Here is a 72,089-nt window from a genome sequence, read left to right as displayed (position 1 = left end):
TCTTCCATAAACTTATTTTCATTTCACATATCCTCATATGTTATCCTGGCTCACCTCTTTCAAACATTAGGCATAAAGCGCAACCTGTAAGGTATTCTGCATTGCTGAGGCTCTGCATGCTGCCCCATACAACCTTCCCCAAATAAACTGGCAGAAAAAAAGGTGTCCCAGGAGCTGTGCAGTAAATGTTTCAAAATGTGACCCACTATGTACCAGGGGAAGTTATAAAGCAAGGAATTTGGCCTTTGCCACCCTTGCAAATGAGAACTGTGGGGCAAAGTGCCCTACTTGCCAGCTCTGTGGACAGGGGAAAATCATATTAGTATAAAGATCACTTTTACAGACAGCTACAACAACAGAAATTTCAGTACCATCTGTCACAAACCTTGGAAAAAAGACCTATAAATCAACACATGGACATGTACATATTTAATCATTCAAATGCACTTACAGAAGTAATTTATAAAGTTCCATCTGATTCATAGTGCAGGGGAACATCAATTATTTTTTTCTGCCGTATCACCAGGTACCAATTCCACAAAACAGATTTTCAGATATGTAAACTGGCTGTACAAAACAAATGAATTTGTACTTTTTCCCTGTTAGACACCAGCCAAATTGTCACTCTTTACAAATAGGTTAAATGGGTTATGGGGGATAAATACAGGAGGAAAAAAAAGAGAATATATATAGTGAAAGTTAGGTTGTCATTAGCAGCAGCTCTTTCTGATAAGGAGCAGCTCTTAAACTATAAAAATGGGGAAAACAGATTAAAGCTGTTGCTTTGATGCCTGAATACAGTATCTATTTAATTTAAGATTATATAGTTCATAAGGAATAAATCCCCAAATATATTTGTAAAATCCTTCAATAGCCTTCAAAAATACCATAGTGTAATTTGCAGAATTCACTCTTCGAAGTGTGATTTTAGAAATACACTAATGCATAGATGATTTAAGAGACAAAAAGCTGATTTTGGGTTTTTATCTCAAGGTGCAACATTTTCTCTAAGCAATAAGTTTCAAGGAAGCACAGCTGGAACTGAGGACAAGTATTAATGGTGGAAGTTCAAAGGCGTGGGTGGGAGCAGCAAGGATGGATAGGCACAGGATTCACTAATGTGCAGTGAGACTGATGGGGGATGCACGCTCCTGTCCATCTGTACTTTGAGAACATCTATCCTAATGTATCATCTGACTAATTAAACAGTGTTTCACTCAGAGGAGTCCACATTGGATTGGACTTCAGTACAGAGGCCAGATCCAGTGTCCATTAAAATCTCATGAGAAAGCAAAGCAGAAGAATTTTGGCTTTTACACTATGGCCATCACTGTTACAGTACACATATCACACTCAGTCCCAGCAGGCCAGGAGATGCAGACCTGTGGCTAAAGAATGCTGTTTTCCTGATCCACCTTCCTGAATTTCTTTTTTTTTTTTCCAAGAAAAGTGATACAGAGTATTTCACAGCATTCAACTTTTCAAAAAAAAAAAAAATGAAAGCCTTGTGAAAATGAGCTTTTTCACTATGCTTTTTGGCCAGCATTTTTGATGTACAGTCTGACCTCTGATGCTTGGAAATGCTGCAGTTCTGAAAACATTTACTTGTATGGGACGGAACTAGGAAGAATTCTCTCGTATTGTCTAGAAGATTGTATAACTGCTTCCCAAAAGCAGTAGAATTAAATGTAATATCATCAGAATTCACATGTAAGTAAGAAAACATCAGGTACGAAAAGTTAGTCAACAACTGACTAAAACTTATGGTCAAATACTTCTTTCTCCTAAAGTCAACTTTTGTCATCATCTATTGCACAGAATGTTCTCCATGAAAAAAAAACATTAAGAAAAGCAGTTGTTTACTTTGTTGGTTGTTTTTAACTTTTCAGAACCTCTTGCCTGAGTAAAATTTGTTTGTCATCAACTGTTGACAGCTTTGAAAATTGTCTTTTGATTAACACTAAACAAAGCAATATTCTTTGTCCAATCATCTAGCATGAGTTCAAATTTAGGAAGTCAAAGTCTGTGATTTACATAGAGTATATTTAAACAAAGGTCTAGGGGATCCACACATACCGTACAGTCTTCGATGCTTTCTTGTGTGAAATGAGTTTACGCAAGTCCGGTTCATTGCACAAGGCTATTCAGTTTTGTTAGTCCCTTGAATTAGTTTCTAGGTCAGCAAAGCACTAAGAACATTAGAAAAACAAAACAAAACAACAGTGATAAAAAAGAATCTAAACAAAAACTCCCCAAAAACCCCCAGACCCTAAAAGACTATATCCTTGTTATGCAAGTCTTCCTGCTCACACACTTCAAGTTAAAACACCTCCTTTGAAGAACAGAAATGGGATTGCTCAAAGTTAAGTACATGAAAGAGAGGAATCAAGGCTAATGACCGTTTTGCCCAGTGGAAAACTCTCCAAGTTGTATTATTTCAGCTCCTATAAATATCCTAATAGGATTTTCATGCTGCATTGGAAAATTCCACAGCAGCAACTCAGTCTGTTTTATATGTAATTCATTCCCCCCTTTCTTTTATGCTTGGTCATTTTTTATGTACAAACATGATACAGAGTTTACCAAAACATTTGGTAATTGTCTGAGTGAACCAAACAGTTGTAAAACCTGCATCATGCAAAAGCTCAAGGCAATACTGAATTTTGCCCTGCTCATGATCATTTTTAATGCTTCCTGTGTATGTGTAAGTCACAGGCAGCCAGCACAATATAGCAGACAAATGTAAAGCCGTTTTTTCTTTTCACTGTATAATTGAAATCCGTGAAGCATAAGGAAAAGCAAAAACAGAGAGGAAAGACAAGTCCTTCCATAGCAGCATCAGGCTACAGCTGTATGTTTCTTTTTGAAAAATGAAATAAGTCTGTCCAGCTACTTTGTTTATAAGTGCATTTCTTTTTTTTCCTAAGCTTAATACAATTTAGGAAAATCCAGAGAGATTATTTAGATGCCTTCCACTTGAAGTACCTTGGCCCTAAAAAGGTCTCATAAAAAAACAAAACCTGGGAGATGGTCTCCCTGTGGACTGCCTTGGCAGAGTCACCTGCATCTTCATCCATACCCCCTCATTCAACCAGACACTTGCCATCAGTGAACAGACAACAGCAGACACAGGGGTACGTGTGAAAGTCCAGCCTCCCATTCAAAGTTAAATCATTTTCACCCTGTTGGGACACAGACCTTTCAATTCTCGGAGGCCACACATCAAAGTAGGCAGAGCAGATCTTTTTAAAAAATAATTTCCTGGGGCATAATGATACCTGTCTTTTAGAGCTTTGGACAGGGCTAAGGTATTTTCTAAGGAAGAGGAATTTCAAAATGTTCAGCTCCCACTGCAGGATAAATCCATCCTAGTCAATACTTGAGTATTGAATATCTCAGTTACCTTGCAGTTAAAAGTTTGCAAGTTGTTTCTAGTTTGTTTCAGTTGATCATGAACTGAAAGCTGTTACTGCTTCAAAAGGGTTGCCAAGCACCAGCCTGCATTCAGTTGCTTTCAGCTATAATGTCTTTGTCTCCTAAGGTAGGGTCCTACATAAAGGATTTATGAGATGCTGAGGATTAAAACTATGGAGGATTCAAACAGATCAGTGCAAAAATTGAACCCATTTTAGAAGGAGTCCTCACCTGTCCTACTTCCAGCATGAAGGGAATTATAAAACGGGGATGTGTCCTTTAGCGTCTCTGTGCCTTCGTTTCCGTACAGAGGATGGCAGCCAAAATCTTCAGCCACTGTGGTACAGCACAGATTGTGCAGCCTCTCCTTGCCAGACTTCAGGGATGCTTCTCAAGGTGAATGCCCTCATTCATACATCTGGGGTTTTAACAATCAGGATCCTGGAATGAAAGCCAACATCTTACTGTCAGTGCAATATATTAAAATACTGATGCTGCAGAAAGAAATAAGGCTAGAAGGTTCTGGAGGCACGGACTCATTCAAAAGCAATATAAAATAAGTAGGGAAAATAACTATGTGGTACTGAAGCACAGTGGTGCCCATACTGAGAGAAGAGAGCAACCAGTTTCTTTCTGCAAATTTAGAGGGAGGCTGCCAAGGAACATCCAGTAAATAACTATTGTTCAGAGTCATCTGAACAAGGTTCTCTAAAAGGTGAGTTTGATATACAGGAGAAACACTCAACTGATTGTTATATAATAATAATTGACTGAAGAAGAATGGACTTTATATGAAAGCTAGGACTGTATTTTAAGTCAGGGAAAGCTTTTTATTCTGTGTATTGAAGCCTTGGGCTTTATTCTATTGGAATTTACTTTTCCAGATGGCTCAGAATGCTGCTGGTCCTTGCAGCCTGTTCAGGGGCCAGGCAATGGGCAGTGGTGCTGCAGAAACACAAAACAACTCCAAAGGTTCCTGAGAAACATGACTGGGAGGAGGACGAGAAGCAGAGTCTACTCAAGAGCCAAGTCTGCGAGTAGCTAAAAATGAATCTGAAGAGGGATACTGTGCCTGTGAAAGTAAGGAGGGAGCATGTGCAAAGCAGTTGAAACAGTTATGGTTTTGTGCTTTGTAGTTAACTTGGTGTTAAAATCAAACACACAGCATTATTTTTAGCTCTTAGAAAACCCGAGCAAAATGCTCCAGGCAGCTGCTATTTCTTCTGTCTTGAGCAAACATTTGTTTTTTGTCAGTTTGATGCTCAATCATCACAATGTGGAACTTCCTACTTTCCCTTCCCCTTTCCCTTTTCTCTTTCCTTGTCCTTGTCCTCATTTATGTCCTTTCACGACTTTCTGGAGCCTGCAGTTTTTAAGAGGAGGAACTGCCCCAGAACCATTTCCAAAATCATAGCTGTCTGAGATGGTCAAATGTCTGATGCACCTGATTATCGGTCTGAAAGCTGAGTTGGATTTCCCTTCTCCAGACAAATATTTCTCACTGAAAGAAAAAAAGAAACAGGGAGAAAATAGAGGAGGTCTTGCATGGAGTTTAATTTTGTTTGCCTCCTTGTCCCCACACAGAGCATCTCAGTCCTGATAGCTGCAACCATTAGGTTGCAGTACTTTATTTGCCCCTTGATGCCAAGGTGAAGAAGGAGGAAGTATGGCTGATTTGTATGTTGTTCACATTCATTCCCTGCTCCTTACTGGCCTATTCTAAATAACGTAAAATGAGTCAGTCAATTTGGAGTAGAGCTCAGATCACAAGAGGTTGTTGAGGACAGTGTCACACATACAGATTTCTGGGAAATAGTGTCATCCAAGGTCCATTCTGGATTGTTAACACAATCAAACACTGCCATGGGTTGATACTGAAGAAATTAAAGAAGGAATTTCCTTCATTGGGACTGATGAGGACTGCTTAGAAAAACTTCTGCAAGTAATGGTGAGCAGAATGCAGGTGCTACATCCTCCACCTTCCTGGGTGTCAGAAATGTGAACTGTGTAACCTGATGGACTTTAGGATAATTGATATTCTAGCATGTCACCAGCTAGATAATTGATGTACAGCTAGATTTTTCAGCCATTTATTTGCACTAAGGTTGAGTCCAGGACATACCACATTTCTAATACTTCTCACACCTGAGAGCTGGAAGCCTTGCTGCATCTCAGAGTGTCATATCCTGAGGGCATTCAGCACATGGCTCCAAATAAAAGGGGCTTTTGCAACTACTACTTTTCCTCCTGGGGTCCGGAATGGGAGGGGAGGAAGTGGAAAGCATTCAAATGGTTGTAGTCTGGGTAAAATTTGCAGTCTTTACTCCATTTTTTAGTCTGTTAGAGCCAGCCAGCAGCGTGTGTCTGGAATAACATGTCCAGAAAGAATTGCTGACCTCAGCAGCAAGCAGCAAGTTCATTAAGGTACACAAACCTTTTTCTGGGATGGTACAATGTGCTGCTGATTCACATGGGCTGCACAGTCTAATCCTAAATTATTAAGAATGACCCAGATTCTGGCACTCTGGCTTCTGCTGATTAACATCTTACTCTGCAAGCAGTTCAGTCTAGCTTAAGTGGGGCTGCATCCGCAAATTAATTTTCAGTATAAGGGTGAAAGAATCATGCCTTATAACTCTAACCATGGTTCCAATAGATCCAGATAGGAATTATAACAGGCAGCAGAAGGAATGAAAATAAACTTGCTCTGGGTTCAGACCAGCCTGGTAAAAAAAAAAAAAAAAAAAAAAAAAGAGAATGAATTCACAATCCTTGCTTATATAAATAGCACCTGTTTTGACAAATTTTGTATGCTTATGTTTTCTGAATTTGCATGCTTCCAAAGTACCACTTTTTTTCAGAACATAAATGACAGCACTGGCAAAAAAAAAAAAAAACCACAGGCTGTTACTATATATATGTCTATAATCTTTAAGCTTTGCAAGCAAGAAATTGTTGAATTCATCCAGTAATTCTTAACCTAAGCACACTTACTTGGTCTTTAGCCATAGTACAACACAAAAGTATCTGCTTATTGGGACTCAAAAGGCTGTGATCCACAGCACTAGTTGTGTTCTCCAGAGGTGGATAATGGGTCCTGTTCTGCAGGATCTTCATTAATGACCTAGTCACTGACACAGTGAACTTTCAGCAAGTTTTCAGACAACACAAAACTAGGAGGAGTGGCTGATACACCAGATGTCATGCTGCCATCCAGAGAGACCTCAACAGCTGGAGAAGTGTGATGATGAGAATCTCACACTGTTCAGTGAGGGGAAGTGCAAAGCCCTGCCCCTGGGGAGGAACAGCCCCAGCACCAGCAGAGGCTGGGGGCCATCCCTCTGGCAGGCAGCTTGGCAGAGGAGGCCCTGGGGTCCTGACGGACACCAGGCAGGAGTGAATCAGCACTGTGCCCTTGCCACTAAGGAGGTGAGGGGTATCTGGGCTGCATTAGGCAAAGGAATGACAGCTGGTGGAGGCATGTGGTTCTTCTCTTTATTCACTGCTGTCTGCTGTGCAAAAGTGACTCTGGAAATACTGGAGAAGTGTCCAGTGAAATGCACAAAACATATCTGCTGTATCTTTCATACAATGAGAGAATGAGAGAAGTGTGACTGGCCAGCCTGGAGAAGAGACAGTGCAGGGAGTCATATCAGCATACATAAATATCTGATGGGAGGGAATGGAGAACAGACAGAAAGATTCTTCTTGTGAGTACTCAGTGACAAGACAAGAGGCAATGAAAATAAACTGAAATAGAGGAAATCGCCCTAAAACTTATGAAAAAACTATTTTACTGTGGGGATGGTCAAACACTGGCATAGTTTGCCCAGAGAGGATGTGGAGCCTTCATACTTGGAGATATCCAAAACCTAAGTGGACATAGACCTAAGCAATTCACTACAGATGATCTCGCTTCTGAAGAGGGGTTACACTAAAGAATTTTCAGAGGTGCCTACCAACCTCAATTCTGCTGTGATTGTGTGATACTTTTCACTCTACACCAGAAATATTGCAGCAATAGTCTTTCAGCTGATTTGTATTTGTGTTTCTGACATGTCTGCAAATAACACACATTTTTTGTTCTTAGTGTTCAAGCTGATAATTAACTAGTGCTTTTTAGAATTTGGGTAGCTTTAACAATATTTAGGCTTTAATGACCAAGAATCAAGATGCCACCTTCTGTGCAGGACAGCACTGAAAGACTCACACCTGGAAATGCCCCAGCAGTCTGGATTTAAACAAGCTCTTTCCCTAGTAAGACCATCACAGCAACTCACAAAATGAAGTGATTTAACTGATGGGTGTCTGTGCAGGATTTGCAAAGAGGCTTACAAAACAGACATCACACTTAGTCTGCAATTTTTTATAAGATCCTAAGCAAACCCTGTGAAGCCCATAGCAAGCATTCTAGGTTGATTTATTGCATGGTTCTAGGTTCATTTGATTGCATGCTCCTGTACATTAACAGGGCTGAGGACCACACCTCGCTAATGTTGAAGCGTGAGGCACAGGAGATGAGGAACACAAGCCCATTTGTGGCACCCAGCTTATTCCCCAAACATCTAAAAACATTGGAAAATGGTCATGACCTACTTAGAAAAGTGAACAGGCTGGGAAAAACAAGTATAAGCAAAATATTTATAAAATTAGGACAAAGCATACATAAGTAAAACTTGCAAAAATTCTTTGTAAAGCTCCTTACAACTCATTTAAAGTTCTGCTCATCCACTGAAGTCAGGACCAGAACATTACAGATTTCTATTCTATTCAACCAAACCAAATGGGATTCACCCACTGCTACAATTTCAACTACCTAAAGTATATTTGTCTCTTCTCTCTAATCCCTCTTTCTCTGACATTAATGCAAGAATCATTGTAATGGGTAGGCTTGTTATGAAGAATTCAATAGTAATAAAAAAATACAAAATTTGCTGTTCTTGTATTCCTCTTGTTGTTGAAGAATAAAATTATACTGTAAATTAAATCTGATTTTATGACATTTTGCATGCATATAGATCTTCATGTGAACTCAGGGGAGCATACTTTATTTGAGCTCTGTATTTCTTATACTTTTTAATTAATTTTTCTTTGTAATTCAGAATAAGTTTGTAATGGATTCATGGAACAATATGGGGTCACTTGGGGGTGATTTTAATACCTGCAATTCCCATGGTTATTAATCAAAGACTTTTTAGCCTTTTAGATAAATTATCTTCCTTCTGTTTAGAAGATTGAGATTAAGCATGTGAGAGAAATTGTCCCTACTGGCACAAAGAAAAAAGTCATGAAAATACAAAATGCAACATTTTGGATATCTCACAAAACTACAGAATATGCTGCAGATTTTCAATTTTCTTTCATCTAGCTTCATGAAAATAATTTGCCATGAAAATAACAATGATTCTGAAAAGGGGTGATTTTCATCTACTGCCTATAAATCTCAGAAGCTGTCAGAACCAGTAAAACTTTTTTAAGTTGAGGATTTACTGTTTACAAGTGACAGGTTTTTTTAAAAAAACTGTTAGGCTTTCTAAGCACTCAAGAAAGAGAAGAAGGTGTTCACTTAGAACGTTTAGTTGGGAATCTAAATTTGCTTACCCTTGAACAGTGGTTGTTACATTTTCATCTGCTGAATGCTGAATCATACAAACAGACACAGTTTTTGTGCGATTGATTCCTCTTGACTTCATGGTGTCCAGTAATTAGAAAAATCCTGGTTGATTTTCTGTTCACTAAAGAAACAAAACAGTTTGTTTTCCATACTTTTTCACTAGATTTAGAACAGCACAACTGTTCTAGATCTAGAGTAATGCCCTCAAGGAGTACCAATGACAAAAGAATATACACCTGAACTGATGCATTTCCTGTGTGTTTATATGTGCAAAAATATATGTAGCCTAATATCCAGTCTCACAGTTCTGCTCATCATCCAGCAATGGTTAATCTGATATCAAGAACTCTCAAAACCCAAGGAATTTAAATTAGCTGTGAACTTGACTTCAACTTTTCACATACAAGCATCCTCAAGGTGTGTGAAAATTCAGTGCTTGTCTCTAGCTCACTTGTGTCTCTCTGTCAAAATGAAATTAATCACATTTCACGAAACCATTTTAAGTATTTACAACAGCTCTGTTACCATAATGCCTAAGTATTTCACAAATTTTCTTCACCTGAAGAAGGACCTGATTTGTCAGTTTGCTAACCTGAGACACAGCTTCCCCCAGAGGACAGTGGTTTTAGCTGTTCGGGTTACATTGGGGGTGTGAAGCAGTTTAGCTGCATCTGTGCATTGATCCAGCTGGGTGGATTCACCTGGACCTTTAACACATCCAGGTGACTCATCAGGTTCAATCACCTGCTTCCACTGTACTGCTTGCAAACTCCAACTGTCTCCTTCAGTCAATGCTGTGCAGCAAGACATGTTCTTTCAGCTGCCTGAAGTAAAGGTTACGTTGGTTGGTTGAAGCCATGCAGAAGTTGTTGAGAGGACCTGGGCACTGCTTTCCTAAGTCTGAGGCTGTTACTCATTCTTCATCCTGTCTTCTTTCTTAGCCACCAACCATACATAACTTAGAAAGTAGCAAGGCAACAGGAAGACAAAGCAGCAAGCCAGCAAAAATTATCAGCAAGAAATAAAGAAACCTAAGTGGGTAAACAAACCATAATACATCCTCCATATATGGGGCCAAAGCAGACCTGAGAAACATTTTTCACTTTCATCCCTCAGAAGCAATTTTCTGGAAAAATACCTTGATGAAAGCCACATAGAGAAGTCAGAGAATAGACATGAGATGAAGAAAACAGTCCTTGGAGACAACTCTACACAGTGATGTACAATGTTCTCCACAGCAAGTATTTCTTTCCTATGGAGAGCATTGCACATCACTGCACAAGGCTGCATTTCATAAATTGGAAACCATCTTCAGAAAAGTCCATTTATACACATGATAGGGTATACAATGCATACTTTGCTTCATCATTGTGATACTATGAATGCCACATGTCTTTTCTTCCCAGAAGAATACTTCAGAGGTCTCAAATTTTATTCTGTCAACAAAGTGAAAAGATTAGCATGAGTACAAGTTTCCTCCAGGTACCATAGAATATGGGTAGTGTAGAACATGTAGCACACATTTTGCGTGTTCATGGGAAGAAACTGTCAAAATACATATGATATATACATGTATTTATCTCTATGCTAAAAATGGGAGAAGACACACAGCCTTCAAGAACATGCATATATCACTAGGTCTTATATGTGTTACTTGTATTCAAAACCTGGGCTTAGCATTTTGCAGAGCTGTCTCATTCTGAAAGTGAAGTAATTCTTCATTTGTCATGATCATTTAATGAACTTGTGGCATTAACTTTATGACATTAAACATAGCAGGAGCATATTTGTTTAGTAATTAGAATACTAAAATGGTTATTAGGAACATCATCCAAATTTTCTATAATTCAGCTCTCAGCTTTATTCAGGAGCACAAGTGGCCAAATGGCTCAGTCTCAAATGTGAAAGAGAGGGAGGCAGTGTGAGTCAGACCAGATGGCTGTTGACCTTAAGGCAAGACAGAAATGCATGGGGAAAGCTTTTCTCAGCTGTGCTTCTTCTAGGCACTGCTCCAGAAACTCACCTAGTCCTGGTAATGGAAAAAGTTTTACTTTTTAATATCAAAGAAGATCTATTTTAAAAATAATATATTTGTTTCTAATAATGCAGATGCTTTTTTTTTTTAATTGTGTATTTTAAGGTACATATATTGGATGACAATAGGAAAAAAGCAATGAAATTTACCTTCTTGAATCATAGCATTCCAGAGTTTGAGTGCTATGAGAGCGTCATCTCTTCTAAAATCACCCACTGCTAACAATTATTATCACTCTTCAGGGCTGACCATTGGAACAACACTCTAAAGAAAAAGAACTTATGTTTAAGCTAAAATGCATGCTTTTATGCTGAAACAACTTTGCAGTTTGAAGGTTCTCATTCTGTACTATATGATGTCTGTCATGATAGGAAGTTTTCAAAAGCTGAAACAAGACTAGAAACAACCTGAAAATATCATTATTTTCATTTTTCATTGAGAGAATTAGGTATCTACAGATTTTATCCTAGTTAAAAGAAATCAGATTTCTAAATTTTGAAACCCTCTGTAAAATGTCAGTCACTCTCTATCAAAACAAATGCAGTGTCTGATTCAAGGTTTGAGTCAAAGACTTTTGAAAACAGTGGAAGATGTTTAAGTCTGTGTACTCTGGATTTGATCCACAAAAGGCTAAATTTATAGAGTATGAGATAAAGTTACATAAAGGAGACGCCTCTCTGTAGCTGTATATCCTGACCAACTCCATGCTTTGCTCTTATAATGGTTTATCCGTGACCTAACAGATAAACGGAATGGAACATAATCAGAAAATCACAGCTAAGTTACAGAAATACAAAATATATACCTCCTCATCTATTTTCACACACAAAAAAAAAGAAAGAAGAAAAAACAAGGAAAATGAAATTATCTCTGTTTTCTTCTTGGGAATCTACCTGAAGCATTAATAAGCATGTTAACTTGAATGTGGTAAGAAGGTCTGCAAAGTCTTTTTTACCATTTTGAAGTTTTCTGTGGTTTTTCTTACTTTTCAGCAGTTCCTCTGACATTACCAAGATACATTATTATTCCTGAGAGTGTAATTATGTTGTGTTGTATTCTTTTGAGTGGGTCAAATAACCTTTATAGTGCATTTTTAAGGTATCAATGATGCCTAAGGAGTCTACAATATATGCTGCTGACTGAGAAATTATATTTGTATTTAGTTATGCAGTGCTGTGTGGAATTGAGAACATATTGCACAAAATGGCTTTGACTGACTGTTACAGACTTTCTGCAGGTGTTATTATACACCAGGCTAACATAGTTATCTCTGTGTTATATAAAAATGAAGGAGTTCAGCACTGGGGATGTTACATATTTAGAGGCTCACAATTGTGTAGTTTGCTTTACTGGTCATGCAACACCTCTCATTCAGACAGACTATACAAGCTTGCAAAAAATCATATACACCCTGCAGAATTTGATATTTGATAATGAAAGCCAGGTCTGTTAGTAGAGATGAGAATGCTAGTGTTTTGTATTCCCCAAAATACACATTACTTCATGGGAGCTCTGCTAAGGGGCATCAAATGAGAATCTGGCTTTGTGTGCACTGTCCCCCGGGAATGTCATGGGTTTGTTACATGAAACCCATAAGTCACTTTGATGTTATCTGGACCTGTATTATCACAGGAACTCTACAGGCTGGTAAAATATGCTTCTGAATCATGTAGAATCCACTTACTGCTTCTGGGCATTGAGTCTGATATTGAGACTGCACCCCACTGTGCCCTGAAGCATGTATTTTGTGCAGCATGGGTGCATATGCGGCCAGAAGGAGGCCATTAGCTGTACTTTGATTACTCTTTCATTATATCTTTACACAGCTATGCTGGCAACTCTTCCTGTTTCTGTTTAAAAACACAAACAAAAGCTAGCGAGCACTTACAATGTTTTCTGCCTTTGATATTTGAAGATCACATTGATTTGAGAAAATGAACAAATAATGAGAAGTACTGCAGTCCAGTACAGGAAGACTGAGAACTTTCAAGTGCCAGGACTAATAGATGGCAAATACAATTTGTTGATGGTAAGAGCAAAATGGTACATTTTAAACAAACAGAAAAAGGAAAGAGTTATCTTCTAATTGGTAAGAAACTGAGGAATCCTGAACACAAGAAAAATATTTTTTAGCCCTGAATTCAGTGTTCAGGCACAACGATGAGTTCAGCTAAGATGTAGAGATGCATTCCCAGATAAACATGTAACAAATCAAAGCTAAAATTCCAACTGTGTAAGACAGTGGTCCAGATGCTGAGTATGGCATCATATCAGGCACAGTCTTCCAGAAAAGAGGGCAAAGAATCTGAAGTCTGGGCATCCCACAAACACTGGAGTGCAAAATTGGACTGCAAATGACAGAAAATAAAATTACCAGATAAAAGAGTATAAACTAATTGCACTGAGAAAGAACAAAATTAGGAATTCTTAATCACACCGTTAGGTACCAAGAAGGTTGAAAACAAAAGCCTTAGTAAGAAAATTCCCTTCAGGAATTATTTTTCTTTAAAAAAAAATCACTGAAGGATGAAGTGCTGCTGAACTTAAGTGGCTACTTGATTTTAAAAACAAAGGAGACATAGGGAGCTATATAGCAAGAGAAGAAGGCAGGAGCAGAAAACAAAGGCATGGAAAGCAAGAAATAACTATAATAATATTTTAGCACCTAAAGGCAGCAGCAGAAACTGGGCAGAGATGAACCAGACAGTGAGCATATGCAGAGCAAGAGACAGGCTTTTTAGCCAAAGGCATACAATTTGAATCCTGCTGCAAATTTCTAAACAAGTGACTTTATGCACAAAGTGCATTGTGTTCTTATCAGGCTCAGAAGGTTCTGCTCAATGTTCACTGCTTTGGAAACTTAGCAAAGAGAGTCAGATTAAAAGTTACACAGAGCATCAGATCTGCAGATGTGTCCATCCATCCGACTTTGAGTGTCTGGCTAGGAATAACTCATCAATTTTTATGGGTCTGCCTGCTACTGAAAACATAATTTGCAGTGCTGGTGCCTTACGGTGGACCTCAGATCTCTAGTTCTGATTGCTGGTTTTGAAAATTGTTGTTCCTGGCCTTATTTATAGGATGAGTACAATGTTTTTTCACAGAGGTCTTCCCCCTCATGAATACTTAATAAAAATTACTGCCATAAAAAAATCCTATTTGACTTCGTGTAAGAGATTAATACTATGTTTAAACCCAGTTTCAAACAACAGGAGAAAGATCTTAAATCTTAGGAAAGTTCAGAAGAAAACCTTTTGCTTAACATTTTTTTTTTCAGTAAAGAACAACTCAAAACTTGATGTACTTCTCAAAGCCAAATGCTTCAAGTTCTTGATTCCAGACTAAAAAAAATAGAGCTTAGAACGTGTCTTGACCCCGATCTCATTCAAAACTATCAAAGACAATAGAAGACCTTCAAAGGGCTTTGTAAACAGGCAAGGCTGCTACCCTTTGGGTCCAGCAGTTAAACTTTTCTCAAGTAATTCTTGGCTTTCTGGCCAGTTAGCAATTGCACTGAAATCTCTTACATATTTCCATTTTGTTTCTTTTTGAACTCTGTGTTTTCCAACACATTCTGAATTAATGAATGAGAATGCCAACTAATTTGTACTACACAGAATCGGTTTCTTAATACTTTAAAATATTTCTCCTGTTTTGGTTACACCTTTTATCTTCTTCTCTTTTTTAAAAACAAATTTTTAATGTTGTTCTTAGCAGGATTGGGTTTTAGTGGAATCACACAAAATTCTAGTCAGATAACAGAACTGGTTTCCAATTCATGCTTTAAAGCATTTCTAATTCTGGTCTACAATAATGACAATTATTCTTGTGCTCCGACTTTTGCTGTACTCATTACCACTTACCTCCTCCTTCACTCAAGCATTTTTTACTTTGTTAGACTTTCCTCCTTTAGGCACAATCCTCATATATCAAAAATCTGTAAGACTTAAAAGTGCTACACAACTAATGTAAACTAATCAAACACCTTCTATAATAAGACTGATCTTCTTAGCATGAACCCTTTGGTTTTTTGGTTTTTTTGACATAGAAAATCAATCCTGCAAGGACTCATCTTTCAGTGCATATCCCAAACCATTAATTCAAATACTTCTATTCAGATTAAATGAATTTATTAAGTAGGTTTTGTTAAAGTCATCACCAATTTTCTTCTCTGCATTCCGTCTCTCATTGTTTATTCAGTTTCATAAAGAAAAATAATAGTGCTTTAGTTTCCACAGAGTATAGAGATTTGATTTAGAAGTGGGTTCCTGAGAAGTATTTTATTTGCAGTAAGTCTTCCTTGCTACTATTAAAATAGCAGGTGTCAAAAATGTCCTGTTCAATATCAAAAAGACTGCTCCTCTGTCTTTTCATGACATTCTGCTTTTATTTTTGTTCTATACTCACAGAATCACAGAATTGCATCCAAGTCGTTCCTGAATATCTCCAGTGAGGGAGACTCCACAACCTCTCTGGGCAATCTGTTCCAATGCACAGTCACCCACACAGTAAAGAAATTCTTCCTCATGTTTAGGTATAACTTCCCATGCATTGGTTTCTGTCCATTGCCTCTTGTCCTATTGCTTGGCCCCCCCAAGAAGAGCCTGGATCCATCCTCTTGGTGCCCTTCTTTGAGATATTTATACACATTAATGAGGTCCCCTCTCAGTTGTCTCTTCTTGAGGCTGAACAGGCCCAGCCCCCTCAGCCTTTCCTCGTAAGAGAGATGCTCCAGACCCTTGATCAACTTTGCAGCCCCCTGCTAGACCTGCTTCAGGAGCTCCAGGTCTCTACTGTGGAGCCAGAACTGGACACAGATGTGGACTCATCAGGGCTGAGTAGAGGGACAAGATCATCCTCTACCCACTGGCAATGCTCTTCCCAATGCACCTCAGGATACCATTGATCCTCTTGGCCACCAGGGCACTGCTGGCTCATGGACAGATGTTGCCCACCAGGACCCCCAGGGCCTTCTCTGCAGAGCTGCTCTCCAGCAGGTTGGTCCCCAGCCTGTGCTGGTGCATGCAGTTGTTCCTCCCCAGGTACAGGACCCTGCATTTGTTTTTGTTGAATTTCAGAAGGTTCTTCTCTGCCCATCTCTCCAACCTATTATTCTTAAAATACTTAATTAATCACACTTTTACTCATATTATTAATTATTCTTAATTATTTTTATTAATATGCTTAATTAGTTTGTTTTACATGAAAACTACCTGCTCACTTACCTTTAAATTTGTCCAGTGCCTACTCTTGGTTAACTCACAGTTAGAATTGTTCATACAATTCCATATGGTGAAGAGACAGCAGGACAGGCACCCCCACGTGCCTAGTTCCAGTAAGAGTTAATTTGAGCTAAGCAAGAAGTTAGGCAATGGGAATGACAGGAGAGCAGCTCTGCTTCTGCACACATTCAGGCTTGGCCCTCTCCCATGTGAGATGTCTTCTCATTAGTGTCAGTTACAAAGGGAAAGAATTTGTCTGTGTTAAAATGTGTAATGAAAGTACGAGTGTACTTTCAGTGAGTTACTGAGGAGCCTTTGCTGGTGAGAAATTTCAGTTACTACTTACCTGAGCCAAACAAACAAACTAGCATTCAATATTTCATCCTAAGTCCTCAGGGCATGCAAAATGCCTCCACCCCATTCCCCCCAAAACACCCAAAAAACCTACCTTCCATAGTAGTCTTTAAAATCTATAATAGTGTACTGAAAAGAGGATATAATTAGTAAAAAAATCTCTATTTCTCTGAAAATAAAGAGGTCAAAAAAAAAAAAGAGGTTACACACAACATCTACAATAGATTGTGTCATTTTCCCGGTATCTCCTTATCTTCTTATGAAGAGAATTCACAAGTGAAAGCCACTTCTATTGGAATGTCAGTATCAATGTCAGTTCATGCAATCCAACTTCAGCAGAATTTCCTTGTGGTGTTGCTGTAAATAGCTTGTGTTTGATTGGGCTTGTTGTGTTTTGAATTTTTTGAATTTTCTGAGTTAATTATAGGTTGGAAGCATTGGACAAAGTAATGCATGTGAACTACTAAATTAGCTGGAGCTTTATCTTTCTTGAGCCACAAAGGCAGAATCTGGTTTTCTTTTCACATGAAAGGATCCTGCAGGGAATACTTACTGCACAGTAAACTGTGGCTCCAGCTTCGCAGGGAAAAGGAGGAGAGATGCCTTGACACTTTTAAACACAGAGCTCACCTCTGTTGGATTGTGGCAGGGGGCTTAAACTGCAGATTTAAACTGCTATGTGCAAAGTGAGCTAGCAAATTGCAGAACTTCACAACTGGGAGATGGAAACACATCGTGAAAGATAACTATGTTTTTTATTCAAGTTCTACAGCAGCTTCCTTGTATGATGACAACATGTGGTAAATGTACTGATTTGCTCACATATGAAAAGAAGCTCTTGTTACCGTGTAAGCACACCATCTACTTGGATGGTACAGGCTGATGATCTGTATGAGTTGCTTCAGCTTAAAGATGAAACTTCAGGCAATGGTGAAAATAAATTTGTGAGCTTATATCCTTGTTTAAAAGCTGACCCCAAATACAAAAAATAAAAAAAACCCCACTTTATGGTATAAGCCAATGATTCCATGAAGATTTTTTGCCTTTTCTTTTATATCCCTGTTGTACCTTTTTTACAACTTCTGTATTCCTAGTGCTTTTTGCCTACATTCTTGGACTTGTTTGTCAAGCTAAGAGACTAAACATTTTAGAAGCTTCGTAGCTAGGGATCAGTGTGCCCCAGACCCCAAGGTCCTCTCCAGAACACATTCTGTAAACTAAGATAGAACCATCCCAAGAAGGCTCCTTGGGGAGGGGGGCTCACTTGAGCCTCTCATTGGGGAATCTTTGATAGATCTGCTAATTAGTAAAACCTATAATGTTACACCAGATCTTTTGGGGCATACTCAGCAGGGTGCATCTTGATGCATATGACCTGGACGTGTGCACCTAAGGATCCTTAAAATAAATACCAAGGTAAAATCCCTTTTCCCCTTCTAACCATGTATGACTCCTGATTTTAAGACCAGGAAAAGGCATCACCATAAAGCTGACGCTGATACTTAGTGTGAAAAGTTGCTTTACTATTCTTCTGTCTTTACTAAGCAATACTTTTGGTTTTGTCGTCATCACACAAGGTGATGATACATCAGTTTGGAATATGGAACCTCCATATCAACACATGCTGAACTTTGGATTTTTTGTCTGAGTGACCACTTATTTCTGCTAGGAATCAAAAAAGTATTTCTTTGAAACTGTACTAAGCTCCATATTGCTGAAGGCAGAAAGGACACTTTGGCAACATATTTTCACAAATGTGAGCAGTTCTAAAATAAAATGTCGTCTCTTGGACCAAGGTAAGTACTCCAGTAAAGTTAATCTCTTTTATTATATATTTATTTTCTTTTAGCACTCAAAGTTTTATTAACCTCTACAAGCTTTTTCATAGCATGAAAGTATCTCACATCAAAGCTCTACCCACAGAGAATATTCAAAACCCTGTTTCTTGCTAAGACCCACTGCAAACAAAAAAGAAAAGACCTACAAATGTGATACAGTTACATTTTACTGTCAGTTAATCTCCCATCAATAAATGAAATCATATTTATCTCTATTGTAACATCTTTGTGGGTTCTCTCTTATCCTTTTTTTGTTTCTTTGCTGATTTGTTTCAGCTACCCAGAAAAAGCTTATTCCAATGTGCTTCTGAGAAAAGTTTTTTGTTTCTGAAACTCTGCTCATAACACCTACACCTCTGTTGTGATAAAGCATTCACCTCTATAGAAGCCCCTTATCCTCATGTTCTACAATCATCATCTCACAGTTCTGGGAGGCAACTTTTCTAGGACCATGCCTCTGTGTTCCCTCTGGAGCTAGGTCTTGGCTCTGAGCTTTCTCCTACGAATGCATCACTGTGTTTGCTCAAGCCAGTGCAGTGTATGATCCCATCATTCACAGGCCATACCATCTCTCTGTCTGTGTTACTACTTAATATAAAATATTCTAGACTTTATGTGGAGTACACCTTCCTTCTTTAAAAATTACCTTCCTTATTTAAAACCAAAACTAATTAAGACCTCTTTTTTACAAGCTTTCCCTCATAATTTTTCTCTGCTGTATAACTATTTCATACAAATTTATTTTATATCAGATTTTTAGGTTCTGTCTTCTGTGTTACTTACTGCCTTACTGGATGTTTTGGGTGGAGGGCTTGGGGGTTTTTTTGGGGGGGTGGGGTGTGCTTAGTGTGTTAATTAAGAATTACTTAAATTTGTTTGAAAAATAACACATTTCCCTCACATAGATCTCCAGTGAAACTTAATGGTTGCCTCCAAATAATGTAGTAAGGATCTGTAACAGCCCTGGATTTATTTCCTTTTCTCTGAATTCTGCTTCAGATCCTGCTTTAATTTCTTCTGACTATTTTTATTCCTAAGGGCATCCTAATTATTTCTTCCATCCTTACATGTCAGAGTTACGATCTCACAGCTTTCATCTTTGGTTTTATTCTTTCTGATATAATCAGTTAGCTCACATTCAAGAATTTATAACTTCCTCATAGTCGAAGAAGAAACTGTTTATGAATGTAGATATTTCCTTTTTTGAATCTTTTTTTTTTGAACAGTGAACATTTTTCCAGTTCTGTGTCCCTGGATGCAGTAGGAATCAATAAAAAAGATGCTTTTACTCTGACAAATATTTCCAAATTCTTTTCCTGGCACTTTCTCCCTTTAGTTTTCACTCTTATGCCTTTCTCTTTTCCTTATACCACCTCTTTGTTATTAATGTTGGAATGCTAACACAAATTTAGCAAGAAAATTCAATTATCAGGAGGTGCATTTATTAGTGAATAAAAGTTATTCAGCTACAAAGAAAGAAATAACTCTTTTGTTTGATTTCATCAGGAAAGGTGCAGGCATACCTTGAAAAATATATTAAGAATTTAAATTGTATTAAAATCTGATTTATACAGAATATATGTAAGGTGAAAGCATTTTGTTGGTGCTACAAATTCTTCTTGAACCATGTGTTGTTTTGTTTTTTTCTTTCCTGCATGTGGTCATGAATAAAAATGAACCTATGAGCCAAACTTGACTTTGCAATTGCATGCATTATCTTATGTAGAATGGCCACATTTAAACTAACTTCACAATTTGAACTAAATATGTTGGCAAGTAGGATTTCAGCTTGATCATGCACTTGTATGGCTGTAGAAATAGATAATCAAAATGAAATCCAGCTCACATTCCAAAATAGGCTGTCTCTTTAGAAAAGAGAAATTAAATTACTAAAGTCTATTTGTGCAACTGTAGAAGGTTGAGAAAAATTTAAATAACCATTGCTTTCTATTTAGCAAGAACACAATATTTCCATAAACTTAGTGTGAACAAATACCTCTGTGTTAAATCCAGAATAAATAAACTAGCTGAACTTAAAAGGTTCTGAAGTAAGAGTTATTTCAATTTAATAGTTTTATGCTGGTCTCTGAGTACTCAGGGATTTAGTACTTTGAAACAGAATTGGCATAACAATCAGTGAAGTGAATGATGTCATTTCCCAAAAGACCAATTCAGGTTCTCCTTTTCCAGACAGATATTGTATGCTCAAACTTTGTTCTTTATTAAACAGAGATATGTAAACCTCAAGAAGATATTAATTTCAAACTTTCAAATAGAGTTAATACTTGAATTTCATAATTCTAATGTTAAATCTTCTCTATCAGTCTGATCTGGTTGAGCAGAGAAGGTAAAAGGGACAATTAAAAAATCCCTATAATCTCCTGCCTACTCCAGCATTTTTCTTTGCCTTTATTCATCTCTTCCTCTCCCCTTTCATTTAAATTTCTCTTTTGTTCTGTGTATGACCATTCTGGTTTTCAGACGGATTCCTGGACCTTGCAGCTGTTCTTTGGCTGAAGTGATATGGAAAGGCAGCTTTGAAGAATTTTCTTGGTAAATGTCATTATTTTCTCCTTCTCTGAAACACTGTTGACATGATTTGAAACACAAAGACATGATTTAAGGTTTAACATTAGTTGATGTCTCTTAGTTGAGTTACAAGAACAGTGAAGATACTTCAGATTGTGTTGTACTGTATGCTGAATTAAATGTTAAATACAGGAGTATATAGTATATGTGTCCAGGTCAAGAATTCAAAGAAGTATTTAACTGTTTTAATTCTCTTTCAGAAGGTCTCAGAGCACTCCAGCCAAGATCTACAGATAGATGATAGGTTCAACAGTGTCTTTGTATGAACTATACATGCAGATGCAAAATATCTGGGGAAAAGAAATGAATCATTTAAAGCTTCATTATTACCTTAGTATTTGTAATTGGTTTAATTTCTTTAATTTATTTGGTGCTGATTTGATTTCCTTTATCTTACCCTCCTTGGCCTGGATCAATTCCACTTCACATTAGTGCATCCTAAGATTTGCTTCCAAGAGCAGTAAGATGAATCATACTTTGGAGATAGCTGCTTTTTCTTTTAGCTATTGAGGTAGCCAAGACAACTCACTTAACCTAGGTGAAACTCCATTTGTTACATAAAAGGACCGTTGCCCAGCTGTGTAATGCTATCACCCACTGCTCAGGAAAACAAAAATTGTATGCTGGGGTCAGTTCTGTTCCTAAGGTAAGCACTCATTTCTAGGAAAACTCCTTTCTAGGGTGAATGCATTTATACATGAAAGTATCTGTACGATGTGTCCCCTGGACATGGGGTAACCACTACAGAAGCACACCTTCCCTGCCAAAAACATAAAGACTTTATTGAAGTCTGGTGAGGTTCTCAAAAAGACAAGAGCCTTAGCATTTTTCCATATTTTACTTTGTGTTAGAAGAAACCACAGTGAGTGGGTGACACACAAATGCGCACTTGCCCACACACCCACTCACATGGAAGGGGTGTCAGTTTTGGGGGTGTTTGCACTGAATGGACAGGTTGCCAACCACTACACTGAGCAAAATATTCTGCAGCTGAAATTGCTTCCATAGTTTTAGCTGTGTGCATTCTAATACAGAAATACAAGAATGTGGCCATTGTTGATGCTTGTAATTATTGCCTAGTGCTTGGTAACATCCTGTGGTCATAAAATAACCAGTGGTTGCAGGCCTCTCCTCTCTGTCTTTTTGCTAATGATCATGTTAATGAATTGTTGACATGTGATTGGGAGGAAAGTGTCAGTGATTACACAGCAGAAAGGTGAAAATTGCAACAGTGAGCATGATAAGTGATGCCAAGCTCTAGGTAGATGTCCTGATAGCTTTTTGTAACACTCGTTTAAATTTCAATTGTCTCTTTCTTATGCATAGCTAGGATTGGAATATTGAATTCATATAAACTCTTAATATAAAATTCTAGCCCTTTATTATGAGATTATTTATTTCAGTACCAGAGTTTTCCTTTAATAATTTATAAAGGGACAAATAGCTACTTGTGAGGTTGAGAGCTGGGCTGTCTTTAGAGATAAAGCCAGGGAAGTGGAGGAAATTCAGAGGAATAATGCTATGCAGCAACTTAGCACTAGAGCAGGCTAGTTTTCAACTAGCCCATCTTAATTCTATATTGAGCCTAGTGTAAACTCCCTACCTGTGTTGCTGATCCCTGGGTAAATGTGCATTTTGGAACACAGGTCTAGCAAACAGGGACCCACATTTGGAATTCTGACAGTGTGTGTTCAAGGTGCAGAGGGGTTCTTCGTCTAGATCTGATCCTGTGTAACCTCTGATCTAAAGGTAAACATTCAAAGATACGATGGGCCCTTCTCACTGTTACTGGGAAAATGCCTGTCTGTAGCACCAGCTGAGTGGCAGGCTAACGTGAGGACAAAGGAGCAAGCTCTGTAACAATAGCAGTGCTATCCATTTATGTCGCTGTGTTTATGGAATGACACGAGGAAAACTCCATGTGGCATTATTTAGTACCACCCTTGGAAGGGCACTACAAGGCAAAGGCCCAGGGGGAGGGTGAACATACCTTTGGATGGTAAGTTACTTAGAGGGAGCTACAAATATACACAGCATTTTGCAAATGAGTAGGAAGACAACCTACTTTCCTAAGAAGCTTTCATTTGAGCTAGTGATCTCTGTTTATGGAAAAATAAGAAGAATAAATTATGTACTACATATTTTCTTTATAAAATGTTGAGAATTTAGTATCTGTAAGAGGATGTTAAGGTGAACTCAATTAACTTTTAAGCAGGGAAGAGATCTTTATTCATCCATTTTCAAAAGAAAAAGAAAGCAAGAGATTTATTTCATTTTTATTGGAAATAAAATTATTTTCTATTATTTTTCTTGCTCTATATAACTCTACAATAAATAGTAAAAATTATTTTAAACCACATTTTAAGTTTTATTTTTAATGGTTGTTCTCTTTATATTTTCCTCTCAAGAAATATTACTGAGTAATAAAACTCCAGATCTCAGCATAAAATTGCAACTGAACTATAGTTATTATAGTGAAACCATTGTAATTATTCTTAGTTTATTAAAACTATAGTAAATCAGTCCTAAAAATAGTAAGACTACAGTAATCATATTGAATAATAGCTAAAAGTTATTATCTCTATATTTACTATACTATTATAATAATTACAGTTCAACTATATGGTTTTATTTAACACAAAACCTAAATTTGACTTGGCAATTTTATTCACATTTCTTCCTGTACGTATTTCCTAGAATACAGTAAGTATAACTTCTGGAGTAAACTATGAAAGGTTCATGTCTATTTTTAAAAACTATCATTAAAATGACTCGTATTTAAACAATATAATTTAAAATTAATAAATTTGAGGCTTTCATGAATGAAAATGTCTCTTCTTTGTTGTGGTACAAGAAATTTTTGCAATGTGGTGAAAATAATTTGTGAGACTGAAAGAGAAAGTAAATTATATGTTTAAAAACATTTGATGGATTTGTTTTCTTAAAAATTCTCCAAATATTTTTTAAAGTGTCAGACAGGCAAGACAGTCTCTTTTACTATGCTATTTTGTCTTAGTAATACAAAAGTTACAAATAGTGGGACTGGACAGAAGACGGATAGCTTCTGCATGTGTCCATGTATCCAGGAGTTTGTACACTCATACAACAATATTCAATTCCTGTGTTTAATGGGGACATAACAGGGCAATTTCACTTATTTTGAGAGCTGGATGTGTGCCTGTGTTAGGCATTCCAGTTTCACATATTCAGAGTCTCATGACTCTCTGTAAGGCCATTTGCTTTCCTCAATAATCAGTTTGCATATTCTTACAGTTCTTGCCAAAAGCCCACTGACACTATTCTTGTGCATCCCACACTTCCTTCTGTAATATTTCCTGCATGTCACCCATTACAGGTTATTATTCAAAATATTTTGAATCCATAATGACCTGCCCTCTGATCAGACAAAAACCTGTCTCCCAATCTATGGGTATCTCTTGAGATTTTCAAGCAGGCGATTTAGAAAAGGGTTTGTTCATTGCCACCTTGTTTCGTGGGATTCACAAGAATGTCCACCCACAACCTGCCTCCCAAAGCTTCAGGTTTGTACAGGTCTTCCCCACCTGAGCTCGGAGAGTTAAACATAAAAGCAAGAAAGCTTTTTAAATTCCTGGGCTAGAATCAGATTATTTATGAGCTCTCCCTTTTGAAGATGGATGGGATAAACAAGAAAATAAAGAAGGAAGAAGTGCACACAAATGCCTAAGCATGGGCCATTTCATATGCTACGGGATGAAGGCAAGACCCTTTCTTGAAGTAGGACACATCATTCCTAAACCCATTTTTCCTGAATGTTTTAGTTAAATCAGGAAGAATAGGGTATTTTTCTTTTAGGGTATATGTCTTTTATCTCTTCCACATACAAAAATTACACAGCCAGCATGATAGCCTTTCTTAGTGTAAAGAGGGAACTTATGCTATAATAAAAGGGAAAACAGTTTAAGATTGCCCAACACAAGAAAAGGATTTTTAAGGTTAGGCAGTCATTGTATTAATTAAAGATTTATTTTTCAAGCAGTGAGACAATGTGGTCAGTCATATGCAATCACAATCCCAAGCACTTCCAGAAAACCTGAATCTGGTAGAAACTAAAGTTCCTGAACTATCTCCAGTTTAGCAAAATGTAGTAAAAATAAATTTCAGAACATCTCCTACAAATCTTTAATGTGAAATCTATGTGAAAATAACTTACTGTTGAAAAAGTCTTTTTTCTATTATTTTGGGAGAAAGAAAATGCATAATTTGCTAGATAGGAAAATTTTTGCAGCTCAAAGATTTGTGGGTGTCTGAAACTATTTGTCAACATGGACAAATAATAAATAAAATAATATGAACAGATAAATATATTTAACAAAAAAAAATTAAATATAATGTATTCACATCCTGATTTGCCTGAGATTCAAATTCTCTTAGTTTAAATAATGAGTTGAACATTTTTTTACTTAGCAGAGAAAAAACAATTTTTCGTATTTATCAAATTATGAAAATTTTAGTCAGTAGCTATACATATGTGATAAACAGATACTGGTTAGAAATGCATGCACATGCAAAGGTAATCAATGTCAGCATGATGGGAAAGAAGAACAAGAAGTGGAGCTGTGGGGAATTCTGACTCACAAAGAAGCAAGATGAAAATATGGCTATGAACAGTCTGAGTGAGCCTGTGAGAAAGAGTTCACTGTGCCATGACAAAAGAAATCACAGGGGAACATGATGCTTGCCAGCACAAAGAAATCTAGCAACAGGCAGGAGGTGAAAGTCAAGAACCAATGTGTACAAGGAGTCTAAAATAAATTTAATTCAGAAAGCAACAGAAAACTTCCCCCTAGAGGAGACCTTTGTTTTACGTTATCACAGAACAAGCAGAAACACAACTGAAGGGGTTATTGCTGTGTCTGCCAGCTGGAGGCCAGTTACTAGAGCAGACTTAATCATTAAACAGGATCCTCCACCCATTGGCAGGCTCTGATGGACCAAATTCTAAAAAAACTCCTTTTGATTGTGTGTTCAACCACGGCTGCAGCTCTGCAAGATCAGCAAGCTGCACGGGATAATATTATGATGAAGATGACTTATTTATTATTTAGGCTTCAGTAGCAGCTGTAACCCTCCCCACAGACAAAAAGCCCTTTCTGCACAGGTCTCTAGAAGCACACAAGGTCTCTGGGCAGGCCCTGAGAAGCACACAGGCTGTAAGAGGTCAACAGCCATCATTAGCATGGGCTATTTCACGGGACGGATACAAAACTACAGACAAGAAAACAGAGATGCAGCTTTGTAAAAATGGGTTTGTTAAAGGATGGCAATGGGAGCAGCTGCCCTCAGCTGTGCTAAACGTGTAGGACTTTGTTGCTTCCTGCCTGCTTCGTTTCCCTTCCATATCTGCAGTGGCACATGTGATCAGGATTTGACACCTGATACTCTTGGAGCACTGGCAGAGCCTGTTATTCTTCCAGGTGAGTCAAAAGTATCCAGCCCCTACCCAAGCCAGCAGCATTAACTTGCCTGAGCTCCTTATTACAATGGCAATGCATGAGGAATGCTGGAGGCTGCAATGTATATCCTCAAAGGCCCCAGTGGCAGGGAATCAAGGGGCTCTGTCCTGGAGAATAAGAACAGTGCTTGAAGAGTGTTCCTACCCACCTGGGCTGCTGTGCCAAGGCACTGGTGCTCCTTTCTGAATTTGGGAGGTCTTGGACACAGGTAGGTTAGGGAGCATTAAGGCTCTGTCCAGTTTATAAAATATTTGATACTCTACACCACCTCTCTGAAAAACAGGTTGAACTAAATGTGCAAGGCCTTAATTTACCTCTTATTTTACTGAACACATTAAAAGAGTAGCAGCACTCATCATGGCATGAAGAAAGCAAAGGAAATAGACTGAGATAACTGAAATATCCCCCGGTACTTCAACGTTTCAGTTTCCAGAACATTTCTCCCAGCCAGTGGCCATCCACACAGGCAGCAGGAGGAAGGAAAAAGCTGATTTTCCAGCTTCAGAATGACAGAATGTCAGCAATAAATCATGTTACTCTTCCTAAAAAAAAAAATAAAAAAGGAAAAAAAGAAGAAACAAAAATGATTTTACAGTGCATCTTGGGTATCATATTTTCTAGAAAGCTTTTGAAAATGTTTTATTGCATCAGTGTTAGCAGTCAAGTCTTTTTACATGAGAATGTAACAATGGCTGTTCTGGGTTAGATGAAGGGTTTATCTAACCCAGGTATCTTGTGTTTAACAGTGGCCAATAGCAAATGCCTAGGGAGGAATGTGAGAGCAAGACACGCAGCGATGCTCCCTGGGTATGTGCTTTCAGCCACCAGAAATCCACAGCTCAGGGACATCCTGACCCAGAGGTGTTATCTCTATGTTTAGTAGCCTTTGATAGATTTTCTTCCATGAATTTGTCTAATAGCTTTCTGAACCCCTGTCAGCTTCTGGCATTTTAGTACCAGCAAAGCTGTAAAGCAAAGGGGAAACCAGATGTGGAAACCATTTTGAAAAAAGGCTCTTCTCTTTAGCAAAGACAACAACCTGAAGACTAACAGAAGCAGCCTCATTTTCAAAACAAGAGTTTTGAACTTAATAGCTTGTAAGCTGCCCCAGAATCCTTGGTGACCACATGGGATTCCTGGGAACCGAAGTCTTCAGGACTGAATCAACAGATAACATATAACCACTATTGTAACTGAGTCACAAGCAAGATTAACAGTGAAAAAACCACAAACACAGGAGGCCAAACTGATTCATTTTGAAAGCAGAGGGATTTTTTGAGATAAACAGTTTTCCCTGTAATTTCATAGGGAACAAAGTGCATTTAAGGTAAATACACATTTATATGGGCACCAAGAGCAATCCTAAAGTAATGATGTTTGATAATTGAGTATCTGGGTTCTTAATATTCAACAGCTGTATCACAAACCATTTTCTCGCATTCTGAAATAAATGTTTTTAAACAAAGTACTCATTTCTTGTCTTCTACAAAGGGACTACATCAAGCCAAATTCATCCTTCAAGTAAAACTTGAGCCTTCAAAGAGAATTAGGAAACATTTAAATACAGTTAAATGCTTCTGCACAGTTTGTCTGGCATACACAGGAATGCTCAGGTGAGTCTCCTAACCCACAGTGCATGGTCTAACATCACCCTCAGTTCTCTCTCTCAAATATAATATACCTGTAGGTCTCTATAAATAGCTTTTCCTTGGAGTGCTGGCATCTAAGTGTTTTTATAACCAATGCACAGCTACAAGCAGTTCTAAATGGGCCTAAAATGGCTAACCCAGAATTATAATTCCCTTTTTACTCATAAATCAAATAACCAAAAAAAAAAAAAAATCAACAACATTCCGTAGGAAGCTAAGAATACAAATGTTGAGCAGCTGTATATAAAGTCACTAGAAATTTGTTTGCTTTGGAAAAGATAGAGTTAGAATCAGACCAGAAGAACCAGTAAACATATTTTTAAAATGTGAGTCAAGCAAAGAAGGAAATAAGCCAGCCAAGCCAAGGGGAGCACAGGAAACCCAAATATCCCCATATCATATCCAAAAAATAAATAATTCAGTTGAACCCCACCATGTCATTTTCTCAGTGGATTTAGTGATCTCCCATGCAATAACGTGCCACAGTACATTTTGAGCTGCATCAAAATTAACAGTCAGCCACTTTATGAAATATTATCTTTGTTAGCTTTACCACTAACAAAAATACACTTTCAATTCTTCACATCCACATAGCACATCTATTAAAGCAATCTGGGAAATTAGTTTGAGATAAACTGTACAGCAATTTTATTCATAGCCTCCCTGTATCTCACACTGTTAATCTGCATCACAGCTCACTAAATAGTGCCTAATGTTTATTGCATTTAACTGAATGTATACGATTCTGAGGGTACGCCAGGGACCGATTATCATAATTATACATGTTTCTATGGAAACCCACAAGTCTATCAGTTTTGATTCATTATATTGTTATACCTTCTAGCACTTTCTAATTATTAGGTGCCCATAAAAAAGTCTCAGTCTTGCTGTTACTATAGAAATGAGCTATACACAGGCCTCAATTGTTAACCCTTACAGGTCAGGAATGGAAAAAAAGAAGGAACACAGCACTGGATAGAGGGTAGCTGTTTTAATAGGATAAAATATAAACTATTTTAATCTGAAATCTTAACTTTCTTTAATGGTTTCACTGAACTTTCTCATTTGTTTGAAAAAAAAGTCCAGCTAGGAAAACAGAGGAAGCAACTTGGCTGTTTGCCACACAGTCCTGGATATGGGATGTTGTAGTCATGCTCTGCCAATGCCCCTTAGAGGGAATATAAGATTCCCTTGAAAGACACAAGTGTCATTAATAGACTGTAAAAAACACTGTAAAGTTTTGTCATTAGAAATCTATAAAAAGTCTGTTAAACTAAACGGGAATATTTGTACTCTTCTCAGTGGTCTTCAGTCTAAAACTGGCCTAACGTGCCACTGGATAACTAAGTGGAGGCTTGGTTTCAATGCTGGAATTACAACTGAGTTCAGTGGGAAATCACAGGAAGCCAAGATTTCCTCCGGTGACTTCCATAAAGGAAGAATAATCCAGGAGAAAATGAGTTATAGTTAAAGTAATGAAAACATTCTATTTTGATATGGTTATTCTAGTCTAAGTTAATGCTATTGCTTACTTTGACATATAATATACCCATTTTCCTCCTCATTCTGTATCTTCTATCATAGCCCCATGAAACCTGAAAGGGACTGAGTGGTTTCACTGTTTCTCTAACCCTCCTTCTATTACAGTTTTCAACTAGAAGTGGCTTTTAGTTTAGATCAGCAAAGCTCTAAAAAAAGTGACAGCTCACCCTTCACACTGCATATCTATTTATTTCTGAAATCAACACACCATTGAATAACCTGAGAACAGGCCTGATTGCTATGCTAATAGTATTCAAAAATATGTCGACGCCAATTGAAACTAGTAAACTAGGATTAATTCATAAAGTCAATAATAAAAGAGAAGGGGAAACATTCATACTTTTGCTTCTTTAGCTGAAATTTTACCTTGCAAGTTTCTGTCTTCTCAGAGAAATGGCCACAATACAGCTCATATGAGATTTCAGCTAATACTTCAGTTTTGCTATCTGGAGCTGGCTTTATGGGGTATAGTAAAAAAAAAAAAAAAAGAAAAAGAAAGAAAGCAAGCAGAGAAACAGTATCCCTGCATATTCATGTCATTGTGCAATGGTCATGGCACAGCACTTTTTAGCTCAAAGTTATGTACTTTTTATTCTGAGCTAGGGGAAAAAGCTGAGAATTTTAAATATATTCCCATGTTTTAAAAGACTCACATTGTGTAATTAGCTGTAATCTACATATTCAGTTCTAAATCAGACTTCCACAACTTCCAGTCAATTAGAGCTAAATCACATTACATACAACAATGAATGAGATGTACATTTGCATTTATATGTAAGAACTAGCATCAAAGAAAGTGAACAGAGTATCATTCTATATAAAGGTCTCAGATTTATACTATATTTTCAAGGACTCTTCTGTACAACTCTTATTTTACTATTGCCATGGAGAAACTAGATTTGCAGCAAAACAAGCTAAGCAGCTAAAGAGAAAATTTAATCAGATACTTAAAAAAAATCACTAATTGGTGTATTAATATGTAATTTATAAGGTATAATATGTTCAGCTAGATTAAAATAAAAATCAGACAGCAGAGAATATGAATATTTACGCAATTTAGCATTTCCAAATAATATGACGACGCACAGGGCCAGATCCTCAGCTAAGTTCAATGGAGCTTTGCCAATTTACACAAGCTGAAGACCTTGCATAATATCTATCTTTTCAACTCAGTTGCTCATGGCTATGCTGTATAATTGTCACACACTCCAGGTTACAGCAGCCTAACAGTGTGTCCAGCAGTGTGTCCAGAAGTGTGTCCAGAAGTGTGCTGATATGAGCAGTGAACATGGATGATGGTTTGAGCCACTCACACCCCCCAGCTGTCCTGTATTTGTAAGCTGACTTGATCATTCCTTTTCCATCTGCTTTAAGGTGAATAACAGTCCTTCAAAGAAATATTCAGAATTTAAGGATCACTTCCATCTTGCAGGTGAAACTGGACCTCACGTGTCATTCTCAGTGACACTGCCTTTGTGAAAATGGGGCACCACATTATTGCTCTGGACACACAGTCAAGTCCCACCGGCCTTCATTTTCAGACATTTAGTGTGCTGGAAATGAGTCCATTAAAATTAACTCGAATAAATAAATTAATCAATCAGTCAATCAATCAATTAATGAATGATCTAATTAATTATTAGCTATTAAGTAATTAATTATTCAAGAAATTCAGCATTTATCATACACACAGTCTAGTGCTACAAGATTATATTTGCTACCTGATATATAACTTTTTTAAGATATGCCTAAATATTATTTCATAAGGCATTGAAAAAACCCTGTACCTAGTTATTTCTGTTCCATTTAAACATCAGACTCTTCTAAGAAATAAAAAGGTTGTCTCATGTTTACACAAACGAAGAATACTTTAGGACCAGTACATCTCTGGCACCAAAGAGACAACTCATACCATTGCTGCTTTAAATAGCATTTTTGTGCCATCACAAAATAAAAGAAAATGTCTCGAATCTATGTAACAACTTGTGTTTTATGAGACTTTTGTGATTTCAAAATATTTCCTACATAATTAAAGAGAAACACCATAAAATTGGTACATATTTATGTACAAGAATAAAGTAAGGGGAAAAATCAAGGGTAGAAACAAATTGGATAGATTAGTCATAAATGTTAGATTATCACAGCCACTGAGAATTACACAGAACCTCTTGACAGCATATTTACTCTTTTTCAAAGGTGTTGAGTTTACAGACACAAAGTTTGAAGCTGCTTTTAGAAGTTAGGTGAGGCTAGCTAAAGCTACTTATCTGAAATTGCTTTTGCAAAGATTTTTGCTTATGAATATGTATGCTGTTTTGAACAAAGTGCTTTACCAACTGCAGGAATATTAGTATAAGCATACTCCCATCACTTCAAGTCTTTAGCTTCAGTAGCTCGTTGAGTTGGTTTTGTACTACAAACTTCTCAGGGCAGGAACCTTGTCTGCTGTGATGTCATGTCATAAAGACCATGGCATGACTTTCCCTCTCTTCCATTATCAGCTGCATTGAATAGAACTCTGAAGAGCATACAGACCTGTGGGGGGTTTTTTGTTTGGTCGTTTGCAATTTTATTTTATTTTATTTTATTTTATTTTATTTTTATTTTTGTCTGGGTTGTTATTCAAAAATTTATTTAGAGAAACTAATGTTCAAAGTTCAAACAATTATTTTTTCCTTAGCTACATGGATTCAACTCAGCTATTATTTTACACCATTTATTATTTGAAAGGATTTCATAATCAAAGGAGGAAAAAGTTCAGCTAAAGAGTGAAGTCCTCTCCCAAAAAAAGACACTTGGATATGAAATTAATGTTTAAATTTCACCTTCTCTAAATCTTCTGATATGTTGCATTAAACCATTAGTCATTTTTATTTCTCTATGGGCAGCTGTTGTCTTGACCTGGAGTCTTGGAACAAGAAAGTTTTCCTACTATAGACCCTACAGCTTGGCTGAATACCTAACTGCAGCTTCAATGTCTTTGTCAACAAATTCCTTAATTCTGCCAGGTTTTGGGTAACTCTGAGTTCCTCTTCAAATTTATATTATGGCAATACAAAGCAAAAAAAATTCAACTGCTAACTACATGGACTGTAAGTGGGATTTTTAAACCCATGAACACTGAGATTTTACTAAACATCCTCATTATATAAATGCCAGTATTTATATAAGTTTATATTAAGACTTTTCATGGAAAGTGTGTGATTTTTTTTACTTATAATTACCCAGGGCATTTTTCCTGTGAAGTACAGTGCTTGCACCAACACTTGTGTCTGGATAAAAGTGTAAAAATCAATGAACTGCTGAAGTTTAATAATGAAACTCAAGGAAAAGGGAACAAAATTAAATTCCAACTTTTCACTGTTATTAAAGTAACGAAATAAAGACAGGCTATTTATCCATGAGTCTTACATTTCACTGTGATTGGCAATTGACTCAAGTTGCAGTGGTAAGGGCTGTAGTTCATTTTGTGGCATATTTGATTGTGTATGTGGAGACCTCTGTGTGGAGTGGTCTTTGCATGAGGCTAAAATCATCCTATTTTTGTGCAGTACACGACAAAAAGATGTGTACTTCTGAAACAATTCACCTGCTTCTGTTACAAGCAAGGAGCCATGGTCTGAAGACAGCTAAAGGGAAAGGAGGGTTCAGGATGCTCAAATGTCTCACCTGTCTCTGTATGTAGCAGGGTGAGGCAGTCTGCTTAAGTGAGCTTACACTCATGTGTTGAAGGAAATTTTCAGTTTTAGAGCTGTTGGGTGTTATTGACCCACTGACAGTTGCAGGCATGTAATGAGGGAGACATATTTGTATGGGGAATTATGAGAGAGAATTAGGTTGTGAGCTGTAAAAGCTGCCTGCAGAGGCACATGGCAGCACAAAGGAGCGCATGGCAGCACAAAGGAGCACATGGTGGCACAGAGAGGCTTGTCTCCACCAAACCCTGGGGGGAGGAGGTGTCACACGGCAGAGCCCTACAGAGAGGAGCCTGCCAGGAGCTGACAGACAGTGAACTGTTGCAGTGCAAGTGGCTGTAGCCACAATGACCCCAGAGGGAAAAACAGAATCCAAAGTCTGGTGGTCCACCGATGTTTAAAGACAATCTCCTTGGTGAGCGCGAGACCCCACTATCGTTCGTTTCTTTGATTTGCCTGTTGCAAGTTGATTGGTTACCATTCTCCCCTCCTAGTTTTATGCATAAGTTCATAAACATTTATCCCCTTAGTTGACTATGTATTAGTTCTGGAAAGTTCTGTGTTATTCGATGCCCCATTGGTTGTTCTCTCTTACCTTTCCTACAAGTGTTCTCCATTGGTTAATCCCCCTGTTGACTCCTCCCCTCTCGCCCTTCCCTATTGACTAGCTCCCCTTTCTCCACCCCGATTTCCTGGAGTATAAAATCCCCAGCCCCTTTGTTTAAACTCGCTCTTTGTCCCTGATCTTTCACCTGGAATAAACGTGCTCATGGAACCCATACGGAGAGTCCCTCGTTCTTCTTTGCCTCCACCCGCATGCCCATACAGCTTATTTTGGGACTAGCTCCCTCGGGTGAGGAGCTCACTCTTTGTACCCTAAGAGTCGCTGTTGGTGAGGGTGCAGCCAGACCTCTGGGCTTTCCCCTGGCTCAGGGTGCCCTCAGTGAACAGCGAATGATCATCCCATAAAAAGACATTAAGAAAGTGTGTTGCTGATGTGGCAGCACGGGATAGGTCACGCCGTATAAGGAAATAACTGTGCCTTACAAAAGTGTATAAAACCAGCTCATTCCTTTGAATAAACAATTCAGATTCCCTGCCAGTCTGGGTCCGTGATTCAATCGCCGACATATTTGTCATACAACCCTTGCACTCCAGATTGGATTTCACCTCTGAGCCTTTAAAACTAAAGACATATAATGCATTTGTACAGTTGATAAGAATTATGATCATTCTCACCCTAGCTTCATGTCAAACATCCAAATGAGATTCAAAACCCAGCATTGAAGAAGAAACAACTACTGTGAACCTAAGACTAAGGAACAGGCACTGGAGAGGAAGATGAATAGCCAAAAATACTGGCTCTTCTTTTAAGAGGAAGATAGAAATTCTTGTACTCCTTTGCAAGCAGACCAAAGACAGGAACTGCATATCCATAGCACAAGCCTTTGGTAGCTCTAAACTGTGCCCATAGATTCATGCTGCCTCTCCAATACACGTTGCCCTCTTTTGTAGTGATCACCTGCAGCTGCCCTGCTGCCCCTCTTCTTGCTCCCCCATGCCTTTACCACACGCACATTTCCTTGTTTAAGTCTGTTTTTCCTTAAGCTCTTGGCACTCTTTGAGGGCCCAAGGCTAACTGCTCCTTTCTAAGCCCTCTATTGTCTGCCGCATACCAAACTCCTTCTCCTACAAGCCCTACAGATCTCTTTCTGCCTTTGTTTCTAGTTCTAAGTCTACTTATCTCATTCTTCCAAGTCCGTCTCCCTCTCTCTCCCCCCCACTCTCTCCCTCTCCCTCTCTCTCTCTCTCATGGCTTTCTTTCAGGCTGTTCTTTGCTTTAGGCCTCATTCTCGCACAGTGTGGTCTCTCTGCCTAATCAGCCGTGCGGCTCATTACATTCAGGAGCCCTTTGCTATCTGTTTGGGTTTTTCTAAAGTCTCCTGTCACCATGGTATCTTACTGTATTCTCACAACTGTGTCCACTTGCTCTTTTTTGTATATTCATACATACATGCATTTTATAATATTTGGTACAAGCAGGCAAGATGGTTTAGATTGGGATGTTTGCTCTACTAGACCCTTCTCACTTTCTTGTGGTTGTACAGATAAAGCTCTGCCATTCATGCATGCATTTTGAATCTTCATTAATGTCAGTTCTTCATTTCTATTCCCCTTGTCATCAGCATTCATCTGTCCTCAGCCAGGAGCTAAGAGAGCATTTTAGAATGAAGGAATTGTAAAACTATTAATTATAGCAGCAGGCAGAATGGCAGCATAATTAATAAAGAGGCTCAAGCAAAATATTTAAAATAATTTTTGTTGGAAGATTCGGTCTTTGTTGTTTCGGCAAAACACTCTACAGGAGTGCCACTTGGATTAATATTGCTTCTTACGTGGATTAATTTCTTCTGTACCCATCCCCTTGCCCTCCCCCATTTGATTCCTTCCTGTTTGCTCTGCAACCATGGAAACTCTTCACCCCTACTGGAGGTAGGACATTTGACCAGTATCATTAGGTCTGCTCCACTGAGTCAGCAGTTAAAGTCAGTGAAAGCGGGAAGCTCACATCTGGACAACCTTCCCTTCTATGTGCATGTACATCTGCTTTACCAAAATCTGCGACCCCAGGAAGACCAAAAGGGAAAAGGTCTTTCTCTCTTTCCTTCCTTTCTTTCTCTTACTCCCTCCCCAGGACCTAGAGTATCTGGCTTGTGAAAATTCTTTAGGCTGCTTCAAAATTTAGTTGTGTAGCAAGTGCCAGTCAAAAAAGAATTGCTTCTTTGGCTTGTGTCATTTCTATGGGGAGAGAAAAGATAACCGTTAGCTTAAAAAGGGTTATGTTTCTGAAAGTATCAATACAACTTTTCACTGAAGGATCTTTAAATAAGTTCTGTGCAATTAACTAAGTCTCACAACACTGCCCCAGAGCTGATGTTATTGTACAGATGGGGAAACTAAAGGAGATTAAGTGACGTGTATATTGTCATGTAAATCTGTGACAGAGCCAGTCACAGAACCCAACAATATTCTTTAAAGTCATGTGACATTGTATTTACATTTGCTAATTTAGCATTCTTCGCCAGGACTCCATTCATAAAGTTCAGTTTAAGATTTTACTGCTCTTCTCGCAGTAATGGTCTTCCTGTTCAACAGGGCACTTGAGTACTTACTTGTCTTCAAGCATGAAAATTGGCCTGGTTAAGGGATTTTTGTTCTAGTTATTCCACTAAAACATTTAGTTTAATGAAAATTGTCTACCTTTAAAAAAAAAAAATTGTCAAAATTTTGCATGGAACATTGATTTTATTAGATTTACATTCTCAAAGTAAAAAGCAAGCACATATTTCAAAACTTAATAAGCAGGTATACTGATCTTTTTTCTCAGCATAAGATAGTCTATCTACTTAATTTTATTTTTCTTACTTTGGCCTTATGAACCAATAAAGAGCAAAGAGAGAGCTCCATTCTGTGCTGGTAGCCAAAGGCCGAGAGACAGCATTGTATGGCCCTACTGTGTATGAGATAAAAAAAAAATTAGTTTTAAGATGCCAAATGCTAAGTCAGTAACAACTGAGAGGATTGAACAATTTTCAGGAAAATTTTTCAGCACCAAGCAGAATTAGAAATAAACCAGCACGATGCTGTGCTTCTTTGACACATTGTACTATTTGAAGTTTATTACCTAAGGTGCTTTGAATTTCATATTTAGCAAATTATTAGATATACAGAATGCAGCATGATACTTCTATGCATCCTTCTAAATATTTATTAAAAATGAATGCTCTTATTCAGCTGATTAATTATTGACTATGTTTTCCACTTAACTCTCTTTATTTTGCCACTATATACACTCGCACAGTATTTGCTTTTTTCACTGTATCATGACACTGGTGACTCGTACTCAATTTGCGACCCATTATGTCTCCCAGCTTTTTTCTACACATCTGAAACCTAGTCTATTGTTTCCAATTTCCTTTTCAGTTCATCACATCTAAGAGCAGATATATGTATTTCTGCTTACTGAATTGGGTCCATTTTTTTCCAGCTGATTTCTTAGATCAATTTAAGTTCTAATTCCATCCTCTGGCATGCTTGCAGCCACTCCCACAGTAGTGTTCCCTGTAAATTTAATAAGCAAAACGCTATATTATGCATCTTCCAGACTAATAATGAAAATGTGGAGTAGTGTCAAACTAGTAAGTACTCAATATAATTTTTAGATCCGTTTTGCACATATCTGGAGTCAAAGAGTTTCATTTAGCTTCCTTATGAGATACTTGTGTGAGACAGCATTTATTTAAGACCAGTAATGTCTACTTTTTCTCTTGTATGCAGTACCCCACCTAGTACTGTATCACAGCTGAACAGGTGTGACATGGTTTGTCTTTGAACCATGCTGACTGTTCACCTTTTTATATACTTTGAGGTGCCTATAAATAATTTGTTTCATTATCTGAGACCATCTCTCACAGAAAAGTGAAGTAGAGCTGGTTAGTGTACAGTTTCTTGACGTGCTTTTTACCTTGTTATCATAGTCTTTGCGGATGCTCTTCTCAATTCTTCTGAAATATCACCTCTGAAAATACTCCAGTGTTGCTTTAGCTACATGTATAGTAGGAATTTCATTAGGCCCAGGCATTTGAAAATGTCTGTGTTATCTTTGTATTTTTCTAAATAGTAGTCTTAACCTGAAATTTCATAACTTTCCTTGGCATTGGTAGTACTAACTTCCTGACTGCTCACCGAATTTATACTGTAGGTATAAGCAGAAATGAGTTATGTATACTAGTTTCAGTTTTTCAATGTCTACCAAGTAATGGTCTTAGTTTTCCTTGTCTTGCTTCTACTGTAACTTGATTTTTTTTTCACCTTTAATGCATCCTGTAAAAGTTACTTGGCTTGTGTCTTGGCACTTCCAATTTTGTCTCAATACCTTCTGCTATTTTTTCATATTCATCTGTAGACATTTGAACTACTTCATACTTTCTAGATTCTTTATTTTAGACTTTTACTAAAGAGCTGATGATTTTACGAGATTGGTCTCTTAGTGTAGTTCCCATTGTTCCTCTGTATTGGAGTAATTAATATTAATTTTTTAATAGGAATTTATTTTTGTAGAGAATTTATTTACTTTGTTTATCTGTACTCCTTATCTTTCTCTGAAACTATTAAGGGCTCCCTGTTTGAGATGCATTACTTTTATATTACAGGGTCATGTGTCTCCTTTCCGTAAAGATCTTGAACTCTTTCACTGCTTTGCCACTGTCACTTTGCCTTCAGTCTCCACATTTGCAGCTAGTCCTCTTTGAATTATGAGAACCAAATCTAGAGCAACCAATTCTCCAGATACCTTTTTTTACATAACTTGCATACAAAAAGATATGTAAAAGACACTTAATTTCTGAACCACCAGAAGAACTGCTTGGCTTTTAAGAATAGTTATAGATTTGAAGGTCACAAGTTGACTCTGTCAGCTTCTCCCAGGGGAAATCCAACAGTCAGCTGCTGCCACGGCATTAGTTCCTCAAGAATCCTGCCACAACCTGAATTGTTGAGCTAATGAATTTTTGAGCATCTGCACTTGATGATGTAGACAATAATGAAGATGAAATCAATATTGGCAAGTCCATGGTCTATCATAGCCCCATGAAATTTGCAAGAAATGAAGATCATGTGAGGCTAGATATAAATTAATGGGGTTTGTGCTAATAATATAGCAAATATGATACAGATTTTGGTACACTATTCAAGTAAAATAAAGCAACCAATTGGCACTCCAGAGGCTAGCTGTAGTTGTGGTATGCTTGGCATTCACTTTTACTTAGTGGCTAACATTTCTATGGGTAGAGGCACTGAGAAAAGTAAGGCTTGGATAGCTAAAAAGTAAACACCAGCAGGCTAATAAAGATCTGTGCCCCAGCCTCCTGTTTGGTACAGTTTGGTAGCAGGTCAGATACCTTCAAAGTCATCTCTTTTGAAGCATTAAGTTGATAATTTCGTGGTCTCACATGTCTGCATATTTACCTCAGGTAATAAGCACCTGAGGTACTTTTCTTAAGTACTTTGCATAACAACTTCATTTTTCATGAATAATTACATCTTCAAAGTCCCATTTTCATTAAATTTTCTTTCAACATTAGGGACCAAAAGTACCACTTACTGAATGAAATACTATTTTTCTGTGTTTTCTGTGACACACTGAATATAGAAGATTTTACTTGTTTTTTAAATTCTTTTAGAAGACAAAATAACTGAACTTTGCAGTAATCCTCAAACTTTTTGTCTTACTAGATTTTTGGAACTATTGTAGGTTCAAGTGAAGGCTGGCACATTATTAGCTTTACTTTTTAAATAACTATTAAAATACTGTGGTTCTTTGGACCACTTTTTTATTCTTCCCAGCCTCATCAATAGCCTGTTAGGACCTCAGTTTGGGAACCACAGCTTAGATGGAAAGGGAGGATTTTCAAGGTAAAAAAAAAAAGGCTAGCTTCTGACTGAGCTACAGGTACCTTGGAATATCTCTTCTTAAACTACCTAATTCTGTGGCTGACTTTCAATAGTGGGAAGGATTAACCCTGGGAAGATCTTGCTGATGCCACTATGAATAGTGATAGTACAGAAAGAATGGGATGTCAGTTCAAGAAAATTAAAGAAAATACTGATTCTGCATTGCATGGAAAGGCAGGATACTATTCCAAGTTAAACTATAATTTATATTCCTCTCCAGAATTCCTAGCTCTTTTCCAGCATCTGATTTCTGCTGTCTGTTAATTCTTGATAATTTTATACCTTCTTGACAAGAAGTAGAATAGATATCAAACTCCTATGTATTATGCATCTCAGCATTTTTATATTCAAATCCAGATACTGTGTTCTGATTTTCCACTTTTGCTGTATAATTGGGTCATCAGGTTTTCCATTAAAAAGCTTAACAGAACATTACAATTAAACTCCAAACCTATTACCTTTTGCCTGAGCATGTTTATAATGTTCTTCAGTATCTTGGATGAAAACATTTATTTAAATAAATGATTAATTAAAAGAATAAGATACAGTTTCTATAGTAATTCACTAAAATCATTTTTAAAAGCCATGAACACCATAAAATGAATTCAATTCATCCTCCTACATTTTGAGAAATATACATTAATCCCAAATGGCTATATTTGTACCACACTTTGAAATTGGTACCCATATATTATTCTCAGAGTATTCAAGTTTCTTAATCTAGTTTGGAGTTGACTGATCATTATGATTAATCAGCAGTTTGCTATTTTAATTTAAAAACTGGTTAAAATGCCCTTGCAGGGTTTGCATTATGACTAGCAGATATTTTTGTTACCTTACAGAGATTATATGTTTGCTGCTGTAGGAAAGATAGGCCATTAAAGGCTATTATTCTTAGAAAGGAGGAATGCTTAATTAAACAGCTTTGAAATTCACTGATAAAGTCTGTCCTTTCCCACAAGAGGAACGTGTGGACACCTTTGTAGGATCCTGCCCTGCCCCCCACTGAGTGCCCCGGAGCTGTCCTCAAAAAGGTGCTGGAAAAGGCAGAAGCAGATATCCAGGTACACAATTATTTCAGCCTGGAATATATCATAAAAATCAGCCCATATAAGGGCATCGTTAAAGCTGAACTGATTTGGCGACTGTGAAACAACTTGTGCAAAACCAAATTTCCATCAGTGTGGTTTCCCATCTCAAAAAACAGAGGGTTTACCAGGTGACAAATTTAAACAAATAATAGTAGATGACACACGCCACTCAAAAATCTTCAAGACAAAGCCAAAAACCATCCAGGTCAGAAAAGGCATGTAACCATTCTATGAGTCTCTGATGACTTTAGAAAAACATGCATGTCACATAATCATTTCTACAAATTCCAGCTGCTGTATTCTTACCTATATAAATACTGCATATGTAGAGATGTATGTACATGCAAACATGTATATACATGTATATGTACACTGTATGCGTCTGTGTTCAGGTGCACGCGCAAAGTAGATGGGAGAGAGTGGAGAGTTGTAACAAAAACACGGAAAGGCTCTTCGCTTTGAGCTGTTTGTTCTCGGTAGAATAACCATAGAAATAAATGAGAGGTCCATAGTTTTAGCAAGATATAAAAATTGATTTTCAAATTTGTGGTAAAGAGCTGGGGGAATACCTTACAATCAGATTAAAAGACAGACTCTTCATTGGCCCCAGAAGATTCCAAGGGAAGATGGACATTCATAGGCATTGCCTTGAAATGTGGATATTGAAACACCCCAGAAAAAGCTAAAAGCACCAAGCAGGACCTTTTTTGCCTGTAGGCTTTTCACATTAGGTATGCAGTTATTGTTTTGTATTATATGCTATCTGAAATTCTACGAAAACCTTTTGCTAGAAAACAAACCACTGTTTTTATGCTTAACACCAGAATTTAAAAATATGATATAATGAATTATTCATTTTACTTGACTTAAAGTAATCATTTTCCTCCCTGTGTTAAGCCCCTGTGAATAGTGTCCTATACAGCTACAGTTTTGAAGAACTTAATACTAGGGGAAAAAACACCTGGCATTAACTGACAGTGAGTTAGATTCATTGTCACTTAGAAAAAAATACTTTGGAAATTTAATCCCTGATGTTCTTGATATCCCAGTTTCAAAGAGCATCTATGAAGTACACAAAATGGATTGACCTTGAAAACAGAAAATAAAGATGGGTGAATTTTAGGCAGTGGCATTGAATCCCTCTTGCTGTTGCAAGCCCAGCTGTAATTGGAAAGCTGTTCTGGCTCTTATTAACATTCAGTCAGAGAATTCTGATAAGCTTTCTTAATTTACTCAGATCGAACCTTTTTAAAAAACTACAAACCTCAGGACAATGGTCTTGTGAAAATGCATGTTGCTAAGTGCAGCATTCTTGCCAACTTACATGCTAATTTACTTTTTTGTTAACATGTGAACAAAGAAGATAAAATAAAAAAGATTTGTCAAACCAGAGAGTTTGTTGAAGAAGACTGACTTTAATCACTCGAAGTTATCAGAACCAATGTCAGAACCATAGAGAGCAGTTCTAGTCAGAATCAGAGCCATGGTCTTCAAAAGACTTTTGCTGGACCTCGTAAAGAAACTGAGACTCTGCAGTAAAAATAGAACTCATCACACTTAAAATGTGACCCTTTTACAATATCTACTACCTGATGCCAAATCAAAATACAGGCTTAATTTATGCTCTTAATGGATAACTTCATTTTCCAGCAGCATAATGCCATCACATAAACAAATGAACTACATTTTAAAAAATATAATTAAAGAGGTTGCAGTATATATCAATGGCAATAGAACCCTCCATCTTCTGAAAGCCAATTGCTCATAAAGGATTGTATATCCAGGCATAACCATCAAAATAGCCACAATAGAAAACAGAGGTGTGACAGCAAAGAGTGCTTCCATGAAATTCCTACGTTATTTGTGACAAAATCATAACTTTCTCTTACTCGCCTCCACAATTTGTTACTTTACTGTAACACTCAAGAGGAGAAGGTTGACAATCCATTCCTGCATTTAGTGTTTGCAACTGTGCACTGCAGTGTCCACTCCACAAAACTACAATAGCATTTTCAAATCAAACTGTCCTTAGGCACTAGCATTAACTACATATTTCGTTTACTGGCTTTTATCTTAGATTCCCACTCTCTCCTGCTCTGCAGCAGTCTGGGGAAGCACCAGTTCAGCCATCATCATTATTATGTACTTTTATTTATTAATCACATTCATGATACGTTAGAGCTACATTCCAATCAAAATTGTGAACTGGTCCAGAAGATGCAGCAGTCATGTCATTTTGTATCAGCAGCTTCTCTTTATTCCAATACCACTCTGATCTTCAGCAATAGTGTCATGTGCTTTTATAATGGTTCTCATTGCCTCCTTTCTCAAGCACCACAGCTCCCTAGAGACTATCTGCATGGGAAGATAACTTAGGAGCCTCTAGGGGTCTGCTTTCTGTTTGCTCCCATACTGGCTAAAAACCAGTAAAAATCCCATTTGTTCAAATTCTTTTTTTTTTCTTTCTTTTCTTTTTATTTTTTTAAATTAAGAGCACAGGCAACACAGCCTCTGCTTTAAGTTTCTCAGCAAAGCTACTGCCTAATTACTGCCTGCTGAGTAGTGCAGTTAAACACAATCAGTCAGAAAGCCTTAAAGATACAATATCCTTTTTCATGAACTGTCTGCTTGTCAATTTGAAGTCGCCCTCCTGCTTTAAATCAACCAACCACAGAGCTGTTGTGAACAGCAACTGATTTTCCATGCAGTGCTGCAAAACAAAATCACACCATATCCTATTTTTAATGGCCACAGTTTTTCAACTGCATAACAAGAGGTAGCTGGCACTGCTGAGCTGAACCATATCAAAAATGGGTTCAAGTAGAAATAGCACAGAATCCTTGAAGAATACAACTACAGACCCAATTACACTTGCATTGTGATGCTCAAAGCCAATTACAGGCAAATAGCAGTGAAGCATTGATTCTACCTCATAGCTGCATTGTAGACATTGGTTGTTTTTACTTTTTGTATCTACAGGATACAATGAAATCATTGTTAAGGCTCAAATCCTAAATATTATTTTATTAATCCACTATATATTTATGTGCATAGGCTTTTAAAAACACAAATAGCACAGGAACACCAGCCTTTATCAAGCTCACGTCAATGTGGGCAAAGTGCAGTAACTTTATATTTCTGTAGGTATTTTTCTATTTGAACTTCAGATATACAGGCATAAGGAACACGTGCATGGACACAGTACATAGTTACACAGCACGTAACCTTTTAAAGACTTGGCAGAGGGGGCATTTTCTAACACGCTTGGGACATTGGATAGTTACCAATGGTTGCCAATTCTTACCTGTTCTCATCCAGGCAGTTGAGCTATAAACCTCTTGGTAACTGGAAATTTTTTATTAACTTGATAACAATTTTAAATTCAGTAAGTGAAGAAAGTACAAAGTGTACTTATATTGAACAACAACATGCAAAATCACATTTCCATTACAGTTTCCACACTGAAGTCAATATCCTCAGTACTGCTATGATTTTCAGGTGTACTCTTGGTTTTCACTGCATTCCAGTGATATTGTGCACCAGTAGAATGTCACAAGCATAAAAACATATTTAAACCTTTTAGAACTTGTCATCTAAAGTGATCTAACATAGAAACTTTTTGTCTTTGTGAAATATATTTCTGTTACTGTTTACTCTCCCAACACTACCATAAGGCAGAGTAAAGAGTTTGCCCCATATAATGGGCAATGTTTAGAACATTATCACCACATCTGCAGTAGTGACTGGGGCAGAGATAGGAGGAAATGGAAAGGGGAAATGTGGAACAGATGTTCCACCATCAGATTGGATGGAATAAAATCAGTACCAGTGGTTCCAGCAGGAGCTACTGGAAGTTCTCGCTTGTACTTTATGTTACTTGTTCATAACCTCAAAAAATCTGATTTTCTTCTAAGAATAACCATGTTCTTCAGTTTCTTAAATGTATAATGCCAGATTTAGAGATAAAGATAGTAAATATTTTCCTCTTTAAAATACTGATTTTTTTTTATTCTCATATGCTGCAATCTCAATTTGTTTTTTTTTCTCAGTCTCAATCAATCTCAAAAAAAATCTCAAAATACTCAGCCTTGCCTACACATTAATATAATCTTTTTGTTGGGTAATTCATTTGTTCAAAACTTATTGCATATTTAATATAACAATAAAGACTCAAATAAAAATGTAAACTCCCCCATATTTCCAATAATTTGTACCAGCAATAATGCATTGATTACAGATTACCGTTAAACTAGCATTAACAGAAGATCCACTGATATGAGGTATAGAATTCTGTGAAATTAGAAGGAAGGGCTTTACAAAAAAGTACACAATTTTAGAGTACATTAAAATATGTACATTAATAGATTATCAAAACTAAACTTTAGAATGACAAATATGTAATGAATCTTTTAGCTTCCACAGAAGATCTTGACTGAAATATTTCTGATCTACTGCTAAATCTAGCTAATAAGTAAAAACTATGCATATTATTGCCATATAATCAGATGGAAAAGTTATTATCAATGTGCCAGCAAGGAACTAACATTAAAATGTAGATCCAGAAGAAAGTACTATTTTAGAGGAAAAGCTTGGAAAACTAATGGGATTTCTTACACTCACAGGAACACACTTATAACAGCGCTCTAAAAAAGACCTGCAGTAAAGAGATTTGTATAAAGGACTTGTAATAATCTAATTTTGTGTGTCTGAAGTAAAATAACTTTGATTGAAATATCCATTGCTTTTAGAAAACATTTCAAAGGACTGAAGTGCAATATTAATACTACACATCCTTCCAAGCAAGAAGCATATTTGTTTAAATTTTCCTGCCCAAAATTTCTAACTTTGCAGAAGCTATAAAGGATGAAAGGAAAAAACAAGCAATAGATAAGCAAAATATGTAAGTTTCCTAAAATTTTCCTAGGGTGATTTTGGACATTCGTAGGCCTACAATAACGGAACGCAGCAGAGCCAGAAGGCATTTCCCAACTACACTGAGCCAATAAAGGCAGCAGGCAGAATAAAGGGATAAAATGCATTGACCAATCTGGCTCTCAGTATGCAATCAGTCTATATCATAGAATATCTATACATCTATATCATGGAATAGTTTGGTTCAGAAGGAATCTTTAAGAACTGTGCAGTCCAGCCCCCATGGGACATCTTTAACGAGATGAGGTTGCTCAGAAGCCCATCCAGCCTCACCTTGAATGTTCCCATGGATGGGGCAATATGATTTTAGGTGCTGTATTTCAGAGACTAGGACAATTATGGAAGAAGAGAATAGTTCAGTAATTTGGACCATCTGTTGTTTTCTGCATAGGATACCACTTTGGAGATCCTCCACTTTTTTGACTACTTTGGATAATCATGGCATTCACACTACCAGTTGAGAATAGTTCTCTAATCATAAGTCCTAAGGGCCACTTTAACTACCAGGGAGAAATTTTCAGATGTTCTTTCAGATTCCTTCAAACAACAGTGTGGCAATTAATAAAGTCACCATACTCAAATTCGGAAGGAAACTCTCCTGCATTATCCTTCTCCATTTAGAAGTTACCTAAGGATGTCAATAGCCTATATGAGCATGACAGCTTGATAGAACAATCATTAATTCTCTTAATTGCAACCTCTGTTCCTAAAACAAGGCAATGAAAAAAGAATTATTTCAATTTATATGAAAAGCCATGATTTTGAATTATTTTACTGTCACTTGGGAAAAAAACAATGAAAGGCTGGCACAAATGTAAAATTTTGCAAAATACCAAATTTTGCATTGTAAAATAATTATCAGATTTACTTTTGGAGTTACACTCTACTATTTATTGTGGATGAAGGATGCAATTCAGGGAAATGAAACTCTCTTAAATTACTCGAATTCTATTTTAAAGCAAAATCTGAAAGTATCTTTTTGAACTATGTGGGCATGCAGAAGGACCATGTGATAGAAACGTTTCACCATGTGATAGAAAGGTTTCAGCAGCACACAAAGTAATTTCTAATGAAATATTAGTGAAAGAATATGATAGAAGAAATAGGGCTGGAACATTTCCACAACAACAACAACAAAAAAGGAAATAATACTGCATACTTTGAAATTGTACAAGAAACCACAGTCATTCCCTAACAAAACATATTTTGAAGTCTAGAGAGGAAAGATTACCAAGCTCTTTCCTTGCCTAAAATTTACTCTTCAGTCATGCAGGACACTGAGCAGTTTTTTTCTTATCTATAAAAGCACTTAAGCTGGAGCTTAACCTAAAGCATGTGAGAAATACTACAAAAATCAATAAGAAATAACGGTTTAAGTGCTTGAAGTAAGCAACTATTAATGTGAATTGCTAAATACAGCCATGGCACTCAGTTTTTTGAAGAAAAAATATTTCTATGTTATAACTGAAAAAGTCTTTCTAAAGCACTATTGTGAAGGAATAAAAATAATGGCTACAGATCAAAATAAATGAATACTTGTTTGTTGGTTGTCAGAGGGCTTTGCTCTCTGTTGGAAGTGCTGTCTGGTGGGCCCATGGACAGATTCTGAATCCTGTCATTAAGGAGAACTTGTATGAGTCCTGAGACCCTGAAATACGCCTATGAAGTCATTAACCTTCAATCATGTAATGATACCTCTGTAATAGGAACGATGAGTCAGGTTTACTTTTGAAATTAGTAAAGACAACAAAAGTGTAATAGCTGAGTTCAAAGATTCAGAAGCGTTATTTCTCCTGATCTTAATTTACAGCAGCTTCTGAAAATGAGATCTGAAAGGTAGCTGCTCATTTCCTCACTCATGCTATGATCATCCTGGAGCTTGATGGTTGTTTACAATGCATTTACCCATCTACATACCATATAAGAAAAATTATGTAATATAGTGGTAATAATTAGCTTTGACTGCAGGCAAACTCCTGACTGTATGGCTGTATCCATGGTATTAAATAAATGAGGGGAGCTGTGACCTTTTTATAACTTGCTGGGGAAATTTTAGCTTTCACAAACAGTTATAGCTATTAAGGAAATATTTCTCATACACTCACTTTTTTCTTCTTATTGTGGGAGTTAGTGCTACTATTTAATTTCATACAGAGCAGCATATTGCTAGGCACATCAAAGAGGACAACACATATTCAGATGAGTATGATTAGTGCCATTATCTTAACGACCTGCTTACAAGATTCATAGAGTTAAAATCAAAGGAATAATAGAAAAGTCAGCAATTGCGTGTTTGGGGTTGGTTTAATTTTTTCATGAATAAATGGGATTTTTGCTTGAAAACATTGATAAATTAATGAATATATCTGTAGGTAAATATTTATTTTACTTTGAGATTATAAAATTGGAACTTCCTAAAAATCAAATTATTCTATTTTCTGCATCTGGGCCCTTCTTAATAAGAATTCCTACATTTCATTTAAACTTAAAGGCCAAATACAGTAATATTATGGACTTCTTTTTTTAAACAAAAAGTTTACTTAGGTAGATAAAAACATGTGACTTGCCATCCTGGGTCAGAATAAGGTCCCCCTGTTATAGTATATGATTTGGAAACACTTAGTACTCCAGAGGGAGTTTTAAAAATCCTGCAGCAAGCTCATAAAAGTAATCTGCCTCATACCCTAAATCTCTTCCTAATTAATAACAGAATCAAGACTGCTTTTATCTCAAAGTGTAAAGTTTAACACTCATTATATCACATGCTTATAGCTAATTAGTCTGGCACTGGACTGGACTGCTCTACTTAAAAAGTTTGATTCCTTTCTTAATTTTTCTGAATTCTTGATCTTTGTAACATCTAGTGGCAATGGGTTTCACAGTATTCATATGGTGAAAAAATATTTAATTTTAACCCTATTGAATGATCTCTTGTGTATTAGAATAGAGGCAATGAATTCACATTATACCTCCTCTACACGTTTGATATTTTATTCACTGCTTTCATGTGTTTCAGGCTTACAAATCCATCTGTCAACATCTTTGCTACAGGAAATTCTAGGTCTGAAACTGCAACATCTTTCTCTGTGGCATTAGTTGTTATGAATGGATATGAGAGTTTGAATATTTAGCAGTATAGTCCTTGTACATATGTCTCTTCATTCTGTTTTTATAGTATTAAGAACCCTTTGTAATTAATTTCCACAGAGAGAGTCAAGGGTTTCTTACACAAGGAAACTTCCAACTGCTGTTGCTTTCAGTCCAAGAAACAAGAATATAGAAAAGCTATATAACAGGAGCAGAAAGAAAAATAAAGCTACCAGAGCATTTAACTGTGGACTGCATTTATGGAGATAATCAAAACTGATGTGGAAATTCCAAGGCTGAAGATAACTCATACCCTGTTTCACGCACTACTTAGTGGATCACATAAACAGGCCTCTTCAACTGCAATAATGTTGTCAGTTCAGAAACAATTAATAATATTGGCATCCTTTTTCTTGGTCACAACCTGACAGATTAAGGTGGATATAAACCAGAAATGTTCACAATGAGGTTAAAGGATGTTCACAGCTGTGATGAATCTATGGTCTGCCATTGCTGACTCAAAGGCTGCTTTCTTTCTAGAGAATATCAGCTTCCAGGGCAATAAACCCAGGCTTTCCTGAGTTCAATATTCTTTAATGATTTTTTTCAAATAATGATTTGAAATTTAAAATAAAAATGGAATGTATTGAATTAATACCATAATTACAACATGCTATTTTCTGTGGGGAGGAGTATTAGGAAAAAATGAAAGCTGAACCCTTTGCATCACTTCAGATGAGAATATATATAGTTGAATAAATGCATTATTACACATGTGATTTCATACAAAAAGAATATAAATTTTTTTTTAAAAATCCACTGTAGAAAAATGTGACATTTTCTTTAAACATTTCAACTCAAAGAATGTTTTATAGATTTTGCATATGAGCCAAAACTGGAAAGCTCTTGCCAAAAGCTTTCTGGTCTCTTTACTGGCACTGTAATTGCAGTTCCAAGCCTGGAATTCAGAGTGGCTACATGTCACTGAATTTTTGATGTGCTGATTTCAGACTGGCCCTATTTCGAGAAGGATGTCTTTTGTGCAACTTTTGAGATAAAACATATGCAGATAAGCCCTTTTGGAAGATGTATTCAGTGGCGGAGTGATCAGTCAACATTCATTTTGTGGCTGGTTACGGTACTAATTTCTGCATTAAGACCAAATTCTTGTTTAAATTCAGTTTTTCAGGCAGCATTCATACAGTGACTCACTGAATGTTAAATGAAAGACCAATCTGAAAGCAAATGATAAATCTTCATAAATTCACTCTTATTCTGCATTCTCATCCTACATTTCCTACCAAATCCTTCTTGGGGTTTAATGGCTTTCTGTTTGTTTAGAAACATTTCTATACAGAATGTTGCAATTTCCTGTTGAATGGAGAAGGTCTTTAGATCTTCATTTTTGGTGATATTGGTAGCTACCATTCCCAACATGTATCACTAAGTGAGAATATTGTCGGGGTCTCCTCCCCCTGCCATGTAGCCCTGGGAGAGGGGCCCTGAGGCGACAGAGACGGGGTTTCCCTGCCCCTGGTCAGCCTCGTTCCCCATTGGTTGTTTTGTGTTCCCCTGCACGGGCAAGGACCCTCGGTCCCGGGACTAGAGGAGTTCCTCAGCAGATCCTGGCCATGCGGCTGGAGAAATAAACATCTCTCTGAAACATCTACCAAGAATCAGTCCATATATATTTCTTTTCCATGGGACTCCTGGTTTGATACACCATGTTACAGAATCCCCACTGTAACAGAATATGACTTTGGATTGAGAATGTCAGGGAAAAATAAAATAACTTTCAGTTTATATCCTAACATACACTACCAGTTCATAATTCCAGCTATTTTGGTGGAGTAAAATCATCTTTCTTTTACTTCCTGAGTCTGAATATCCCCAAAACAACTGCTTAAACCTCTCTCTGAAAGATGATGTGCACAGCCCTGTTTATGAATCATGTTTATTATCTCTGCTAATGGGTTTGAGGGTGCCTTGGATTCTCTTACATTGCTTTAAATCCCGTCCATTCTCTTTTTAGACTCAGCAGTGATAAACAGCTAGAGGCAATAATTGGATATTCAGTCCTTTCATATGCCCTTCCTAACCTTCACATTCCATGGACATTCTGAATGCACTGCAAATTGCAGCCAAGTGGATGCAGTCAAACTAGCAGGCAGGAGACATGTAACTTCTCCAGCACCACCCTGACAAACAAGGGCTGTTCCTTCTCTCAGCAGAGAGAAGCCTCATGCAGTCTCTTCTATTTACTGTTCTTTGTTCCGTTAAAGGTCATTTCTTTTTACACATGATTTGTTATTCCCGTCTGCATCGAGTGTGTTTCCTTTAGAAATGACCTATTTATAATCATAATAATGCATTCCACTTACATATTATTGTCCAATAACGGGGTGCTTTGGGGTTTAACAGCACTGCTTCTTTCACTTCCCGTCCAACAACTATTGAGGCATGTCATTATATTAAACTATAACATATACTCCTCTTTAATACCCTGTTGTTCGACCAGCTTTCGATAAACTGTATGCATTACCTGATTGCTTATATATTCAAGGATAATCTCATGAAGTCTGTGCTGTCTCACAGTGGAGTGCACTATCTGCCAGGAAATATAAACCATGGAAAATTATTGACTTGATAACATCCTGATTCCCAGACCTTGTGATTTTAAATATTTAGATTTACTTCTAAACAGCAACAATGCAGCTTGAAAGGAATCCTGGGAATTTCAGCAACTGATAAGGTGTCAGGGAAATTGGTCTTCAAATTTTTTTCTGAAGAGGTGGGAAAGTGTTATGGATCCAAAAATCTCTCTGTACATGCTAGTCTGGTATCTAAAATACTGACTATTATATGAGGTATTTCAGTAAAATAGAATATTGTGGTGGTTTCTTTTTCTTTTTCCTTCCTAAACCACTTTTTTTTATTTTAGTATTTCCAGACAGGGGTAGAAATGAAGCCATTGCTCTTGGCAGGGAAAGGAGGGAAAGAGAAGCTATTTAGAGGACACTGAAGGGGTACTGAGAGATGCTAAGGCTTCTAGGACTTTTTTTCCGAACACATGATTTAAACACAAGAGAGTACCAAGATCGGTCACTTGGAATGAGCTGTCATTCCGTTTGTACCATCAGTTCTGAACAAGCATGTAAAAAACCCCAAAGGTAAATATTTCCCTCTTTTCATCTATTTTTTAAGAGGAATCAACATATTATACAAGATTTTTATTTATGTCTTATTGAGCTAACTGTATTGTAAATTTCTGAAACGGTGTACAAATTAAAAAGAAATTTCTTTGTTCATCATCTTATTGGCATATTTTCTCACTAGATTTATTTCTATCATTAATGAAATGGTTTTACCTACTGGAGACTTTTTTTATATCTAGTTGTGTATTTACAAGTGGCTGAAAAAACCCAAACAAACACGCAAACAAACAAAAATAAAAGGGCTTTTGAGACAGAAAGATTTTAGGAAGAGCCCACAGGAAGAAAAGAACCATTAAGAGATAGTTTACAAAAGCACCATTTGGAATCTAACAAGGATACTTGAGCAAAAAAATAGATGCAAAATGTTTTTAAATAGTGAAGAACATGGACCCTTCAAACTCATTTTCGGGAGACACTGAAGTGTTCTCTGTCCATGTTTCCCATAGTATAACAAGCGGATTATGTACTACTAATTTCAGAATACTCTATTCTTCTGCCCCTTAAGGGTGAATAGGCTACTAAAGCAGAAAGGACTTTAGTTTATAAAGTGTCAAGTATTTCCCTGTTCTTGAACACAAAATCCACAAACAAGATCTTTGAGGCAAGCATAAAGCTCTCCCATTCGTGCATCTTGTACAGCTTGTTGGTTGTGATAAAATATTTTCTGAAAATTACCTGTTTTAAATGTGCTTATAAACACTTTTACACTATGGTGGTTTTCTTTAGAGTTGGGATATCCTCTGCTTTGCTAAATACACAGTTACGAGTGTTGGCTTGCTATCTTCTCAATTCCTAACGTCTAAAACCTTCACAGTCTCAACCATTACTTCCTTTTCATAAAAAATATAATCTACTCTATGTGCGTGTTCTCTTGCACGTATTTCAAAGACCAGTCTCTTTTACTAGGATATGGAACTAATGTTTTGCAAAGACTGCTTCCCATTTTTATTTCCTTTACATGTATGGATGAAGAGGCCCTATATGGCCTTTTACTTCTCTTCTATGGCCCAGAAGAATGAGAACTGTTTATATTCTTGCTTCTTGATCTCCTCACAGTGAGGCTGTAGAAAGACCAGGACCTAGAACCACACTCCTTCTCTACTCCCCGGCAGTTTTCACGAATGAAGAATGAGCACAGATCTGTCATCTTTATATTCAGTCTGCTTTCCTCTTCCTGTCTCCTCTGGAGTATGTTGTCAAATCATTTGTTTCCATTTTGGGACCTGGAAAAAGACTTTCCTTGTTTGAGCTGCAATCCAAACCTGCAACTTTCTGAATTTCTGAGGAACACATTACCTTAACACTTGCCTTTCTCCAGATTGTATCCTGGCTCTTGGACTATTCAGCATCCCTCTCTCCTTTACATTCATCTGCTTGTGAGGTGCAAACTTTGTAGTCAGAAGTCTCCACTTTCAATCTCTGCATTTCTCTCTCTGTGACTACCCACCCTTGTTACAGTGCGGATACTGCAACACGCATATCAAACAACGAGGCCTGTGGAAAAGAAATATATATGGACCAATTCTTGATAGATGTTTCAGAGAGATGTTTATTTCTCCAGCCGCATGGCTGAGGATCTGCCGAGGAACTGAGGCAATCAGGGGACCCGAGGGTCCTTCTGCCCGCGCAGGGGAACACAAACCAACCAATGGGGAATGAGGCTGACCAGGGGCAGGGAAACCCCGTGCCTCCCCCTCAGGGCCCCTCTCCCAGGGCTACATGGCAGGGGGAGGGACCCCAACATTTCACCCGTTTATTTTTAACAAAAAGAGATTTAAAACTTAACATTGAAAACTGGATAAACATGAGATAACAAGGACAGTTTCAAAACAAAACAAGCCACCTGAGTCTTTAAATGTCCAGACAGATTCTCTGGAACATCTTAAGGCTGACAGAAGGGAGACAGGACTCTCCGGGCATGCTTTGTGGGGAAACTGAGGCAGGAGAGGGTTTCTTCCATTTGTTCTTGTTGGAACGCTAAACAACACTAGTTAATTTCTTCCCTCCCCCTCTTCATTCCCCACTAGGCATTGGAAAGGGATTTTTGGGGAAACAATTGGCAAAGGCATGGTTTTGTGAGGGAAACCATGGGTGAAAAAACGGATTGGGAATACACTGGGGGTAATAGGATATAGGGTAAAAGGGAAAGGTGGGATTAGGAAGGGGAGACTGTAGGGGGGGCTTATAATGGAGATATTGTCTAACATGACTGCGATTTTTAGCATATATATTGCCTTTTACAGAAATACCATCAGGCCCAGTGACCTCTGCTGCTTGTAACCCTTTTCTACCTTGCACAATTTTGAACTCCACCACCTCTCCAGCTCCCAAGTTTGGGATGCATTTTTCAGGGTTATTCTTTTTAATAGCAGTTCTATGAACGAATATGTCTTCTTGGTTGTCACATCTTGTTATAAAACCATAATTTTGTTTAACATTATACCATTTTACTATTCCTAAAACCTTAGCTACAGTGATTTTTTCCTTTTTCCGAATGGTTGCTGTTTTCTGTCTCGCTGCGTTTTTGCTTTCTCTTTTGTTTCACTCGCTCCCGTGTTGGAATTGCCAGGGCTGCTGGGGCCGTTGGGGCTGCTCGTGCCTGCGCGCTCTTCCCGGGGTCGCATTCGGGGCCACTCCCTGTGCGCTGCCACCTCTGCTCTCAGCTGGGCTGCTGCTGCTTGGGGCCGCGCCCACATCTCAGCCAGACCCCCGAGCGATGACCCCCCCGTGCCCTGCTCCAGCACGCGTTTCGGCTGGGCGCAGCTCCGCTCCACTGCCACCGCCGCCAGCCACCGCCTGCGCGCTGCCCCTCTCGGTCGGGCATTCCCGGGGCTCGCTCCACCATGTGCTGCGCGGGGCCAGGCCGGCACTGCCGGGTTGCGCCTCTCCCGCCACACCTTGCTCCGCTGCCGACACTGCAGCTTGCGCCGCTCCACCCACGTGTGGGAACTGCCTCGCTGTTGCTTGGAGAGCGCTCAGTCCACGTGGCCTGGGTCGCATGGTCCCTGAAGCAGGCTTCCCTTTGCCAAGACAGAGCTGACATTGCTCAACAGTCTCGGTAATTAAATAATATTCAAGATAATATTCTTCCATTGGCATATATTTTGACTCAAAAATTAACTGTGTCCAAACGGTCTTCCAAAAGTCTTTGGTAAGAGTCACGGACCAAGAAACATAGAAAAAGTTCTTAAACAACCATGCCAGGAAGTGTTTGAGTTCCTTTTGAGCTTGAATTAAGCTAAAATTTACAAATCGTTGTTCAAGAAACTTTTCAAGTTTAAGATAAATGTCCATATGCGGCACGGAGAGCCAAGAGTCTTTCCACAGTTCCTCCATAATTTAGAGAGAATATCCAAACCAAGGTGGGAAGAGAGAGATCTAGAGTGGTTTTTACTCATGAATTTTCTGTCCGTAGGGATCAGTGTCTAGCCAGCATTTCTCTACCATTTGTTACAGTGTGGATACTGCAACACGCGTATCAAACAAAGAGGCCTGTGGAAAATAAATATATATGGACCAATTCTTGATAGATGTTTCAGAGAGATGTTTATTTCTCCAGCCGCATGGCTGAGGATCTGCCGAGGAGCTGCTACAATCATGGGACCCAAGGGTCCTTCTGCCCGCGCAGGGGAACACAAACCAACCAATGGGGAATGAGGCTGACCAGGGGCAGGGAAACCCTGTGCCTCCCCCCCAAGGCTCCTCTCCCAGGGCTACATGCAGGGGGAGGGCCCCAACACAGCCTATTTAGAGAAGGCAAACTTTTTAGAATTTTAAAACCTATGACTGAGGCCTATTTTGAAAATAAAAATAAAGTAAATAAAGTACATATCTTTCTCCAGAATGAGCTAACATGGTATTTATACAGAATCAGCAGTGGAACGCCTGCTGCTTTTCAGAGGATATTTCTCACATCGCCAAAAGAAGAAGGAAGGAAGGAAGGAAGTTCATTCCCAAAGGGACTTGATGCTTAGTGGTGTCAGGAAGAAAAGAAAGTGTTTGAAAACATTAATGGCATTATTATTTTAATTCTTGTGAATTGAGGTTTCTGAACACTAGTGACTTATCAATGTGGCTATGTCCCTTACAATGAGTTAAAAGTAAACCTCTAGAAGCATCACATCAGAAGCTAGAAGTCACCTAGTGCATGCTTCAGAGGTAATTACAGTCCATGATATATTTATAGATTTTTATGGGACATGGGGATAAAAATTATGAGCAAAAGGCAATGAAAGATGAAAGAAATATTTTGCCATCACTAAGACATCATTACCACATATGAGGAAGCAAGACACATTGTCCCACATGCTTCTCCTAAATACCAAGGAGCTCATAGAACCACTCTGCTTCCCTCTGCACTTGTGATAAAATATTTTGCATTTTCAAAGTCAAAAACAAAGAAGAAATACCTTTATAAAATTACTGAAGTGTCCTAAGGAAGATTTATTTGGTCAATGTGGCTTTGTCGAGACAGACATAATAGTACACACTTGTTGTAATCCAAAGTCGTAGAAGTTTTTATTTTCTCTACTGCTATTCTTACACCTCTTCACAATTGCTGTGGCCTATTAAGATTGGCTGCTTAGCAAATAATGACAAGGCTGTCTAACAAACAATGACCATTCAGACTATAAAACAATCAGCTATACAAGCAAAGGTATAGTTGCTACATATTATCCAAAAGTTCTTCCTTGTACGCTCTCAATATCCCATTAACAAGAACATCCACTCCTTGTGTCCAGAACATCTTCTCTCATTGATTATCTTCTTGGCCTTCTCTGTGGATTTCACTGAAGCTGCAAAATTTCCACTGTAAAATTCTCACAGGTAAATTCTGACCAAATTCCGGTCTGATTCTGTGAGGCCCCCAGACCAGCTGTCAGCCTCATCAGGTCTCCATAAGCCTTGAGTAACATGAAGAGAAATCAATAAAAAGTATCTATAATGCAAAACCAAACTAAAAATGCTACCACTTCCTACAAATCTTGCTACAACTATTATTCTGCTTTGGCATAGGAAATATACAGATAAGTTATCTGATCTTCTCCCAGAACACATTGATATCTCTTAAAGCTGTCTTCTAAAAGATGCAAAAAACTTTCCAGCCAGTCACTCTCCAAAAACTCTTACTAAAAGCTATGAATACAGTTGCACTATTAGTCAGCCTTGTCTTCCAGAAAAGAAGCGAATGCCAAACAAGTCCACTTGCTTACATACTTGAAGGGAAAAAGGGCGAAGAAGAAGTAAAAATATGCTTTCCTTAACTAAGGAGAAAAGACCTAATTGGTCACAAGTTGCTGGACGCATTTATATACCTAATAATGAACTTCAGTCGATAATGTTTGGCTCTAGAATGAAGGACAGAAAAAAATCCAGCTAATAAGGATTTCTTTGTGACAAAAAATTCGTATTTGAGATAAAAGATTCATACATACTTCTTTCATTTTATTGGCGTTTGTCTTGTTTTCATTTTCTTTATCCTCTGGCTTACCTTGTCTGCAAAATGTCAGCAACTTCAAAAAATTTAATTAAGGAAGGCTGCACTTCCCAAGAAACTGACGTATCAGTCTAGGATATATATGACAAGACTTGGAACCCTTTACCCTGTGCTTCCTAGACAGTGGGAATTTTAGGAAGCTAATTTTTACTTCTTTCCTCACTACCTTCAAGGTTTATTGATATTTCAAGCTCTTAGAAATAAAAGTAGCATTCTACTCATTGTTCTGCTTAATAGCTGAAAAAGAAGTTCCCATACTGGCAGTCAGTCCAGAGGACATTTCTTTTGCTCCCTGAGGCAAGGAGCTCCTGCTTATTCCATTGACAATGTAGGAAGGAATTTCTTGTAGAACAATTTGGAAGACCCATTTGTTTTGCAAGGAAAAACAACTCGATGATCTCAAAGGTCTTTTCCAACCTAGCTTATTCTGTGATTATTCTGTGAAAACCTTGCTACTTCTATCCCTTCTAAAAGTTTTTAAGCATACTACATGTAGAATGACATAGTTGTTGCACTGTGCAGGTACAAGATACAGTTCTACATGTTAGGTACAATTTGACACAAACAATGATAAGGACTTCATGCTCAACCTTCCCCACAGGCGTTAGCCAAATTACTTCCAGTTATGTAAGTACACTCAAAGTTGATGGGAATACTTCAAAAAATCAAGACAGTGAGGAAAGGTACTTGTACTGCCAAAAAAATTTGTAAGACTACACAAACAAACCAGAGCTGTAAACCTACCTCTTTTGTTGGCTTTTAGCACATTCATTATTTAACAGGACTTTGAAACAAATGCTTCTATTGCTGTCGAAACAATTAAATAGTTTTGAAACTTTTTCAGCTTCCTTATACAATCGAGGCTTCTCAGCTGCCTGTCTGAGGCCCATTAGCTATTTTAAGAGCCTAATTCACTTAGAGTATTCTATGTGTTAGCAGAATGATGCATATTTCATTTGTAATTAATCCTGAGCTGGCAAAATAGTAAGAAAAAGCCTCTCATAAAAAAAGATAAGAATTGCAAGATCTTAAAGAGGGACATAAGGATGCTTTGCAAGATTTTTAACTTCTAAACTAAAAATGCAGTTATGATTTTGTCCTATTTTTACACTCAAATGACACTGAAAGATTTGTATTAATAAAAAGTAAGAGTTTACACAGACAGACATAATATCACAGAGCAGTTATTTAAGAATTAACCATTTATTAAACAATACATTCCCTTTCAATGCTACATACGTACATAATTAATTTATACATGGCTTTACCTGAAAAGAATAATCTTTGAAGATAAGTATTTTTTAATTGATGGTACTTTTAAAGGGATGCAATGTTTTAAAATAAATTACATTAAATGCTCTTGTGTTTACTCTGCATTAAACCCTATTTTATTTATTGTCATCTTCCCAGCATGGTCTCATCATGGTTGAAGAGGGCTGCTAATGCTATTTATATTATGCTGCACTGTCCTCTAATTGACCTTGTTTGTGCAATGGAATGGCTGCTTTTCTCAAGCTGCCAGCTCTTTATTGCTGCATTTTGACCATGCACTAGTGGCTCTTTGTGCTGCTTTTGAGTTCAAGAATCAATACTGCATTCCCCACAGCCAATAAAGGAAGCTGACAGCATGAATTAACTGAGTGTAGCCAGTTGCATGGAGGGCCATTGTCTTTAAGGAAAATCCGGACGACTACAAGCCTCCATTGCTTAGTGGAGATTTTAATGCAAAGCGCAAGGTTGCTGTAATTTAATTTTGGCCTGCTGCTCTGACACACTCCCCTTTGCTACTGCTTCATGGAGTCCAAGCTATTATTAATGGCTGCAGACGAAAACACATAGGGAGACAAAGGCATATAGTCACAGTCACACAGTAGCAGCAGTTACTTCTGATTTAACAGCAATATTTCATTTGCATTTAGTGGAATTGACAGAACCTCTTTTTTTTCTTTCTCAGACTTTTCCCTGTTGAATTTGTACATGTAAAATAAGGCAAATGAAAGCAAAATATCCCAACAACAGAACCACAAAGTGGTGGCATGTCTTGAGCTAATGCCTAAAAGAAGTTTGCACATGGGGCAAAACTGCAAATGTATGCAATGTCCAGGGCTCTCTCCCCTCTAGTCTTACTAAATCATCTAGTAAGGGATGCTGCAGCTACAGTTGCTGCAGTAGAGTGTTGCAAAGACGTATCCACAAAAGAGGCATGTTAAGTAAATGTAAAGTTAACAGTAGGACTTCTGCTGCTAAGAGCATAAATGAAATCACTTTTTATTTAAAAAAGAGAAATGGCTTTTATTCAAGATGCTTTGATATTGAAAACTGTTACTTCCTTATGACAGATAGTATTGTTGATTCAAATGGATTCAAGCTCTGTTATTCAAAAGGACAATGTGTTATATACAAACCATTTAACTCAAGCTTTTAACTTGTTTTCTCTGTTGACAGTAGTATGAGAGATTGTCTGAGAGGTAATCTTTCTAAAGCAATGCCTGAAAAGTTTTATCCACTTAACGACTTCTATAAAAAATCCAAAGCTTTTGATTCCTACTGCCTGTTTACCTGCCATATAAATGTTTCAGGAATTTACCTGAGATAAAAAGTTGAAGCTAAGCTTAATTCAAAGCCTATTTCTACTAGACCATGGGTCATGGAAAAAAAACACAATGCCTTTATCTCTTTTGCCATTGGCCATCTTGGCCATCAAAGAGTTAATCACCTATTCTTCTTCTATAGTCAATGTGCAGTAGGAAGCATTTCAGAAGGATGAATCACCCCACCCCAAAGTAGCAGTTAGAGACAGCTGATGGACCATGATTAGGAGATTTTTTTTCTACTCTGACAATAAAGGGAAGCTGGGCAATTAGTTAAGTTAACTTTTAGAATGGCAAAATGCAATGAGTTAAACCCCAGACTAGCTTTTCTAAATTATACCATGTGATAAAGGGAATGGAGCAAATAATAGTCAAGAGGTTGACTAGGTATTTCTTTATAGTTACTGACACTGCTGCAAAAGTGTATGAACAGAACTACACACAAATAATGTAGGAGTGCATAAAGGGTGTTGGGGCTTACAAAAGGCATATTTCCTGTCAGAATGCAAAACCCCAGGGGGTTCCATCAGCAAAGCCAAAAGATGGGAACTTATAACTACCCTGAAAAGAAGAAAGTTATTCTCTTCATCCTGGAGATGGGAGGTAAGAGTTAATCTTATGATTTAGTAGATATATGTGAATGCTCAGAGTAATTTTCCCTGAACCCTCATATTTAAGGGTCTTTTACTAACTACTCCTTAACTCTTCCATGACCTTCATGTCTTGCAGTCATGTGCCACATAACTTACCTTTCAAGAGATCCTTCTTGATAGACCACATTTTGCATATATTCACAGACCAAGGCATAAATAATCGTAAAATTTTTCCTAATGTGGAAAGTTTAAAAATTACCAACTGTGGACTCAATTTTTCCGCAGTGTAAATATTTTATATAACCTATTATAAAGAAGAAAAACTAAAATAAAACCTAACCAAAAAAAAAAAAAAGGTAAAAGTAATTTGGAGTGACCCACAATTGATCTTTATCCCTTGTACTGCAAAATGATGAAATTGAAAATCAATAGATCTATGAGAGAAAGGAACGATAGACATAAGGATCAGTTAAGCACCTGTAAGGGAAAGTACCAAGGTGGCAATAAATATAATCTAGGCAGACAAGCTGACTCATGGGGAGGAACTCAATTCTGCATGTAACGTGGGCTTGACCCTGCTCCAGCCAGCAATAATTAAAATGATCTGACTCACACCAGAAGGAGCAGATCTGGACCCTGAATGAGTTTTTAAGTACTTCAGTTGCTCACTGAGAAAGCTTGTTGAACTACTAGCCATGTTCAGCACTAAGGTACCCAAATACATCTCCCCTGGGCTAAAAACAGAACTACTTGTGTGTATTATTGGAAGGCAGAACATGGCACCAGCTGTTGAAAAATATCATCAGTCACAAATGATCAAAAGTTAGCTCTCTTCACAGAAGATTATTTTTTCAGGCTAACTTATTAATAAACTTGAAAATATATTTTAGACCTTGTAAAAATGTTGACAGCTAGGAAGTTTGGAATCGTTAGCAAGACCCAGTTTCCAGGTAGAAAACAAGGGCAGAGCACACCTAGGTTTCTTTTGAAAACAATATATTATTAGGATTAAAACCAGCAAATGATATGAAACTAAGGTAAACGGAATTTGCATTCTTCAGTTCAAAAGAAGTGTTGCTTTGATACGACTGTGGTATATTTACAGCACATACGCGTGCTCCTGGGAATAAATTTAAATTTACAAAATTACAAATTTTATTAAAATTGTACTTCTCTATTCTTTTTGGTTTACTGTGTGCTTTTTCTCACAGTCAGGTTTTCAGTAGTGAAGCTATTTCAAATGCACTTTATATATAAAAATACTGTTGAGATTTCAAAGGGAAAAATGAACATGGAATTTAGCAAAACAGCAGTTTTATAAATGTCAGTAGTCATCACTAAATTCTGTACCTTTGTAACAGGACACAGTCATTTCTCTTTCTGCCACTAATGAGAATTAAATCAATGATTATGTTTGCATGCATCACAGAATATACAGGAACTCAAGCGATGTTCATTTTTAAATCACAAGCAAATTAAAACCTGTGTTTTGCAGATGTATTTATTTGTTACTTCTTGAACCTTTGAAGCTAATATTAGCTAATGAGGCTAAAAAGGTATTGCTTCTGCTATTATTTTAACCTTTTTACCCATCTTATAAATATTGATTTTGCTTGCCTATGCTAGATACAGTGCAAATAGGCAGAAACAGGTCCCACCTCACATGCTATGCCATTTCACTGAGTATAAATAATGCTTAATAGAAAGCTGGAAAAGAATATTGGTACATAATTACTACACCATCACAAAATTTTTAAATTGCCAAGAGTGCCAAGAGTCCTTGTCTATCCCTCAAAACAACATAATTTGTCTAGTTTTGGACAGTCAATGCAGCTCAGTTTTGTGAAACCTGAAGGGAGTGTGGTGAGCTTGTGGTACACCTGAAGGGGGCCCTTCCCTCAATAAGAGACCGTCTAGAAAAAATATTTTAGAATTTTTTGATTAAGCTTTTAGGTGTCTGTCTTCAGAGCCTAGCAACTTAACTTTGTTATCTGAGTTAGTTCTGATAACTACATTCGTATTTTAATTATTATATAAAAAAATAAATACTACCACTACTACTAATAATAATGGAAATGCTGAAATCTCCTCCCAAGCAAAAGCTAAGGCCTTATCCCTATCAATAAGTAGATAAAAGTGATTTCTTATTTAATGAATTCTCTGTCAAGGTAGTGATGCCTTAGGATGGGAAAAACATGTTATGCGTATCAAATGGTCTATTTTCTTAAAATAATTTATAGGCTGTATAAAAAGGTTACTCACTTCACTTGCTACCAAAATGGATATGCAAGGTAGCCATATGGTGTGAGTAATACTTTTAGAACAGTTTTTAGGAAGGGAAAAGAAGAATATCTTATCACATAAAAGCCATGGAGAATTTAGGAAGAGATAATATGATCAACTCATTTAGAATTTGGAGAGCATATTAGGGTTAACACCTCTAATGATAACTGCCACTTGAGCTTTCATAATCAAATGCTTCAATTTTAGGTCTCATCTGAAAGGCAGATCACATAGAGAATAGTCTGAAACTCTTTAATTGCCTTGTATAACAATACACATTTTTAAGTAAGTGAATGCATTACAGCTTTGACTTTTGTTCTGATCATTTTGTGTTACAAATAGAAGCACACCCATCGTTCTTCTCATCGGTTAGAAATTTTAATGTTAGTGCATAGGATATTCATTCTGCATAATTCCTTTTACTCATAATAGGAAATGTCTGGTTATGCCTTTATACACTGAGAAAAGAACTGAAGCCATTGTCCTTGAAAAGACTGTCTTTGCTTTGGGTAAAAACTGTGTCAGTGTGAACTGGCATTTGTGTCCTTTGCCAACTACAAAGGAGAATGCATTTGAAAAAATTGTATCTCAATGACCAGTGTCCACTTCTGGCATTTTATGCTAATAAACTGTCTTGCACACAGATCTTATTTCTACCTTGGTGAGTTGCCACAAATGTATTAATATCAGGAAAGTTACTCCAGATTTACATCTGCAAAACTGAATTTGCCTCTATGTGGAGACATATAGCTGGTATTATGCAACCTCTCATCAGAGGTTTTGGAGCCTGTACAGAAGCAATGTTTAGAATCAAATGAAGAAGTAGGCAATCAAAGGCTGTCCTTTTAAGAGAGCAGAAAGTCTAGCAAGTTGACATTAATAGAAAAGCTCAAATACCAGTGCTGTTTTTTGACTTGTGCAGTGGAGAGCCAGTCACCTTTTTCTGGCTGTTTCCCATGTGCTAAATGAAAATACTGGCACCTACTTCCTGAGATGGTGTGAGATTTAATTAATGGTGTTCTAAAGCACCACATGAATCTTGCTGCTGGAATTTGTCCACTGCTTATGTTTAATATTTTGAATCAGGTACAAGTATGCTGATATCCATATTTCCAATATTAAAGGAAACATATTATTACAGAGAAGGTAGCAAGAAGTAACAGTTTTGGGAGTGTGTCACAGACTCATTGATTTATAGAGGCATCATGTGCCTTTCCATGGACTTACAATCTCTTCTTCCTTACACTGCTTGCATCCATTTAAATAATGATGGGGAGCATATGGCTTTACTTTTAAACACTGGCACAAATTTCAGTCAAGCAGCCCATAGGTTGTAATTCACAGACAGTATCCAGTTGTAGAAGAATGATGACATCAGCAAACCAAAGGCTCTTTTTGGAGGAGCAGAGGAGGGCACAGGGGCATCATGGCCCTGGCAGGATCCTACTAGGAGGAACTTTTCCAAAGGCAATGCCCAAGAACATGTTTGAGGGAGCATGCAATATTCAAAGTATTGGGAGACTTCAAGGGTGTTTCTGGGGACAGAAAATGTATAAGATCTTTTTATCTTGTAAGCCAGAAAAATAAAGGCTGTTGGGGATTTTTACCTGGGTTTGTAACCAGGCGGAAACACCAATTTAGGGTAGTGGTTTGGTCTAAAATACTCATTACTGTTTATCTTCTGTGAGATAAGAATTAGGAGAAACACAAAGCAGGCACCAAACTTGAAAGAATATAAAAAAGTTTATTAACAGACCTAAAAGAAGGAAAAAAATTATACCACACCTTCAGGACTCTCCTCCTCCCCCCACCTTCCTCCTCCCACTGACAATGTAAAAAGACAACCCTCAAGATGTTCAGTCTGTTTACCACTTCCATAATAACCTTGTTCAGCCCATTTAGAAAGAAGAGCCTCTCTTGCTCGTGCTATGAAAACATTATCACAACGAGACAGCCGCCCACTTCCAAATATTGTTCAGTCCATTTAGGAAGAGGAGTCTCTCTGCCTGCGTGTGAGTCCCTTCCCCCGACTTGCAGCTTTTCCCACAACTGCTTTCGAGGGTCCACTCTTGAAATTTTCTGGGGTACAATTTTAAGGTTGAGCCGTTCAGAAACAAAAAACAGAGGCCCCTTCTCCTTCCCTGGGAGCAAAGGGTCTTCCTCATCTTTGTCTTTAGGACTCTCTCTGGGAGCATCTCTCGGAACTGAAGTTTCTCCTTTCCCATTTGGAGCAAAAGTCCTCATCTGGTCCATCTCTCCTTGTCCAAACTTCTCATGAAATTACAGCTCCGTCAGCATCTGCCTATCCCAGCGCAGGTGCTTTTGCTTACGAGTTGAACACTCCACCCTCCATATCTTCATGAAATTACAATTGGATACTCTGATATATCATAGCTTCACAACAGAATTTCAGCTTGAAGCATCTCCTCTTTCTCTTCCCTCAGATTTTCAGCTCTTCACAGCACTAAAAGGGTTAATCTCACCTCGGCCTTGCAGCTTTGCAGCTGGAATGTTGAATTTTTCGTATCGCAGTGGAGAGGGGGGAGAGCCGAGCCGCTCCGGCTGCCCACGGCAAAGCAGTGGGGGAGGTTCCACGGCTGGAACAGGTCCATGGCTCCAGGATGGCCGTGGCCCGGCCCCCACACGGGGCCCGCAGCCACCTGTCCCAGCACCAGAAACGAGAGAGAGCTTGGGGGGGGAGTTTGCCTATTCTTAAATGTGGATCACAGAGGTGTTCACAACTTTAAGTGGCTTAGAGAATTTTCCATATTCAGACAGGCCAGCTGATAGGTTCTATCAGGTCCCAGAGGAAACTGTAAGCACCCCTTAGCAAGGACATCCCTTCCGGGACTATGCTTGCTAACCTATGACACCACCCCACATACCTCCATTCAGATCAAGCTACAGCTTTGGAGAGATGGAAAGGTAGAGCTAAAGGTAGAGCTAAACTGTTGTCTGCACTTGGCCAACCAGCCTGAAGAGAGACACACACTGCAAGACTGTAAAGTTTTACTTGTGCTAATCAAAGTATGTAAACAATAATGAAATAATACATCAGAAACAATGTTACAAACCATTCAAGCTCATAAAATACAATATGGGCTTTACTTCTAAATGCTAATAAAAACTTAATTTTTTCAACAAATTTTCCATTGTAAAAATGAAACCAATGCTTCTATTAAACGATTAGCTTTCCAGGCAACAGAAAAAATCTGTAACCCAAAAAGCTAGTATTAACCATGTGTAGTGGCTTTTTGCCTTGACTGGTCTTCCAGAAATTATTTTTCACATTTTAAAGAAGCCTATTTCCCTTAATGATAGTGATTTTGGTTTGCATTAGATCATGTAGTATTGATTTTAATTTTTTCCTCATGACTGTGAGCCAAATTCTGTAATCTTGCCTTTTTATTAAACACTTGTGGACATCCCTCTTGAACTAAAACATCATGTGATCATTTGGTTTCTGAGGTTTTTAGTAATGCATTTTAAGCACAGAATATGTTTGACTGGGGAATTCTTTTGTGCCACCATTTTTTTACTGCCTTTTGAAAGCAGAAAAAACTCCTATCAATATTTTATTGAATATAAGGATCCGTGTGGGTTTTGTCTGCGAATATGGAAGGCAATGAACCAGAGTTGTCTGAGACAGACCAGTGTCAATGCTGTCAAAACCAATGCAGCACCTCCAAATATGGGCAGTGAAATGTAGAGCAGAAAGCTCACTCATACACTTTTTTCTTGAAGAGTGTGCAGTTTTCAGGCTTGCCTTAACCCCGTGCTGTCTGCCATGAGCACCTGGGAAAAAATGAAAGACATTTTCAAAAACAACGCAGGCCTTTTTAAGAACATTTTGAAACAAGTTTCCATGATCTGCCAAAGTTGCAGAACAATAGTAAAAGCTACTGTATGGAAACAGCCCAGTGAAATATACTGACCAAATGTTTTCTGCACTGTTACTTGCAAAAAAAAAAAAAAAAAAAAAAAAAAAAATCCAAAAACAAACAAACCAGTCAAATTTTCAGTTTGTTTAAGGCAAAGGTAGAAAAAATCAGATGATGTTAAATATTGATTTAGAACCTTCATGCTTATCGTTCAAATCTGAAAATGCGAACCTTCCCTTCTTTAATGCGAGTTTAAATTAGTAATTCAAGCTGTAATTCTGACTCAATGTGTTCACATTATTGCATTATATCCAACAACAAAGAACAGATAGGCTATTTACTGTGCAAATACAATGGATAACAACTCTTTGTCTTGAAAAGGTGATTACTTACAGCTTCAGTCCTTATTCATGTGCTTAGTTTTACAGACTTGAATAGTTGCACTGGTAAAAGAAATACCTATCTCCATCTTTGACAGTTGAAGGCCCAATTTTATGTATAGTAACAGGGTGAGTGCTTAAGCAATAAGGGTAGGAGTTAAGAAGAGAGCAGGGCTCCAAAAGGAAGATGTTGCAGCCACAGTAGGTGCATATCAAGTGTCTTATAAAATCCTAAACCCATCAAACACGTGAGATGTAGAGTCTTAAGAAATCAATACATGCCTATTGCTGCACAGTCTCTGATTTTACATGTTGTACCTGAATACCTGGTTGCACATCTGGATCAGAAAGAAGCAAATGCAGTTTAAAAAGGAAATCATATACCAGGGAGGATTGAAATTATCTTTGACAGAAGAAAAATATGTAACAGTGATGCAGAACTGTAATTCATGCAACATGACCTAATTATTTTAAAGGAAATGCTAGCAGCATTTTAAAAGCCTGTGGATACACGATTGTTAAAATTTAATGCTGGTGTTTGCATGTATCAGAATTTATGGAAATGCATGTGAAATTTTCACTTCTGTTTCATTCAGGTGTACTCTGGAACAAGACTGTGACCTCAGTAGGGTTATTCAACTTAATAAAAATTTTAAATAAAATAAATAAGTAATGCGAAGTCATAGCTCATTTGCAGGACATCAATCATATATTTGTAACTTGTGTATTAAATAAATACAAGGAAGGAAAAAGAACTCGAGGCCCAGCAGAATTTTTATATATAACATTTTTTTATTTGTTCTATTCATTTCTTATATAAACACAGCACATTTTCTCAGTCTAACCGAGAAATAGTCTGGCATCCATCCACAAGTGCAATACAATTCAGTAAGATACACTTTTCAGGGTCCTTTTTAATCTAACAATGAATGAGTAGAAAATGTCCGGCATATCTCTTTTACTAAGGTGTTCTCTCTCTGAGATGCAGTGCTTCCTCAGGCACCTCTCTGTAGAGGTGTGCTTCATGGTTTGGCAGGATTCATCTGGTAAAAATGAGAAACTGGTGTGAAGTGTCAGTTCACCAGGCACTCTCTGACTTCTTTCTGCATGCTCTGCATAGACCTGCAGGCCCTCCCTGGTCTCCGTAGGTGAAGAATTTTACTGTGAATTTGCAGTGAAAGAGGCACCACATTGGAAGTATCACCCTATCTGCCTTTCATCTACCTGTAAACTCCTCTTTGTGACTGTAGGAGGAAGGAAACTTGGTTGCTAAAGTTATCGCTGAGATATGGACAATGACTCATGAACCAAATCTTGCTTTCATGGAAAAGACCTCTACAGACACCTGGATAATTCAGAAGCTGCTCAGGCTGGCATAGTAGTGGGATTTGACACTGCCTTTCCCCTTGAACTTTAATGATTGCTACCCAGCAAACTGCTAGGAAAAGAGGTTGTCAGGGAGGGAAGGAGAGCCCAGGACAGTACAGTATGCAATGCTCCTATTGCCTGAATTTTGAGATGGGATAAGAGGAGATGAGATTGGAGGAGAACTGATTCTCATTTCAACTAGTTCTGTCACATTTTGGGAGCTCTCTGTGGGACTGCTGACTGGATTTTATGCTCTGAGGTAGTTTGCTTCCATCACCTATTACCTCGTGGCCATCTGAGATGACCATGTCTAGCACTGCATGATAAAGGACACTGTGATGCCCATTGCCTCCACTGAAGACACCCAAATGACCATGCCCTGCTCACAACCTGAAGACAGAATGCCCTTGCAGGATAGAAATGAATGTGACTCCTTGTGCCATGGCGTCCCTCAAGTCAGTGACGAACCTTTGCTCTGCAGAGAGAGCAGACAATTAGGTAGTAAACATTATTGTGATTTTCTCTTGACCCAGAATAATCCAAACACTTCAGCTGAAGGAGATCTCTTCCCAAAATTGCAACACTAATGATATGAGCTAAATATTGAAACATATACGTACAGCTTGTCCCTCTGCATACCCAACCGATGCCATTTTGGGTTTTGCCTTTTTTTCGGATTTATTCTCTGTATTCTTTACACATATATTTGTAGCCTATTGTATTAGTGGCTGGTTTTCCCAGTAATTTTCTATGCCCTTTCCCTAAGGAGAAAGACAAAACAAATTCCAGGGCCCCTATCCTATCTTGGTTTTCCCTGGCTATCAAGGTTGAGAACAACTCTTTGAGACACATTTTCATAAACAAAGTACAGCTAGTACCAAGAGGAGGGCTCCAGAGAAGGGGCTTGACCTGGGGGGGAATTGCATTACTAGTTGGCCTCCTAATTGGTGCTTTTTGTATTGTTAAAGTATGATAATTTGCCAAATTTATAAAACTGTATTCACCCCTGTGGGGGTGGGCTTTTGTGGACATTCTTTCATAACTGCCCCTGGAGCTCCAATAAAGATCCACTTTTATATTACCTCCTATTTTAATATTGTCTAGAAAGTGCATGTTGTTTCATTTCTAGGTTGAAAAACACATCACAACCCTCCTTTGGCACAATAAACAGTGAATGTCATCCAAAAAGCAATGCCATGCAAGACAATGCCATGAGGTTGTATCTCCTCAGAGGTGGGAAACTACTTTCAAAGCTTCAAAGACAAGCTTTGTCCCCCCTCTTTAGTGGAAGACCTGAATTTGGCCAATTAATGATAAATAAAATGGAAGAAATAAAATGAGGACCCTTTAGCTTAGACGTCACAATGGCATCCTTTGCTGAACTCACCTAGTAGGTGGCATTAGTGCTGAAATGTACTGACCTGTCTACTTCTGCTCAGTATCTGTGACAACACCTTTCCAATATTCACCCCTAGGGCTGTATTTAACTAATGGAAAGAGTTTTAGTGCTCCTGACACTGAGACAGATACCTATGGCTATAGTCAGTCTTGGCATAGCAACTGTCCATGAATTCTGGCTCCAGCATACGGGTCGGTTAGCATCAGCTTACAGATTTCTGAGCTTTAATTTCTTTATTGAGGCCAAATGACCTCAGTAGGAGCTGTAGCTATTCAACACTTCTCAAATCAGGCAATTTTATTTAAAAGCCTAGAGAAAGGAGTCAGTATCCGGGTTTTAGGCAGTGAAGCTTTTGTCCATTGAGAATGAAACTGGTGGCAGTAATTTAGCCAGGCATTTTGGTCTTGGTTCCACAGGCTTCTGCTAATCATACTTAGGTCTGACCTGTACCATGCCACAGTCAACTCAGTCTTTGGACTCTCTTGACTTAACATTGCCAGATTAAAGCTAATTTCCACCGATTGTGTGATAAACATGTTTTTCAAAGGGAACCAGATTCAATCTGTGGTGCACCAAGACAGTGCCTGCCATTTGCTGAATTCAATGTGCCATGCTGACAGTGGCAAGGGTAAGCAGACCATCAGTGGTGTGGAAACCACAGGGTGTTGTATCAGTGTCCTTGTTGCTTTGCCAATGAATCAGTTAATGAGAGGAAGTATGTGGCCCATATTTCCCAAAGCGTAGTCTGTCTGGTGTTTGCAGCTCTGGAAGAATTGTCAAGTTTAGCAATTAAGTAATGATTAATCCTGCAGGCAAATATATGCAAATCAGAATTATAGAATCATTTAGTTTGGAAAAGATGTTCAAGATCATCAAATGCAACTGCTAACTTAATGCTGCCAAGTCCACCACTAAACCATGTCCCTAAGTGCCACATCTACATGTGTTTTAAATACCTCCAGGGATTTAAACACTGTCACTTTCCTGGGAAGCCTGTTGCAATTTGCAACTCCTTCAGTGAAGAAAAGTTTCTCATATCCAACCTATCCCTCCCTGGTGCAACCATTTCCTCTTGGTATTTCTTCCTACTCAGGAGAAGAGGCCTACCCCCACCTGGCCACAACCTCCCATCAGGTAGTTGTAGAGAAGGTAAGTCTCCCTGAGCCTTCTTTTCTCTAGGCTAAATAATCACAACTCCCTCAGCTGCTCCTTGTGAGATTTGTGCTCCAGTTCCTTCGCCAGCTCTGTTGCCCTTCTCTGGACATGCTCCAGCACCCCCAGTGTCTTTCTCTGTAGTGAGGGGCCCAAAACTGAACACAGGATTTGAGGTGCAGCCTCAGCACTGCCAAGTACAGGGAGACAATCACTGCCCTGGTCCTGCTGGCCACTCTATTCTTGATCCAAGTCAGAATGCCCTTGGCCTTCTTGGTCCCCTGGGTACACACTGACTCACCAGTCAGCCAGCACCCCCAGGGCCTTTTCCACTGGGAGCTTTCCAGTCACTCTTGTCCAAACTTGCAGTTCTGCCTGGGGTTATTGTGACCCAAGTTCAGGGCCCGGCATTTGTTTGCTTGCTGAACCTCATACAATTGGCCTTGGCCCATCACTCCAGCCTGTCCAGATGCCTCTGCAGAGCCTTCCTGCCCTCCAGCAGATCAACACTCCTGCCCACCTTGGTGTCATCTGCAAACCTATTGAGGGTGCACTCAATCCCATTGTCCCAATCATTGAGAAAGATATTAAATAGAACTGGGCCCAAGACTGATCCCTGGGGAACACTTGTCTGCCAGCTGGATGTAGCTACATGTAATC

This window comes from Coloeus monedula (genome assembly GCF_965178545.1).
Source record: "Coloeus monedula genome assembly, chromosome: 1".
Lineage (NCBI taxonomy): Eukaryota > Metazoa > Chordata > Aves > Passeriformes > Corvidae > Coloeus > Coloeus monedula.
Note: the sequence above shows the minus strand (reverse complement) of the source record.